This window comes from Pyrus communis, chromosome 17 (genome assembly GCF_963583255.1).
Source record: "Pyrus communis chromosome 17, drPyrComm1.1, whole genome shotgun sequence".
Lineage (NCBI taxonomy): Eukaryota > Viridiplantae > Streptophyta > Magnoliopsida > Rosales > Rosaceae > Pyrus > Pyrus communis.
Genome location: NC_084819.1, coordinates 1869899 through 1940338, shown reverse-complemented (window position 1 = coordinate 1940338; position 70440 = coordinate 1869899). Strand labels below are relative to the sequence as shown.

General features: G+C 36.7%; 7 protein-coding genes and 1 pseudogene across 14 annotated transcripts; 5 read left to right on the top strand and 3 right to left on the bottom strand.

Annotated features, from left to right (window-relative positions):
* Nucleotides 1-4650: 4650 nt before the first annotated feature.
* LOC137723708 (uncharacterized) lies at nucleotides 4651-7662 on the bottom strand. The gene is made up of 3 exons (XM_068462902.1): nucleotides 6928-7662; nucleotides 5761-6583; nucleotides 4651-5306 (listed from the first exon to the last, which is right to left on the bottom strand). Exons 1-2 carry the CDS (start codon nucleotides 7044-7046, stop codon nucleotides 5794-5796), a joined length of 909 nt encoding a protein of 302 aa, XP_068319003.1. The 5' UTR covers nucleotides 7047-7662; the 3' UTR covers nucleotides 4651-5306; nucleotides 5761-5793.
* Nucleotides 7663-10272: 2610 nt separating this feature from the next.
* LOC137723064 (uncharacterized) lies at nucleotides 10273-14703 on the bottom strand. Its single transcript, XM_068462220.1, has 2 exons — nucleotides 14299-14703; nucleotides 10273-13109 (listed from the first exon to the last, which is right to left on the bottom strand). Exon 2 carries the CDS (start codon nucleotides 13052-13054, stop codon nucleotides 10289-10291), a length of 2766 nt encoding a protein of 921 aa, XP_068318321.1. The 5' UTR covers nucleotides 13055-13109; nucleotides 14299-14703; the 3' UTR covers nucleotides 10273-10288.
* A 3436-nt stretch (nucleotides 14704-18139) lies between these two features.
* On the bottom strand, nucleotides 18140-18956 carry LOC137723206 (uncharacterized). The gene has a single exon (XM_068462377.1). It carries the CDS (start codon nucleotides 18954-18956, stop codon nucleotides 18198-18200), a length of 759 nt encoding a protein of 252 aa, XP_068318478.1. The 3' UTR covers nucleotides 18140-18197.
* A 5147-nt stretch (nucleotides 18957-24103) lies between these two features.
* Nucleotides 24104-32216, top strand: LOC137723424 (uncharacterized). Of its 7 annotated transcripts, none has more exons than XM_068462618.1 (10): nucleotides 24104-24226; nucleotides 24544-24863; nucleotides 28054-28156; nucleotides 28757-28909; nucleotides 29163-29245; nucleotides 29494-29615; nucleotides 29722-29860; nucleotides 29944-30005; nucleotides 30082-30280; nucleotides 30896-31384. In XM_068462618.1, exons 5-10 carry the CDS (start codon nucleotides 29185-29187, stop codon nucleotides 31009-31011), a joined length of 699 nt encoding a protein of 232 aa, XP_068318719.1. In that variant the 5' UTR covers nucleotides 24104-24226; nucleotides 24544-24863; nucleotides 28054-28156; nucleotides 28757-28909; nucleotides 29163-29184; the 3' UTR covers nucleotides 31012-31384. The 7 variants fall into 7 exon arrangements, with proteins under 7 accessions (XP_068318719.1, XP_068318721.1, XP_068318723.1 ...); XM_068462619.1 differs by lacking the exons at nucleotides 24104-24226; nucleotides 24544-24863 and adding exons at nucleotides 27511-27573; nucleotides 31974-32216 and having other exon boundaries at nucleotides 30896-31019; XM_068462620.1 differs by lacking the exon at nucleotides 28757-28909.
* Nucleotides 32217-33100: 884 nt separating this feature from the next.
* Nucleotides 33101-36059, top strand: LOC137723403 (probable aldo-keto reductase 2). 2 transcript variants are annotated; one of them, XM_068462597.1, is made up of 6 exons: nucleotides 33101-33623; nucleotides 33989-34189; nucleotides 34561-34733; nucleotides 34813-34915; nucleotides 35091-35175; nucleotides 35423-35720. In XM_068462597.1, the coding sequence occupies exons 1-5, from the start codon at nucleotides 33186-33188 to the stop codon at nucleotides 35136-35138; spliced, it is 963 nt and encodes a 320-aa protein (XP_068318698.1). In that variant the 5' UTR covers nucleotides 33101-33185; the 3' UTR covers nucleotides 35139-35175; nucleotides 35423-35720. The 2 variants fall into 2 exon arrangements, with proteins under 2 accessions (XP_068318698.1, XP_068318697.1); XM_068462596.1 differs by lacking the exon at nucleotides 35091-35175 and having other exon boundaries at nucleotides 33121-33623; nucleotides 35423-36059.
* Nucleotides 36060-37247: 1188 nt separating this feature from the next.
* LOC137723205 (probable aldo-keto reductase 2) lies at nucleotides 37248-38701 on the top strand (annotated as a pseudogene).
* Nucleotides 38702-46596: 7895 nt separating this feature from the next.
* Nucleotides 46597-60098, top strand: LOC137721909 (phosphoglucan, water dikinase, chloroplastic). Its single transcript, XM_068460931.1, has 19 exons — nucleotides 46597-46891; nucleotides 47332-47914; nucleotides 48312-48398; nucleotides 48479-48610; nucleotides 50036-50161; nucleotides 50246-50424; nucleotides 51290-51374; nucleotides 52418-52585; nucleotides 52712-52764; nucleotides 53358-53566; nucleotides 53647-53765; nucleotides 54151-54221; nucleotides 54355-54472; nucleotides 54932-55018; nucleotides 55116-55202; nucleotides 55291-55367; nucleotides 55495-55654; nucleotides 55785-55896; nucleotides 58818-60098. Exons 1-19 carry the CDS (start codon nucleotides 46686-46688, stop codon nucleotides 59714-59716), a joined length of 3558 nt encoding a protein of 1185 aa, XP_068317032.1. The 5' UTR covers nucleotides 46597-46685; the 3' UTR covers nucleotides 59717-60098.
* A 2472-nt stretch (nucleotides 60099-62570) lies between these two features.
* On the top strand, nucleotides 62571-64248 carry LOC137723646 (rho GDP-dissociation inhibitor 1-like). The gene is made up of 5 exons (XM_068462843.1): nucleotides 62571-62984; nucleotides 63105-63171; nucleotides 63281-63499; nucleotides 63661-63785; nucleotides 63894-64248. Exons 1-5 carry the CDS (start codon nucleotides 62715-62717, stop codon nucleotides 63972-63974), a joined length of 762 nt encoding a protein of 253 aa, XP_068318944.1. The 5' UTR covers nucleotides 62571-62714; the 3' UTR covers nucleotides 63975-64248.
* The last annotated feature ends 6192 nt before the right edge of the window (nucleotides 64249-70440 follow it).

The window sequence follows — 70440 nt, the reverse complement described above, 5'->3', positions numbered from 1 at the left end:
GAAAAGCCCTGGAACCAGAGAAGTTTCCTGCGTTCTTCACGAAGCTTATGGAGAGAAGTTACTAGAGAGAAAAGAAAGGTTTTCTGTGTTATTTGGTTGCTAGTCTTAAGTTTGTTGCATTTAATAACTCGATACAGCTTGAGCTCAGCATCGACGTTCAAGCTTTTAAGCTCACTTGAAGTCGACTCGTATAAAAAGCAAGTCAAGTTAAGAACCAAGTCAAGTCTAACTTGAGCTTGAAAGTGAACCAAACTTAAACAATATTTGCGGTTTGACTAAGCTCGTCTCCGGTCGTACGAGGAACTTGATTTGTAGGTTATAGGTGTTTCGTTGTTCCTCAAAGAAAACCAAGTCTTGGGCCTACGAGTCAATAGGGCCCAGTAGGAGAGCCGAGGAAATGAAAATAAAAATAAAAATAAAAAATAAAATAAAAAAATTATATTTAAAATGGCAAACCGACTCTATGGCCTTGTATAAAAGCAAAACTAGGTAATTCCTGCAGAAATTATATACCCTCGTTTGATTGTCAGCTAAGTTATATCAACATATATACATGGCGAAGAAATCAGCTCCAGAAGAAAATGGAAGCATGAAGAGAAAGAAGAATATCGCTAAGGAGGAGGAGTACCTGATCGGAAACGGAAGCGGTTATTTCTCGGAGCTTGAAAAAGACGCGGCGGAGCAACTCATACAACTCAGCGGATCATTGTCAACGTCAGACAACAACGTTACCGGCGGCAAAGAAGAAAGCGATGCCAAAAGTGGTCTAGCTGCTGCTCGTGGCGGTGACTGTGACGGTGACCGTGATCGTGATGGTCAGGTATGTTCCTCGAAATATAGAACAATATTTGGAGATGATGAGGTCGAACAAGAAGAAGAAGAAGATGATGGTGAATTAGATATAAGTTTGGGGTCAAGGAGGAAGACGAAGAGATGTCGATCGATGGCGGAGCTGTACAAGTTGACCAATCCTCTTAATCTTATCAATGTCGTAAATAATCGAAAAAGGAGTCGTGTGCACGTACCTAAATGATATGTAGTATATCATTTACATGTTTAATTTTATGTAATTAAGTTGTAATTAAGGGTATGTTAATTGTAGTGTTGTGTGAATTTCGATTAATTTTCTGTTGAATTTGGGATCTGGCCATGTCAATTGAACATGAGTGGAAATGCTCGAAATGCGATCAATCGATATATATTTTCAAATTTAATAATATCTTTATTGAGGTGTATTGTTCCATATATAGTACGTTTGATCGCCTTGATCAAGGGCCACTGTGTATCATAAACATTGTTCATCTGTGCAGAAACAAAAAGTAAATGCAGCAGATTCAGACATGTTTATTTGGGTAAATTGATTGAGGTTGATCGGTTTTTGTTCCAAGACTATTTATCTTTTTAGAAAAACTCGACAAAACAAGTGATATTCATAGTAATTAAATTCATATATATGAACTACGAGGAGAGGAATTCAAACTTGGCTAATCTTAGGTCTACATCCAAATCGAAAGTACTGTTTGTCGTTTGTATCATCATTCACCCCCACCAAAAAGAACCAGCAGGATGATCCAAACCGGGAGTCTGAATTAATCCTCCTGACTAGCCAAGATTCAGGTATTGTACTTTCGCTGTATATTATGTGTCATATGAATCTCCTATCGAAATTATGTTCATGGGCGTATCATTTCCGTCCCTAACATATATATCATATGTTTACTGGTACGAGGAATGAAAGAGTAAGTGGATTTCATGCGCACTGATGAAATTAGGTATGCATATTTCAACCAGGTTTCATACCTAAGGAGCGGTTGTTTATCTCATATATGTACAACTAGGTATCAGTATTATTATTTGCGTATCGTTGTTCCCATATATATATATATATATATAGACACACACACACACACACATACCAGCTGAAGTGCCTAAACATGGCAGAAGTAAATAATACTGAGAAATTGCTTAAGAAGACAAGACCCCAAGAGTAAATTACAAGCACACGGAAAATGGTGGAGGGCCAAGTCAAACCCAGTTATTTCTTAGAAAACAAGCTGCTACCTCCCAACTGTTAAACGAATGGAGTTGGTAGAAACTGGTTATATGTTATAACTTATAACCAATATATTAATGAACGAATGAAATCACCAAACTGCATGTATGACTGCTGAGTCATCACTCATGATCAGAAGGCAAATCAAGATTTTATGTATATTGTCAATTTCTGTAGTTGTATTGAATCTTTAATTACACGATTTAAAATTTTTCATGTCAATGTGTTTATACCTGATTTTGCACTATTGGGACACATGTTTGAGCCATTAGATCAAAAGAAGAAATGATGTTTAATTACTTTTCAAGATATTATTGTGGTTTTAATAATCATAGTATTATCTGACGTGTTATTGGAAATTATTTGAAAGTTCTAGACGGATGTAGGTTTGTTTAAGGATTAGGATTGGTCTTTGGATGAGATTTGAATTAATTGTTTAAGGATCATGATTGGTTTTTGGATGAGATAAGAATTAGTTGCGTAGTAATAGGATCAGAATCTTAGTTCGAGTCGAAGAAGGTGAGATTCGGCAATGATAGAGTTTCGGTGGGAGCATGATTTGTGAGGAAATCAGCTAAAGCATGGTATTTCTCCACTGAATCAAAGATGATAAATTTGTCATTTCCCTTCCTCTACTCGACCATGAGACTGTTAAATCAGCTAAAGCATCATCATAAAGGATAACTAAACACGCCAAAGATGATATGTGTAGTGTAACATCAATCAAAACTAAAAGGTACGGTTTTTTGTGTTTCGACTTGTTAAGCTAACCTTCAGGTACAACCTAGCCACAGGCTACAGCTAGAAAATCCATCTTCCTCCGTACGTCAACTGCTTCTTGTGCTTACGTTTGTCTCATTTTTGCTTGTGTTTCAGTTCAGCAGCTAAAGTGTCAATTTGGTATGGTAGCAAGTCGAATGCTCATCTGTGGGAACTATGATACTGGAAGCTACATGGGGGGATTAACGTCAGTAGTGTTTTATTCATTCATACGACTACTGTATTTCAAGGAGATAAATGGCAATGCGCTGAATTAAAAGTTTCGATACTGGTTCCTCAGTGTACAGTTTGCACTCATCTAATTTATCTCCTGCTCAACAGTACGTATCTGGTAACTTGTACTCAAGGTAATCAACATTTTTATCATCTTATTGAGGACAATTTACACCGCCGAGGAGCTCCCTGGAGTGATTACATAGCTGATAGCTGAATTATGGGATTGAGGGGGCGGCAACACCTCATTATACAGTGCTGGGCTTGAGAAAATATGCGAGTATTTCTCTGGAAATAGGCAGTTAGAAAAAGACATCTCTAAGCAAGAGCCGGCGTACCTACTGCCTGCTATGGAAATAGGTAGAAATAAGAGGAAGCTTGTTGATTGTTCGAGGAACGCATTGCAACTCATTATTTAACAAAAAAATAAACCTATCGTCGATCCCAAAATAAGTCCGTATCAAGCATAACCTAGAAGTTTATTTTACTCCGAAACTGTTCATGAAACATTTGAAGAAAACAAAATGTCCATGATAAGATATAACAAAATGCACTTCTACTAAAAAAAATCTCAGAAAAGTGTGTTAAATAGAAATTTAGAGTGCAAACATGAGAGGGGGAGAGAGAATATCAATCAACTTAGGGAAAAAGGACTTCATTTCTGGTTCACCATGAATATTTTTTGCAGCTATATATTTGTTTTTCTGCAGAGGTTGCGAAACCCCAGGATAGACCATAGCGATAAATTAATAAATGATCAAGCACCACAACAGAAACAAACCCAGTTAAAGTTGTAGCCATTGCAGCAATACCGGTTACGGAACAAGAAAGCATGAGGCCAGATGGTTCATAAAATTTAGTAAATTCAGAAGCAACCGGCCAAGAACCGTTTGACCCAGCAAAACAATAGAGAAGGGTAGGAGGAAACTTATTCGACGTCTCGTCTCCTGGATTATACCAGATGATACTAGATTCTTAACTCTTGATGTATTAGAGAATCTTGGTAAGGTTCTGGTGATTCTCAACATAAGTCTGGTGAGGCAAGAGAAAACCAAAATTTCATGGAAGTTAGTTGGCACATAAGAGCCTTTCATTTTCAATTACTTCTCTTTATTATTCTGAGAAACTAAACTTAAACTAATTGGGAATAGTAATTCAAGTTTAAAACGAAAAAACGTAGGGCTGGTCTAGTGGCTAGGATTGTCGAGGTGAACGAGTTTTCATTTTGACAGAATTAAACATGAAAGAAACTTAATTCTTCTAAGTTCTAATCCTAACATTTTTGCGGGGATAGAGAAGGAATAAGTTTCCTCGGTCGATGTTCAAGTTAGACACAATTTGTTTTCATTTCTTCCTTCAACATAGCTTGGATATAGCGAGTTACCATTCCAATCCAGTCCTAGACACCAAGCGTGACCATGGCCTTGCCATTAATAGAAACATGTCTTAGCTACTTCAGTATTTCTAAACATGCGACCGTGCCAACAGTCCAAATAAGAAATAAAATCGTCTAACGTCTCATTATTCACAGGTGATGATTTTTTAGGCAAGCAATATCCAATAAGTTGTATTCTTCACAAAAATTTATACTTTCTTTTGGCTGATCGATCTCCTCAGATTCTCAATAATATTAGAATGTAAATAAGAATCAAGACAAGGAGTAAAAGATGACAAAGAGTGAGCAACCCTAGTACAAGTACATTCTCTGGGAATCCACTCAAAAGAAAATAAAAGAAGAAACTGCTACGGTAACACTGTCTCGTCAATAAGATTGTTAACTGCTTGAGGGCAATGGAACCATCTACTTTGTTGAGTTATCGTCGAGTCATAGAAGGACATTTCGAGTGAGCAAGTATAGGTTTCTGACGTGTCACAACAGGTGCATTAGCTCGGTGGCATTCATCAAGGAAAGAAAATGACTTGAAAAGATGACCATGACCACTCAGCTATCTCAATCCCATGGAACTCAACGATGAATAAGTTGGCATCATATGGCAATATTTTGTGGCGCGCTCTCCGGAGAAAATCTGAACCTTGGCTGGAAATGCAAGAGGCCATATGTGTTTTCCTTAGCTTGGATATGGTTTGAGATAAACAGCTGGATGCACCCCACCATCGAGCAGGCATCCTTTAAATAACGTACGTCACACCCAACCGAGAAGTTCATGGTGCTGGACTTTCTAACTAAACTATACTAAAAGAATAAATTTTGACAAAATCCTTTTTCTTGCACAGAGATCTTAAGCCATGAAGGACAAACCTGCATAAGTTGACAGATAACATGACTTACAGCAGAGCTAATGAGTTCGGAACCACTACAACTAAAGTGAAAATATGAAGTCTGATAAACAAGAATTTCAAAATATTCAAAGGGAAAGCTGGAAAACGTACATGCTTTGAGAATGTTTATCGGTGTTAGCTGTATCATGTTCAAAGGGAAGGCCGGAAAATATACATGCTTTGAGAATGCTTATCGGTGTTAGCTGTATCATTATTGTTTTTGTTTATAGGAATATGTATTAGATAACAATCTAGGAACACAGTTTTTGAAATGAAATATCAAATCAGACATTTCTCGTTTCAGACCATTTTACAAACTGTACGACTATGAATGGGTGCATGCAGATGCAATCAAATCAAGTGTAACTAAATCCTTCAAACTTATGAGCATAGATAGTCAATCAAGGGAGAAAGATAATGAAGCTGAGATTTACCTCATAGAATGTGCGATATTTTTAATATATGTTTCAGACATTCGATTTGCAACCGCTAAACGTGAACTTCACTACAAATTTTTTGCTGGACTGCATGCTGAGATTCGCTGCTTCACTACCATCTCTCTCAGGCTTTTCACTCGAGTAATCCTTGGTTAGATCAGAGTTGCAATCTTGCTTAGCATCGATCAAAGTCTCAATTCCTTCACCCCCGTTCTCAAGAGGTACGCTTGAAACACAGCACAATCTTTTAATTCTAAGGAGATCCTCCGGTGTACAAGGCTTGGCTACATCTAAGATATTCCCCATCGACCTCTTCTTATGCTTACCCTTGTGTCGTTTTTTCATATGCCTTGGCTTCCTAGAAGAAGTCAAAGTTTCATTGCACCCAACAACATTAAGGTGTGAACTTGGTATTGTAGTTGAAGGTTGATCAGTTGAAACTATGCTATTGGATGATATGTGGGAACTAAAGTCCGCCTTGTTTTCTTCACGCTCACGACTACTATTCGAAGGAGAGAAATGGCAGTGCTGATTTGAAAGTTTTGATATTGCTTCCTCATTGTCAGAGCACAGTTTACCCCCATCTTCAGTCTCCTCAATGATATCTGGTACTCCGCTTTCGAAGTCAACAGCATTGTTATCATCTTGTTGAGTACAATTCAAACCTACCGCTCCTCTGATCGATTTGATAGCTGAAGTATGGGATTCAAAGGGCGGCAACGCATCGCTAATACCATGGTCGAGACAAATTTGCAAGTATTTCTCTGGAAATGGCCAGTTAGAAAATACATCTTTCTGGCGACAATCAAGAACATACTGTCTGCAAAACCAAATTGAAATAGTTACAAACGACGTCAACCTAGTTGACTTTTATGAGCAAACAACTTTGACATGCAACTCATTTCATTAACATGCATATGTTACTATTACACACAAGGTGAATGAAAATTTGAAATGAACTTCAGCCTTGAAAATTTCACCCAGAAAGGAACAAAGTAATATACAAATGGAAACCTAGTTGAAATGAAATACCAATTACAGTGAAAGTTCAGATAAACATACACAGCATAGACAAGAACCGAAATTTGTTCACAAGTGTAACATATTCAACCCATTCCATAAAAAGAAACCCACAAATAAATTATAGATGGGAAGAACAATCACCTTATGGAGAAGGGCGATTCTGGTTGACCAGGGTTATCATTTGGAGCTACTTGTTTCTGCAGAGATTGTGAAACCCCAGTCCCGGCCCGAGCTGGGTTTTTCAGCTGAGATTCAAGCATGAGTGATCAATCAAAACATTAATTTTGGGCACAAACAAAACAAACCCACTTCAAATTTACGGAGCAATATGGGATAATGGAACAAGAATTACATCCAAAGCAACCCAAGAACCCTTTGAGCCAAAGAAACGATCGAGGATTGAGAAAATAAAGCGCAAATTAAGCCACAGCTGGTGAGGTGAGGTTGAGGAGAATACAAGGAGCGTTATCGATAATTAATTAAATTAATGAAACGAAATAAGAAAGGGGAGAGAAATGTGTAACATTGGGTTGGAAATTACAGAGGAAAAACAACGGTGATTAAGCTCAAAAGGGTTTGGAATTTGGAATGGAAAGGGTGTGTGTGGAGCTCAAGAGAAGGAGAAGGAGATGAACATATGTAGAAAAATGGATGCCACGGAAGAATTTAATAGAGAGAGATATCTACAGAATAGTTGTGCAAGAACCATTTCTGTTTCTGGGAAATCTGAAGAATGTTATAGATGGAAATTGGAAGAGAAATTTGAATGGACTGAGATTGTTTCCTTGTGAGTCGACTTTGAGAGAGAGAGAGAGAGAGAGAAATGGAGAGAGAGAGGAGGAGACGAAGTAGAAGAAGAAGGTCGAAGAGGCGCTACTTGTAGTTATTTTCCTCTCTTTTTTTTTCTTATTTGGGGCTTGCTTGTTTTTTTTTTCCTTCTTTTTCCTGGAAAAAAAAAATAAAAATAAACGAGAAGACAGACTGAGGGTTGGTTGACAATATAGGGGCACCCAGAAATGGGGTCAGCCTAACTTGTCCTAGCCTCCTCAAGTGGAGAAATTCTTGTGTCCGAACGCCGTATGTGGCCACCCGGCACAAGGGCGTGGACCGGAGGGCGGGCGAGAGCAAAATATGGAAAGTGAGGTGTTTTATGCGTGCTGTTGGATGACCATGCGGTCCGGTTGTCAGCACGGTAGAATGTCTCCTCACCTTGAGCTTCTTTTTTCCTCCTTTTCAATCTCCATTTCCGTTGCTGCCACAGATCCATTGGAGAAAAAGAAATTTAGATTTTAAAGGACATACATGCAAGGGAAAGAGCTTCTGCAGATGTCTGCAAAATATTGATTGGAAACCACATTTCTGCATAAGATTAGCACCAAATAATACTGAATAATGCATGCCATTGCCATCCCATCACTCGGATAGCTAGAGAGAAATCGATCCCGGAATTCTGTGGTTGTGAGTCTTGTGACTGTGAGAAGCAGAGCTAGTTTACTTGTATGATTGCATTAGGAGGTCTTGTTTGCTTTGTTTTTTAACTTTGCGGTTATGTCTGCCTCAGGTCGTAATATCTGTAGCCTGTTGATTGCATGCTTGCTCAGGCATTCGCATTTGGTGTTTATGATTTTATCTTTCTTTTGGTACCTCGGTCCTGACCAATCAAAAAAGTTTCATCCATCCCACATCCACGAATATACAGGCGACAAGCTGCTAGCGCATTTGATATATATTCTCCACCATCCGTTATCCGTATGATGAAGCGCAGGCCCATCACATTTCATCTTCAAACTTGTCATCGATTGTATGGTTCCATTCGGTGTCTACCGGTGGCCTTTGCAAATTGCATAGCAAAATTTGTTGGACAAATGCCTGCATTTGGTGATGGAGGATCTGTAGCTCCGGATCTCATATTCTGTGCAATATTTGTGTGCGGTGAGGCTGAAATGAGAAGGCTGTCAATATTATGGGTACCCAACGTACATCGGCAAAAAGTTTAACAGATATGAGACTATATAGCTAGGAAGGAACAAGGGATGCCGCGGCAACTTTGGTGTATCCTCCTCTGATGATACTGACTTCTCCCAAGTGCAGAAGGTTAAGATCTCTTCTCCTTGAGGCACATATACACCTACATCACATATATGTGGTTGACAGGTGCCCACATTTGATCCTCCCCCAAGCTAACTCTAATTTTCAGCTTTCGGATGAACGATTACCAGAAGATGAAACGGGTAATGGCTGTGTATAGAATCTTGATATTTGAGTCTGTCAACTGTTCCTTACTCTCCATCCCTAGCAGTATGGTATTTTGTAAGAAGGTACAAAAATGAAACTGCATCCGCCGGGAGTGTGTGAACTGTTGGAACATTTGCAAGAAATCTAGGGCGTGTGATAAAATGTTATAACAAGGGGGTGGTTGTTATGCACTTGTACTCAGGATCTTCAAGCTTAATTTAGGAGCAGAACCAAAGGAGGCGAGGTTAACGATTGCTCCCTCGATTACTGGTGACGTTGCCAACAGCAACATACTCATTCTCCAAGGTCTTTCTATAACTAACTAATCCTCATTTACTTTGATTCTGTGAATACGCTAAACTGTTGACGGCTGAACCTTTAAGCTGAATATCGTACGACGAGTTAAGGAGAAATTGCATGTTTGAGCTGAACGTAAATGATTAATTGGGTTCTTTGTGTACAAGAATTTGTTTAGGATTATAATTGATTCTCCACTCGATACAAGAAGGCAAACTGATACACTCTATGAGCTGCTCGGGTAAATGTTGTAGGACGAAACTGCAAAGAATTAGAACGAAACCATGAAAAGAGCATGTAAATCTCCTTCACCATACGGCATTACAATCCAACGTAAAACAATCATTTTGGGAAGGAAACTGCAGAGCTTGCAAGGAGCCAGATTCAAGGACACAGTGAGTTGAACCAATATCGGAAGCGAAGCTGAAGCTCAGCAGATGATGCCGGAAAAGCTCGCATAATAAACAACAACGAGCTTGCACGAAAATCAAAAGGGCTAACAAAGAACGGAGACCAAAATGCTAAAAGTGCAGAAGGCAAATTGCGTATCATTGTTCTCGTCGTTGAGCGACCCTTCCCCCCCAGGGCCGTGGCATATCATTGTTCCCATCGTTGAGCGAACAGCAGCCCTGTCGTTGCCATGGATGCACATGTGTGAAATCTTGCGTTTGCTTGAAACAACCGTTTTTTTTGCAGCAATTCGAAAGCATGACGGTTTGCTCACTTTCAACAAAACTTATGAGAAATAAAAGATAAGAATTGCATCTTTCTTTTCCTCTTAAACCTGCTTCCACTTCTCAATTCATCTTGTACAAGTGAAATTTTACTCGTATCGATAACATCCACCTGCGTTCTTCCACTCATCGTTACTCCAAAACTAAAGCCAACAAGAACAAGTCGACAACGGAGGTTTAAAGAAATGGAAAGAAAAAAATTGCAGGAACACGAAAAAAATTCAGAGAGTAATGTATTAGCTATTTGATTCAATATGGGAGCGGAATTCTTTGTACAAGTCAAAACTGTTTTGCCATTCTACAAATTGTTTCTTCAATACATTATATGCACTCAATTCCTTCTGCTTAAACGTCATGTCAGATGCATCAAACTTCAACTCTACTGGACAAAGATCATCAAACAGTTCCAGTCCGACGTTATCCTCACTACCGTTGGGAGCAGGATTCTTCTCAGACACTTTAGAAATTACGGTGTCAAATCTGTCATCCTTAAAGACAGATTTGTCCCGTATATGGTCCATTGGAGATCCTGTACCTGCAACTGGCTGGTATGAAAAGAAAGGTTTCGGTTGTTGAGTGCATCTCCATGTCTCCTCTCCATCATTAGCTAGGGATGCCGCTTGTTCATCAACAATCTCAAGGTCCGGTTTAGAAACAGTCATTTCGCTGGCGACCTGCATGATCTCATTACAGCTGCGACTAATTTCTGCCTCTACTGAAAATTTACCTGACTGTTCATCTTGCGAATTCAGACACCCATTGCGAAGTTCGTGAAGTGTAAGCAATATAGGAAGAGGAAGAACTGGACCGACAAGGGCATCACCGGGTTTCACTTTCTGTGACCACTTACTGCTGCGGCATGAAGGCTTCCTTAAAATAAAAGGAGGCAACTGGGATTGGTCCGGTACGGCAGAGAATTCCAAAGCCGACCTCTTTTCGTCCACAAGCACTTCAAGGATTTCAGGGTAGTTAGAAAAGGCCAGTTGCAGAAGTTCCATTGGTAATTCTGACCACAATCTCTTCAAAACTACTTCATGTATGCTTGTTGGCAAGCTGATGTCATTTAAAACACTTGTGACCGCAGGAGATGATCTAAACTGACCAAAACCACAAGCCCGTAACTTTTTACATAAAAGCTCATGGTATTCTGGGCTAAAAAGTTCCGTCCCTTGAACAATCTTAGAGGGAACTTTCATTTTTGTATCTAAGACTTCATCAAGCTTATCATTTAGATAAGCACAGAGGTAGTCCAGTTTAAGGTAATTAAATCTCCTAGGGAATTTGTACTCCTCATCAGCTAGGGAATCCAGAAAATAATCCTTAAAATGCAGCAATTCCCTATGCGATTCTTCTACCTTTTTTACAGGATCCCACGATGCACAGTATCTCTGTAATTCTAGCTTCCCCGAGGACATAAGCCTGATCAATGTAAAACCACCGAATTCATCTGGCTCAGAAAGCAGAGAAGACAATTCTTTGTTTACAATGCCAAAACCCAAAACTATTTCTTTCTTCTGTTGCAAATCAACCCATTCAGGAAGAGCGTCTTTTACAAACTCTTCTCTTAATATACAGTTTCCACAATGGCACTCGTGGCCCGGCAGTAAAACATCTGAAGGTAGCTCCCATGCATAAAATGACTTCCGAAGTTCTGCTACTTTGGAAGCAACTGATCCTATTGGAGTTGGGAGGGAAGGGCCATAGCAAAAGGTATTAAACTGACAATTCCAAAATGACCCCATCACAATGCAAAAACCCGAGTCAGAAGCCCACTTATACATGTCCTCCCTCAAGTGTGACCTCAATTCTGACAGTCTAAACACATCAAGATAGCTTGGTTTATCAAGGCCATGAGCCCATTGCAACACCGGCATCAATGGTTTGCGCACATCACAAAGAAGTAATAACGTGTCAGAAGCTAAAACAAAGTGAAAATCATCAGAAGCAGTCCTTGAAAGCACAAGGAACTGCTCCTTTTCAACCGGGACATACATATGCAACATCTCAATCTTCATCAGACAAGTCACACTACATTCACAGGACCTCAAATCAACTAAGAAAACTGCATCCGAACGCGCAATGACCAAAACTCTAGGATGCCAACTGAATTCACAACTCAACCACCTATAATTTCTTGAAGTACTCGAAACATCACCATTATCCCATACTACTTTCAATCTGGTCCCTTTAAACTTAAAATTATGGGCTTTCGGACGAGACTCCAAATCAAACAAAAACAAAGCACCATTTTCTAACAAAACCACACTCTCTTCCTGTAAATGTGGACTCCAAGAGGCATGTACAACACAGCAAGTCTTGAAAACCTTACTGCCCAAGTAACTTAAACTAACTTTATTACCCAAATTCGAACTTGTATCTCCAACCTTTACAGTAAACCACTGGACAGAGTGCATAGTAGAAGCCAACAAATACCCAATTACAACAGAAGAATCATTACCTCTTGAACTTGAAAACCCTGGAACCGGGTTCACTGAAATCCTCGAAATCCGGTAATTGGATGGACCCCTCAAACCCAAAACCTCACCGCTTTCATCAGCTTTGACACCAAAGGTCGAATCTTTTAGCACCAACTGCAAGAACCCAACTTGGTCAGAGTTCTGGCCAGTGGGGAAGAAAACAACAATGGTGTTAATCTGCGGGCACTGGAGGAGCTCAAGGCGGTTGTGGAGGAGGGAAGAGACGACGTCGTGTTTGTGGTTGTGGGGGCCAAATAGAGAGGCGATGGAATGGGAGGTGGAGGGAAGAGGAGCGGAGTCTGGGGAGGAGGTGAGGAGGAAACGGGGGAGAGAGAGGTGGGGTGGAGGAGGGAGATGGGGGAGGAAGCAGGAGGAAGAGAAGAGGATGGCGGCGGAGTTGGGTTTAGGGTTGAAGATGAGGGGACCGAGGATGGGTTTAAGTGAAGGGTTTGAGAGGAGGAGAGGAGGCTTGAAGACTGATGAGATTGGGAAGAGAGATTTCCATTCCTCTGGGATTATGTTCATGTCCACCGTTGATTGATTGATGGATCGATCGTTTCAAAAGTCCCTCCAAACGCTTCTGCAAAATTGGAGAATTTTTTAGGGTTTTAAATTCGTAGTTTACAGCAACTACAAATCATTTCCAAAAAAGCAGACAAAGTTTGGATAATAGCACATAATAATGAATTGATATCAAAAGCTACCAACAGCTTAACTGCATTCACAAACACATATATCGCTATACACATAATACATATTTTACTTCTGGAAATCCCAAAAAACCACAAATCAATACATTCATCTAAATAATTCAAAAATTAACAAAACAGCTAAACCAACATGGTAAAATAAGTCTTTAAGTTACATTAACATTCTATTTACTTTACATCAAGAGCATATGTGCAATCCAAAGGGGAGATTTCTATGTTAAAGTTATATACATTTCCAAAAGTTTCCCACATTGATTAGCGTTCAGTTTGCAACTGCATTTTACTAACTCTACGTTTAAGAGTTATATGTACAACCAAAAAAAGCAGAAATCAACGACTAATAAAACTAATACACATTCCTAATTTTCTAGGAAGATAACATCATGACAGAATATTCTAAAACAATATGAGAGCATTAACATGCAAAAACATTCTAGGAAAGAATAGCAACACAAATAGTCTTCACAGAACATTGCAAATACAGATAATGTTCACAGAAGAATGCAAATTAACATGTTCCATCTAAAAAGGATCACCATAGTCTTCTTCCTGCCATTATGTTCACTTAGTCATACCATGTACTAAAGTACAGACACGACCAATCGCATAAGATATGACTTGAAAATGTAATAATATTCAGATGAAAAGCAACCAGGTTCCGACCACAGCGATATGCCAAAGAAAATATCATTCAAGACCACAGCATACGGCCCATCTCGTCGTTCCAAAATTTGTGAAAAAAAATCAACTGCAATCCAAATGCAAATGCCAAAATTATCAAATAGTGTTTTAAAAGATTATAAATTTTTTTAACTTAATCAATTAGTTTAGTTTCAATGAACTCCTCAACATTTTGGAAAGGCAAGAACTTTGCCCAGAGAGCCAATATCTGTCTACAAAAACTCTACCTCAAGTGGGCAAACTCCCAAAATAATATGAAAATAACCCAAACCCATAAACCCTTCCAAAACCCTAGCAATCGATATAAATTTGAAACCAAGAAAAATTGGGGGATAATCAAATTTACTTGAGGAGATAAACAGGGCAATTTTCGCTTACCTTCAGTCAGGAGGAACTTGTAAAACGTGGTGGTGGATGAAGTTGTGGCGGCAGCTGTTTGGTTTTTGGATGAGCAGACAGCAGTCTGGGTTCTGGGTCTAGAACGATGTGGAAGAATATGGTGGTGAAGGCAGAGGTGCGTGTCGATTCAAACTGGAGCAAGACGGAAGAAGGAAACAGTGCTGAGGAATGAAGCCGCAAGTTTCTGTATACTCTACTTTTTTTTCTCTCTATCAAATCAGCAATAGTGAAGAGGGGGACTAGCACCCTATACATATTTGTAAACACCTATTTGTCGATTTTTCTTCCAAACTTATAAGGTCGAATGATTTTTCAGTGTTTTTGGCTCCGGAACACTAGGTGAAAGGGCTGGTTCGGTATGGGATACCGAACCGAAACCCTTGTCCCGATTCCCAAACCGAAGTTTTTGTTAAAAACATTAAAAAATTAAAAATAACCTCACAAATTCTGGAGGCATGAGGGTTCGAACCCATGCCTTCAGCTTGTAAAGTTTCATTGAAACCAACTTGGCAATAGGTTCTGTTTTGTTATGATTGTATGGCTAAACAATTTATAAATATTCAAAAAAATTATATATATATATATATCGGTTCGGTTCGGTTCGGTTCGGTTTCCGAGCCTCAAAAACCGAAACCGAACTGGTCAGATTCGGTTCGGTTCGATTTGACAATTTTGGTTCGGTTTTTTTGCGGTTCGGTTTTTTTCGGCCTCGGTCCGGTTCGGTTGTCGATTTTTTTCGGTTTTCGATTTTTTGAACCCACCCCTAGTCACAGTTAGCTACAACAATATGCTTCCCCCTATACACCCAAGTTCGAATCCCCCTCCCCATAGTCTATATTAGATTAGAAAATCGATCGAATACAAATAAAAAAAACAAAGTAATAATTCATGTTCTTTTCCTAAACCATACCTGCTACTATTTGATAAAGAGAATGATCTAGTAGTTTTGTGCACAATCTATTTAGCAAAATGTGCTTGGTGTGCTAGACACAATGTCTCCAACTCTTGTAGAAAAATTAAAGGGGTTCCTCATGTTTCTATTAGAATCAGGCACGCTACGTTAGGGGTACATAGAAAACACTCCTGATTTTAGTTCATTTAAATGACATTAATATTTGTAGTTTTATAGACTTTCAAATGAACGACAAAATGACTGCAATAGGATAAATAGTTCTCAAAATAGCTGCTGGAAATGAAATGAAAGAACAGAGACCAATATATTGGTGTTGTTTCCATATTCATATCGACTTTCTTTCCTGTTTCTTATATTTGAGAACAAACCAACTTGTAACTTCCACCCCATTTCCTCTTTATAATTCAGCTGCCAATAGGAATCAAATTACCAAGATTGATAATTATAGTGTAAAAGGACTCATCCTTCTGATCTATACAAATCAAATGAAAATCACAATCCGCAAAAAGTTCTAAACGTTGGTGAGAAGAACATGTTTAGAGGGTAGAAACGCTAAAATTTCTAATACTATCGTTCAGCCATTACATATCTTCTACCTCCATATCAGTTCCAAGTGCTAAATTTCACAAACCCTAAATTTCAAACCCTAAATTAATTCCAAAATTTACCTGGAATCTGGATGAAGAAGTCGAGAGAGATCAGAGAGGTGAGCGGCGCCGGTGGCCGTGGCTCTGCCTCTGTGCCATGAAGGAAGGCTCATCCACAGTGAGGAGGGTCCGAGGGATGAGAAGTCGAGAGAGAGAGAGAGAGAGAGAGAGAGAGATCAAAGAGGTGAGTCACTTGTGTGATGTGGGTGTGACCGGATTCTGAGGTGAGGTTGTATGAGGTGAGGTCGAGTCGAGAGACGGAGAGAGAGCGACTGAGCTGAGTTCTCTGAGGGTTTGAACTTTGATTTCTATTCATCGGTTGAAATTAAATCTCAACTAAATCGGACGGCTGTTACAATTTTAAATATATATTTAAAATTAAATAATATATTTTTTTTTTTCGGTTCCGTTCGGCATTACCGAACGAATGAAAGTATAAGACCAATTCTCATACCGAAAATTTCAGGATCAGTTCGGAATTGGGTACTGAAATTTTCGAGATTTTTAGTTCAGAATCGGGATTTTTTCGGTTTGGTTTGGAATTTTCGGTAATTTTTTCCACCCCACATCACATCCTTGAAAGACACTTGAAAAAATAAATTCCTCCAATCATATACTGACATATATATGGGATATTCAGCCCTGTATTCCAGACATAGTAAAAAGTCTCCTGTTAACATTACCAATTTCTTCCTAGACTTTAATTTTAGTCCATTACCTCCAATTTCTCACTGCGGTTAGATTTTCTAATTTCCTATCTAACAATTCGTCCATCTTGATCACGTGATGTCCACTTGAGAAATTTATAAGAACATAAACGTTATTTAAAATGCAGATTGACTTTTATCTCAGTCTCCTCTTACTCAATACTCTATCTATTAAAATATTGAACAACAAAAACATGGTTTATGGTTAAATAGTGGTCATTTTGGTATTTTCGTTATAACATCATATTCGTCCATTTTTTTTGTTACTTCAAAATATCTTAATAATTTTGAATATGTTTAATTTTTGCAATAATGATCTAAAAATAATAAAATAAATTATACACAACTTTGAATCATTTAAAAAAAAAAGAAAAAGGAATGAGCCTTACTTGGTGACCCTTAGATATCTTATTCGATGGATTCTTGACCAGATGAGGATTGATACCATACATGTCGCATTGTCGTTGTTCATGCGATCTAGCGAAATCCCCCTAAGTGGAATAAAAAACGAGAAAGGTTTGACTCTTTAAGATGAAAGAGGAGTTCCTCCTCAAAGATACTTTGCGACTGATTTATGAAATTTTGCGTTAATAATTAGAACCGTTTATAATATAAATCAATTTATAAAGATCATCTTTGTAAAAAGTCAATAAAAATAAGAGATCTAACAAAATAGATAGATAGTTGGTAGTAACCCCTTGTCTCGCTTTTATAGACTCTCCTTCTCGTTTGCTTACCTAGCTCTTGTCTAAGCGACTCTTCCTCTTTCTAGGTTTTTACATGGATGAGATCGATCACATCTGATCAACGAGAAATTCTGACACCAATAATTTACACATGAGTATTTTTTATCGAATTTGTTCATATGTTTTCATATAGTTTGATGACTAAACGATCGCGTATTTGTATAGAAGATCTTTATAGAGTGATTAATAAGAGGAGAGTTTTGATCATGAGCACGAAATCACGTAAATCTGAGTAACTCCTCATTAATCTTAAAGGGCCAAGTTAACTCCATTACTACTGTAAATTAACAATTTCTTTTATGCCAAATTTCATCCATTTATCATAAGTAAAGTTCTAAAAGACATTAGGTGTTAGTCGGGCGGTGAGCTAAGGTTTAGAGCCTACATAGCTCGGCTGGGACCTAGGCGGACTAGGCGAATTTAAATAAATTTATTATATATTGTATAAATAAGTGCGTATTTATACTTAAAAGACAAATAATTGTATACTTAAGTTGCAAAATAAAATAACATATAGATTATAAAGTATTAAAACATATTGAAAACATGAGCAACAAATATATAATGAGTGTTCATCTAAGTATTCAACAAGTCTCTTACATTTTATTGAAAAAATAGAATGCAAAATAAAAGTTATTGATTTTCTATTTAAGTGAGAGTTATGACCTAGCGGGTGTCTAGGCCAGTTTAGGCAGGCTAGACAGACACCTAAGCGAGTCTAGGCGATCTTTTTTAATTTTCAAACGCCTAAGAACTAATCGTGACCGTGACCAACCACCTAACGCCTAAGTGGGGCTTAGGTGACGCTTGCCGGTAATTTTGACAACAGTGATTATAGGGTGAAGAATTGTTCCAAGAAGCATGACTATTGACTAGTACAATATTGCTCTAATTCTTCCTGGAGCTTCTGGATAATCATGTCCTTCTCAGCAATGATCTCAGCAAGTCTCCTATTCTCCTCCCTCAGCACCTCAAACTGACACACCACACTGGCAATCTGTGCTTCAATGGCTTCATCACTCAACTCAAAAGCACTCTCAACCACCCTAACAACACGCCACAAACTGGCCACAACAAGCAGCCCGCCACCTTTTCTCTCAAAAAACGCTTCTAAAAACAAAGCACCCATCAAAACAACCCCGTCGACCATGTACCCCGGACGCCTGAAAAACGTGGACATACCGAGCGCAACGGCCTGAGCCACCGTCTTCGCCGAAAGCAGGGCGAGAATAGCAATCCCCACCCAATGGTACCAGATTTCTTGTGTCCTACTGCTCTTGTTTGGTGGTGCTGTGTTGCACTTGGTAAATAAAGATGAGGAGAGTTCGAGGATGGTGAGGATGAGATCAGTAATCAGCAACGAAATGCAAATAGTATGAACAGGTTTGGACTCGAGGAAATTTGCCAAGTGAGTCCTCCATGGTGCTCTATTAACATTAAGGTCTTGAAACTGTGTGGAGTTGTTGCAGAGAAACTTCTGCCATTGTTGCCTTCTGTGCCAGCTCCTTGTGAGATGTTGGATTGAGGATTCAATGGATTCAATGGAGAATGATGAGGTGGTGGTTGTGAGAGGGCCAGGTGGTTGTTGTTGAATCTGAGATGATGAGGACCCTTTGTTTTTCATTTTTTTGGTTGATTGGAATTCTTCTAAGTTTGTGTTTGGTTGATTACGATGATATTTATGAAGGATAAGTTTTATGTTTGGTCCTTGTAGTTTGATTTCTTGTTCACTTGAGGCCCCGCCATTTCAACGTTAGCGATTCTAGTCATCTAGTTTTGTTTGGTTTCGTTTGACGTACTACGGGCCTATTTGCTTTCTTCTTGGTGAACTTGGGGTTCGGATGACTTCTCCTATTTTACTGCATTATGATAATTTGAGTGCCACTTACCTTGCAACTAATCCAATTCATCATGCTCGCATGCGTCATATCCATCTTGATTATCACTTTGTACGTGAAAAAGTTGCTATTGGTAGTCATCGTGTTTGTTATATTCCATCAGCTGATCAACGGGCCAATCTTCTCACTAAAGCTCTTCATTAGCCTCGTCATGGTCTACTTTGTTTCAAACTTGTCTCATTCGGCTCGTCCAGTTTGCAAGGGAGTTAGACTAGTTTTAATTGCTCCGAAATCCTCTCCGTGATTGTAGCATGTAATATAGGAATGTAGTTTCTAATTGTAATAGGGTAAAATTCCTACCTCATTAGAGATTAATACAACCCTATATGCTTTGTAATAATTTTCACACGTCAATATAGTGAGTCATAATTCTACATAAAACCAAGGACTTGAATGCTTACTAAAAAAATTACATGTTTAAAATTGCCAAAATAAAATGTTCAGGTCTAAAATGATGAAAAGGTCAAAACTAGAAAGGTGACAAATGTGATTTGCTAAGAAGAGACATCCATACTTGAAGTGTAAGCTTTATATGCTTTGCGGTCACGTTGAATGCCATACCGCAGTTGTACTTGTATTGCATGCGACACCAGGAGTTTGGAGAATGCGTCAAGCATCGTGCACCGATCAAGCTTGAGCCTTTTTCAGTTTTTGTTTTTGTTTTTGTTTTCTTCAATTTTAATACCAAGTAGAAAAAAAATAAGATAAGGGAAGGGGAAATGAAAGAAACAAATTGATGATAAAAGCAAATTCATCGAAGAAAGTTGAGGGTTCTATTTACAGAACTCTAAAATCAATTGGCAATATGAGAAGTAACTTAATAAATTCAACAACTTACAAGTATGTGTAAGGTCTCTTATGCTCAATAACTTATAAGCATACGTAAGATCTCATCTTTTGTCAGTTCTCAACAACCATATTATTTCGGTATGAAGGAGAGATTTTCTCTTAAGACTAATTTATCATTTTAGTGATGTCGTTTGAAAATTAATAATTGCTAGTTGTTACTTGCTTAAAACGTGAATTATTCGTCCAATAGTAGCTTGTCACGTGATAAATTGGTGACAAAAGAGTATCCCCGTTAAATAGGAGAATTGATCAAATATAGCAAAAAAATAGCCCTTAATTCAAAAATGTTAATTTTTTTTAAACTTTCAAATATATCCAAAATCTCACTTAAATAAATACAAATACCCTCAATTTACATAAATAACAAGTTGTTGACTAAAAGACTTCTTGTGCTATGTATAATCAAGTGTTGATCTCACTAATATTTTTCTCCTTTTCTTTTTCGAAGAAGGATTTTCTCAAATTTATTTTTTTAATAAATAACCAAAGAAACCTTTCTTGCATGGTTCCCACAAAATATTAGAATGGTTACATACTTTATTCATATAGCAGAAAGTGAACTACTGGAGTAAAGAAATAAAAGTAAATTTAACTTTAGTTGTCTTCAATTTAAAGGATTGTAAGTACAAACAAAATAAACAATAAAATGATCAAAAGAAAATATTTACTCACCACACCCTAAATTTAAAAAGAGTTTTATAAAGTAGGATGAAGTGGAACAAGATTTTCAACAACGGCCATTCGAACCATGTTGATGCACGAAATCGGGTTGATCTTGGACCAACCTAAATCCAACCATAAATCATAGCCACACAAGAACACAATGATATATCATGGTTCACCCCAAGTTGGGGCTACGTCCACATTGATGTAGATTCAATTTCACCATGTAAACTGAGAGTTACATTGTACATAGAGGTTTGTTGCTGGAGAGGTTAGGGTTTGCCATCCTTCTAAAGTGAAGGTGAGAGGTTCCTTTTATAGAACTAGGGTTTCCCTCCCCTCTTACATACTACATGGGCGTAATAGGAAGGGCCAAATATTAAGTCCCAATATATGGTACAAAAAAATCAAATTTTGAACACTTCCGAGTTAAATTTTTCTTATCCATGTGATGAGATCCTCTTTTCATTTTGCGCCTACCATATTTTCTTCATGTAACTGGTGGAAGGACAATTCTTTCCTGCACATCATCAGTTACTGTCTAATCGATCTGATCACCAACTAGCCAATAGCTTTTTTTTTTTTTTTTTTGGTCAAAGTGCAACTTTTATTACAAACCAAAACTAAACAAACATACAACAAAAGACCCAAAACAAACACATGGAAAAGCAAAAAGTGGGCCAAGACAAAACACAATACAACAGGACCAACCAACTGTTGCAGCCCAAACACACAAACAACTTTACAGACGCTAGAAGCATCCACGACAACCGTCGCCACTGCATCAACCTCAATCCGTCTAATATCTCATCTCCTACCGATTATCTCCTCTTCAGATACAACATCCTACCTCGATCTGCTCCACGAGCACAGCCACAACGAATGGATAGCCAGCAACAACACAAAGGAAGCCAGCTATCGGGATGAAGTCCGTGGAAACCTACGAACAACACTACCGAAAAAGATAGATAAGCAGGAGAAGGTGGTGGTGTTGGAAACACTTGAGCCGATGAAAACGCCGAAGCTCGACACACGATCTCCACAATATTCATGACTGAAAACCAGAATAAAGAATAACAGAGAAGAGGGACACCAACTGGGCAAAGAGGGATAGACTAAATCAGGGTTGAAAGCAGGGGAAGAGAGCAGTAGAAACAAAAAACAGAGAAGAGAAATATGACCAAAAGTTTGTAGTATAATAATGAGAACACATAGGATAACGTGAAATTTGTCAATATCTACATCATGTAGGGATGGCAATTTAACTCGTCAAATCTGATCCCTACAAGTCCGAATGGTTCGGTTTTGGGCATAAAATTTCGGGTATTTTAAGGTTATGGGAAACCGTTGGGTAAATTTTTCGGTTTCGGTTTCGATTTCGGGCTTGGTTATGGTTATTGGGGTATCCGCCCCAAACCCATTCTCGAAACTGAACCATTTCATCTATGAATAAAAAAATATAAATATTTATTATATGAAAATGGGTTGTTATTAATCATGCATTATTAAATATGAAATTAATTATTTACTTTTATATCATTAATAATAGGAATTATATGCTTATAATTTTCAAGAGTGTAAATGTTTTCTTAGTAATATAAATTTTTAATCTTACTTATTAGATGCATTGTATCAATTGTATTAATAGTAGCAATTTATTTAATATCCTTTTTTTTTAATATTCTTCATTTAGTTAATAATATAAATAAATATATAAATATCATAAAGGGAAAACCATTCCCCGATCTAAAATTAGTCACCCGACAGGTTCGGTTATGAGGAAAATCCGTTCGAGGATTCTACAGGTTTGAGTTTGGAGAAAATAAACGAGTTCAAGTATGGGAATGGCACATCCGAACCTAATCCGCCTTGTTACTATCCCTACCTACATGCAACACAAGCATGTGAGCAAGGTAGTTGGTCAAGATCAAATTGCCTGCATGTATAAGTACAACTCTTTTTCTCTAAATTCACAACTCCAACATGAGATACATCATGTAAATAAAATGAGTAAACTGTGATGGACAATACCTACATAATCACATGCATATACATACATATTGCTCAAACAAAAGAATAACTGAACAACAAAAAGAAATCTGCATAGAAACTATAAAAGCAATTTGCACATAAATGATCTGTATATTAATATAACGATCAACAATAATTCTTGTTAAAATGATATGCTGATTGAGATTAAAAAAAAAAACAGACAAGTGAGATAAAAGATGAGATGTAGGACTTTTATTCTTCTTCTAATAGGGTTTTGATTTTGCTGTCAGGTTCTCTAATTGTTCACCTAATAGGATTTTGGTATTTTAGTTTATTTGATTATTAAACTTAATGGTATTGTAATTATTTAAGTTAGATTTTGAATATATTTAAAATTTTCGATAAAAGCTGATATTTTGGAAAATTGAGCACTAGTTTTTATCTATATTTGATAGAGAGTTTTAACGAAACACTTCCGATACTATTTACTTTTAATGAAAAACCATATTTTCACCTTTCCCTAGTACTATTCACTACACTTTTATTTGTCATTTGTCATTAAAACTAAAGTTTTTTTTTTGTTAAATTTTTTGTTAGTTTTCCTTATTTGATAAACACCCATTAAAAAGGGGTCTAATTGAAAAAAAGAAAAAAAAGACTATAGAAAAATTCATTTTAATTCTTAAAAAATATCACATAAAATATGTTACTCTTATCATGTATTTGTACTATCTATCTTTAATAGAGATGAAACTTTCAAGCGTTGGTGAATCCTACCTCTATTAGAGAGATAATACAAATGGTAATACAACTAGATACTAAGTGTAGCATTACTCATCACATTTAGACTAATAGCTCGTCTAAAATGGATAATGCTAGGTAAATTAATATTTTAGACTAAATTATAAATCGATGATGTATCATTAATAAAAAAATACGTTAATCAAAACTTAATAATAATCTAGTTATTTTAGTCACTCATCATTAACCCATCTGAACGAGGATCTTCTCCATCTTCTCTTTGCGATAATCCAAATGATTCTTTAATTGTATCTATTTGTCGTAAATCGTGTAATCAATTTTCGTTAAATACTATTTGTTTTTAATTTTAAATATAAAATTTAAAATGATTTCTGACCGTACATTTACTACCAACGGACTATCCTCACAAAGAGGATCCCCATCCCCCCCGTCTCACCGCTTTTCCTCTTTCTTCACTGTACCTCCGGCCCACCCCACAGCCACCATGCCCGCACCGCTACGCAGACTGGCGTCTCAGTAATTTCCCAATCCCATCTCCCCTCCGGTGAAGCTCCTCCCTGACAGGTATTTGTTTTTGCGTCGCAGTTTTCTGGACTATTGATGGATTTTTTTTCCTTGTTTTCTTTATTTTATGTTCTTCTGGTTAGATATTAAAGTTAAAGGCGCAAAATGTTCGGTATTTCGTACGGAGAGCTCTTCCTCTTGATCGGTGCCACAGCTGCTCTAGTCGGTACACACAGAAACTCTCTCTCTCTCTCTCGCTCTATATATATATATATATATATATATATATATCTTATGTGTATAGCTACAACATTATTCTCAAAATTGGTTCAGAATTCTTTTACTTTTCTTTGGTAAGGTCAAAGCTTTTCTGGGTTATCTGAGATTTTGGTGTTTTATCTAAGATTGCTAATTTTTCTGGAAACAGAAACTGAAAAATTGATCTGGGTTTGATGTGTAATGGGTTGTAATGGTAATGCCGAACGGAACCGAAAAAAATATATATATTATTTAATTTTAAATATATATTTAAAATTGTAACAGCCGTCCGATTTAGTTGAGATTTAATTTCAACCTATGAATAGAAATCAAAGTTCAAACCCTCAGAGAACTCAGCTCAGTCGCTCTCTCTCTCCGTCTCTCGACTCGACCTCACCTCAGACAACCTCACCTCAGAATCCGATCACACCCACATCACACAAGTGACTCACCTCTTTGATCTCTCTCTCTCTCTCTCTCGACTTCTCATCCCTCGGAGCCTCCTCACTGTGGAGGAGCCTTCCTTCATGGCACAGAGGCAGAGCCACGGCCACCGGCGCCGCTCACCTCTCTGATCTCTCTCGACTTCTTCATCCAGATTCCAGGTAAATTTTGGAATTAATTTAGGGTTTGAAATTTAGGGTTTGTGAAATTTAGCACTTGGAACTGATATGGAGGTAGAAGATATGTAATGGCTGAACGATAGTATTAGAAATTTTAGCGTTTCTACCCTCTAAACATGTTCTTCTCACCAACGTTTAGAACTTTTTGCGGATTGTGATTTTCATTTGATTTGTATAGATCAGAAGGATGAGTCCTTTTACACTATAATTATCAATCTTGGTAATTTGATTCCTATTGGCAGCTGAATTATAAAGAGGAAATGGGGTGGAAGTTACAAGTTGGTTTGTTCTCAAATATAAGAAACAGGAAAGAAAGTCGATATGAATATGGAAACAACACCAATATATTGGTCTCTGTTCTTTCATTTCATTTCCAGCAGCTATTTTGAGAACTATTTATCCTATTGCAGTCATTTTGTCGTTCATTTGAAAGTCTATAAAACTACAAATATTAATGTCATTTAAATGAACTAAAATCAGGAGTGTTTTCTATGTACCCCTAACGTAGCGTGCCTGATTCTAATAGAAACATGAGGAACCCCTTTAATTTTTCTACAAGAGTTGGAGACATTGTGTCTAGCACACCAAGCACATTTTGCTAAATAGATTGTGCACAAAACTACTAGATCATTCTCTTTATCAAATAGTAGCAGGTATGGTTTAGGAAAAGAACATGAATTATTACTTTGTTTTTTTTATTTGTATTCGATCGATTTTCTAATCTAATATAGACTATGGGGAGGGGGATTCGAACTTGGGTGTATAGGGGGAAGCATATTGTTGTAGCTAACTGTGACTAGGGGTGGGTTCAAAAAACCGAAAACCGAAAAAAACCGACAACCGAACCGGACCGAGGCCGAAAAAAACCGAACCGCAAAAAAACCGAACCAAAATTGTCAAACCGAACCGAACCGAATCTGACCAGTTCGGTTTCGGTTTTTGAGGCTCGGAAACCGAACCGAACCGAACTGAACCGATATATATATATATAATTTTTTTGAATATTTATAAATTGTTTAGCCATACAATCATAACAAAACAGAACCTATTGCTAAGTTGGTTTCAATGAAACTTTACAAGCTGAAGGCATGGGTTCGAACCCTCATGCCTCCAGAATTTGTGAGGTTATTTTTAATTTTTTAATGTTTTTAACAAAACCCTTAAGCCTTAACAAATAACAAAACCCTGCCTGTAACTAAAGCCGCCGTTGTAACCCTAACCCTTAAGCCTCTTCTCTCTCATTCCCTACTTCCCTTCCGGCCTTCCCTGCCTTCAGTTCTTCTTCTTCAGTCTCGCGCAGCCTGAGGCCCTGAGCCAGTGAGCCTCATCTCTCTCTCGCTCTGTCTCTCTCAATCTCTCACACGGTCTCCGATGTCATCCATCGTCTACGGTCATTTCACTTCTCTCTCGCGCGATGGAGAACATGTTTAAGGTGATGAGGTCAGTTTTCAATTATTCTTTTCAATTGATTTCAATTTCAACGAACTGTTTGATCGATTTGAATCTTCCGAAGTTCTGAAGGACGATCTAATTTTTTTTTATTTTTTTATAGCGAAATTGATGAGAACTCTGCCGGGATTTCGGAGGAGATCGAGAAGTGCAAGGAATCTGCTCTGGAGAAGAAGAAAGGCTTAGAGGAAGCCAGAGAGCAAGTCGAGAAGGCCGCTTATGCCGTTTTGGAGATGCTCAACAACCGTCCATAGAATGCACAGGTGCTGTAAGTTCTTGAATCTTCATATTTTCCATGAATTACATTATAAAATTTCGTTTACAAGATGGCCGAAACTGATTGATTAGTCTTCATTCGTTCATACATAGAGTGTTTGTGTTCAAAAGATAAACAAGCGGTCGTTGTCTCTTAATGCGTTTAGCTCTTCGACCTGTGAGCCGTCCGCCATCACAACCGTGCTCCCTCTTTTTCCCAACTTTTTCTCTGCATTTTCGCAGTAAAATAGTTAGTAAGTTCGAATATGTTATCAACTTGTGACGAAAGTGTAAGCAAGGTCGAAAATTAGTGTTTTGTTTGGTATGAAAGTGATTGGTAAATGTTAGTTACTGAGAAGATTGTGATATTCTAGTTTGTTTGGCCATAGGTTGAATCATGAACTCTCCGGCCTTCTGTGGCGGATTTTATTCTCACCATTTGTATTAGCCACTAATCATCTCCGGCCATTTGTATTAGCCACTAATCTTCTCCGGCCATTTTATAGTTTTTGGAATTGTTTAGCTTAGTCCTTGAACAAATTTTTGTGGAGGTATGTGTCTCAAATATGGTAGTACCTGCTAATTTCAGAAGGTCTTCCACTGACTCGGGCAAATATGGTAGTACATAGCTTGTTTATGTGTTAGAATTCAGAGGTTTGATTCATAGGTCATCAGTTAGTTGGTTAAACATGTTAGCGATCTCCCGCTTAATGCTACTTTTTCTTTCTGTTAAAGCTAGGGGAAGAGAGGGGTATAGGTAGTTCATGGTTTCTGCTTTTACCATATCTATTCCTTGTATTCATTTTCAGACTGTATCTGGTTATTGAAGAGGAAATCTGAGATGAGCCATTTCTTACGAGTACAGTATCCTTTCTGAGCTACGGTTCAAAGTTGAAGTTTTATGATCTTTGTTCATCTGCATCTGCAGGTTGTTGGAAGCTTAAAAGACACAACTCAACGTGAGAAAGCTAGGGGTGTCTTCCTTGAGGTTGGATTGATCAATTTCTGTATAGAGAGATGCACAGTAGGAGCTGTTTAAGATACTTTTGTGAATTTCGTTCCATACACGCTTATGTTGAAATAGGACTTATTACAAAATAGATGCAAGTTGTTTTCATATATTTTTTTTAAGCTACTTGGGGAAAAAAGCAAAAAAAAAGCAAAAAAAAAAAAAAAAAAAAAAAAAAAAAAAAAAAAAAAACCGAACCGGGCCGAAACCGAACCGAAAAAACCGAACCGAATACAAACCGAACCGAACACAAACCGATAGAAAACCGAACCGAACCGAACAGTAATTTCGGTTCGGTTTCCGGTTTTTGCAAAAAAACCGAACCGAACGGAACCGAACCCACCCCTAACTGTGACTACGGCCAAGTCTTCTATTACTTTGTTTGCTTTGAGTATGCCAAAAGTAGTCAAATGAGTCATATGTAAAATTACTAAGGTGCACCTTTCTGTGATGATTTAGGGAATTCTGCCATGGATTTTACCAGTGGATTGCTATCATAACTGAGAAGCCATAAGCTGCCTCCTTTTACAGGAAAGAAGAGGACCTTGTGAATAAATCACAGGTAATAACAAGTTATTCAGATTTTTTTTTTTCTGTCTCCTGTGGTAATGGGGAGGCATCTCACGTATTTGAAATTTGTTTGGGCATGCATCACAGTCACATCCAGTCAGCCTTATCTTGAAAGAATTATATAGAGATAATAATAATAAAGCAAATCTAACAATGTGGAGACGGCATTGATGTGCCGGAGTTAATTAATCGATTAATATAGAGGGTTAAATTTTAGCCCAATATGTCAAGTTTTAGTCCAATAGCCCAAAAGCCCAAAACTATTTTGGGATTCCCGAAAATTTGGTTTGGGATCGGTCTTGAAATTGGGATTCCCGAAAACTTCGGTTTAGGAATTGGGACAAGGGTTTCGGTTCGGTATCCCATACCGAACCAGCCCTTTCACCTAGTGTTCTGGAGCCAAAAACACTGAAAAATCATTCGACCTTATAAGTTTGGAAGAAAAATCGACAAATAGGTGTTTACAAATATGTATAGGGTGCTAGTCCCCCTCTTCACTATTGCTGATTTGATAGAGAGAAAAAAAAGTAGAGTATACAGAAACTTGCGGCTTCATTCCTCAGCACTGTTTCCTTCTTCCGTCTTGCTCCAGTTTGAATCGACACGCACCTCTTCCTTCACCACCATATTCTTCCACATCGTTCTAGACCCAGAACCCAGACTGCTGTCTGCTCATCCAAAACCCAAACAGCTGCCGCCACAACTTCATCCACCACCACGTTTTACAAGTTCCTCCTGACTGAAGGTAAGAGAAAATTGCCCTGTTTATCTCCTCAAGTAAATTTGATTATCCCCCAATTTTTCTTGGTTTCAAATTTATATCGATTGCTAGGGTTTTGGAAGGGTTTATGGGTTTGGGTTATTTTCATATTATTTTGGGAGTTTGCCCACTTGAGGTAGAGTTTTTGTAGACAGGTATTTGTTTTTGCGTCGCAGTTTTCTGGACTATTGATGGATTTTTTTTCCTTGTTTTCTTTATTTTATGTTCTTCTGGTTAGATATTAAAGTTAAAGGAGCAAAATGTTCGGTATTTCGTACGGAGAGCTCTTCCTCTTGATCGGTGCCACAGCTGCTCTAGTCGGTACACACAGAAACTCTCTCTCTCTCTCTCTCTCTCTCGCTCTATATATATATATATATATATATATATCTTATGTGTATAGCTACAGCATTATTCTCAAAATTGGTTCAGAATTCTTTTACTTTTCTTTGGTAAGGTCAAAGCTTTTCTGGGTTATCTGAGATTTTGGTGTTTTATCTAAGATTGCTAATTTTACTGGAAACAGAAACTGAAAAATTGATCTGGGTTTGATGTGTAATGGGTTGTAGGACCAAAGGATTTGCCTAGAATTGCCAGAGCAGCAGGGAGGTTAGCGGGTCGGTCCATCGGGTATGTTCAGTTAGCTCGAGGCCAATTCGATAATGTTATGCAGCAGTCTCAAGCTCGCCAGGTACTTGATTGATAACTATGCATTGTGCACAACACCGTAATGATAACTTCAATGTTCTTGAACCAAAGGCCGTTGTGTTAATTTATGTCCCTTGCTTGACCTTTAGGTTCATAAAGAGCTTCAAGATGCATTGGCTCAGCTAGAGTCGATTCGTTATGAAGTCCGAAGCATATCACTTATGAACCCCGGTCCTATGACTCGAAAGCTGATTGATAATATTCAAGACCCGGCTCCTTTGAGTAGTGGTAGTATTCTTAGCAGCCATACATTATTTCCAAGTGGTGTTATGCTTCTCTCATGATTACAAGTGTATATGTCAACTTGTTAGGAACCAACATTTCACTTGAGAAGCCCAAGGAGGAGCGGAAGTCAATAAATAGTGTAATGAAGGTTTCAATAATACGATTTCTTTTTATAAATGGTGTACTTCGCATCGCCTTGAATTCCTTGTACCTGTCTTTGACAGGATAGTACTTTGAGAACCTCCGACGCACCTAATTTTCATAGTCAAGCAACTGCGTATGCAAAATTGGCTGAATCTGATGCTGTGAAGGCTGGCACTTTAAAAAGCGGTGCAGTGAAAGATGACCTTTATGATGAGAGTGGTCTTTTCATTGTTCTCCCAATTTCAGCTGAAAGCACTGGGATGCTACCAAATCGCAAGGGTAATAGTCTTCTTGATTATAAAACTTAGTTTTGTTATCATTTATTTTATCCCCCGGGAACAACTTATCCTTAAATTTTCTTTTGTAGATCACTTACTTTTCTGTATTTCCCAAATTATCTTGAGTTATAGAGGTCAGGAATTTCTGTGCTGCACATATTATGGTTTCATATCAATGGTTGTGTTTAGTAACCATTTTTTATCTATACCCTTGTATGGTTTTTCGACAAAGGTGTTGCTCTTACTTTTAGTCTAGTTGTGCATGATTCCCCATATGAAATTGATTCGCTATTGTTGGTGGTTCTTTCGGGGTTGTTGAGTTTCCCACTTGCTGGGCTTGGGCTTAAATACGCGTCACAGGAATACTCTTCAAATATTTCCTGATTGCTGAGTAATACTCTTAAACACACATCATAGGAATACAATTCTTGATTGCTTAGTGTGTAAAATCTTGCACATTAAACTATTTCCACAAACCTTTATTCTGACACACACACATATACTATTGTTATTTCATAACTTAACATACCTAAGAGTTTCCTGAGAATTTGTAAACAGTTTTCCTTTTCATCTCAGATATGTATATCCGAATAATAACCAGTGGTTGTGATGACAGAGAATGTTAAAGGATCGGACCTTGTGTTGGAAGCGGTAGTTGAAGCAGAGGTAGCACGTAATGCCAAAGATTTCTTTTCACAACCTGAAAATCAAATACAGGGAACTGAAAAGTGACTGAAAAGGTGAGGACCTTCTTCTTTAAAAAAAAAATCATCACTTTGTTTGTGTTTGGCATTGTTGGCACAGAACCGAGCACAATGGCGTTCTAGGATTCACACAACCGACCCTACTTAGTGGGAAAAGGCTTTGTTGTTGTTGTTGGCATCGTTGGTCTTAAACAACAAACTTTACTTCTTGTTGCAGCGTCATTAGGAACAACTAAAATTGTCATGTAATAGAGGAATTTTGTTCCCATTTTAAGTGGTTGGTTTATTAGTATGTGGGAATGTTTAGGGTGTAGGGGATAAGGGCAGGGGTATATCAGATGCGAGTCAACTTGTTTTTGGCTGTGCATATTAAACACATTAGTTGCTCGTCGCAATTTTCAGTTTGCGTTTCCACATGTTTGCAGTACAGAATATGTTTTATGTTTACATGAAACTTTTTTAGCTAGGTTTCCTCGAACAAGCAGCTAGTGAAACATTTTAAAAAGGAAGTATCAGCTGGATGCAGAACTGCATACCCTTTACCCTCTAGGGGGAAGTTTTAAAAGTTCAGCAGGTGTTTAATAAAAATAAAAATCTTGCTTGATATGTTATTTGTACGTGTTTGGGGATGTGTACGTTAGTAATATGTATGTAGTCGTATGTGCTCATCACTTTACGGAAATGGAAATTAAGAATCACCCAATAGAGACCTTGCTCAATTTCAAGTGGATGAATTATGCCAAAAACTTCCGGCTGGCCAACATGTCTATTTTCCGTTCTCCGTCCCACCCATGCACGAAATTCTAAAACTTGAAAACTTGCCGGAGCAGTTTGGATTTCTATGGATTAGCAGGTGGGAAAATAGCCATGTCAGTCAACCTGAAGTTTTTGATGTAGTTCTTACACTTATGGGGCTATGAAAATTGTCTTTCTATATCTGTGCAAATCTTTTGTACTAACAATTGCTGAGAACATCTCAAAATTGGAAAGGAAAAGGGAGCGCAGCGCATTTAGACGAAGCAAAAATTATGAAGACGGGTTCATAGCGATTGTTTGAAGTGGCTTTTGAAACCTGAAACGAAGAAAGATTGTTTGAAGTTGTAGCTTGGTCTACGGTGACTCAAGTTTGTGAAATGAATTAAGTAGACACGAATAAGTTACAGACAACGAGATTGTCAAAAATTATAGGGAGTTTAACAAAACATTTCCGGTACTGTTCATTTTTAACGAAAAACCACATTTATACATTTCCCTAATACTATTCACTATACCTTTAAAAAAGGATTTTCATTAAAAGGGAAGGTTTTTTGGATTTTTCGTTAGTTTTTCTAAAATTCTATTGTGCTCCGTGGTATCAAATCCCCGATGATTTGTACAACACGGTCTTTTGTGTTATTCACGTCAATCAAAACCTTACGTCTGTGTTGTTTTTTTTTTTTTTTTTTTTTTTCAGATAATCTAAACGTATGATGAAGAGATTGACAAGGCTAATGACAAATATATTACAAGTAGGCATCTAAAGCCATACCTCTAGCCTAGAGGTTTTTCAATGTATTGGGAACACGGTTTGGTAGACTAAGTGTAATTTTACACTTGACTGAATACTTGGAAGGAAATAAAATTCAACCAATTATATTATGATACTGGTATACCGGGTTGTGTTCCCTATACTAATATTTTCTCCTTCTAGCCAACTCATTGAACATTTGAGGAGTTGACGATGCAAAGGGCCACAGAGGAACCCCCTCATTCCCCTGGAAGATAATCGAATAGACAGATTAAACTAAAAATATACTATTTGAAATAACCCCAGATAACTCTATCATGAGGACTTGACGTCTTCCTCACCCCTTTCCGGCTTATCATTGGCAGTCCGCTCATGATTCCAAACTCAACGGTGTTAACTAAACACAAGGGTTGCATTCGGTGTGGGACTTAACCGATGTCGCTAACATGCATGATGGCAAATATTGCCTGCAATAATTAAACCACAATTTGTGGACTAATATATTTATAAGCATAAATATATTTATATTTTTGTCCTTATTGCACATGACAGACATCCCACTGACCGCTAGGGCCGGAAATTGTGGCAGCCACCGTCATTGGTGTCGGAAAATTTAAATTTATATACATCACTCACTCAATCAACATCACTGTTACGCAGGCCCTTACGTTTACTTATCCTTCTAGAAGTGGAAGATGACTCGCTCCGCTTACGACTCCACCAACCACTCCACCACCGCCGCTGCCACCACCACCATCCATCCTGCTCCCTCATTTTACCAAACTGCCTCCATTCATATCACACACACACACACATATATATATACACGTCTCTCTCTCTCACACAAACGCACACAGAGACACTCTCACTCCTCACTTTGCAATTCAGACAAAAACAACAACCGCAGTTATCAAGCAATGGCAGGAGTAGTGAGGAGGATCAAGTTGGGATCGCAAGGCCTGGAGGTTTCGGCTCAAGGCCTTGGCTGCATGGGTATGTCCGCCCACTACGGCCCTCCGAAGCCCGACCAAGACATGATCACTCTCATCCACCACGCCATCGACGCCGGCGTCACCCTTCTCGACACCTCCGACGTCTACGGCCCCTACACCAACGAAATTCTTCTCGGCAAGGTAAAGTTTTGTTTGACTTTTTTGCTCACAAGTCACAATCACAATCAGTCACTCTGAGTTTCTGTTAGTAACTTTTGGGTTTGGAATTGTTTGGATTGATGATGAAATGAACTGGGTTGGCTTCATTCTTGTTCTTCTAGAGAGAGAGAGAGAGAGAGTAAAATATAAATTTACTTTGTGGGTTTTGTTTGGATTGTTGAATGGAATGAACTGATGATCAAGTGCATTGGGTTCGAATCGATTTACTCTTGTTCCTGTAGTGAATTTATATGTAATTGCTTTTTGTGGGTTTTGTTTGGATTGATGTTGAATTGAGTGGACTAATGATGGAGTGAATTGGATTTTGTTGGTTTAATGAGGAGCAGGCGCTCAAGGGAGGGGTGCGAGACAAGGTTGAATTGGGCACGAAATTCGGTTGCAGCTCTGTGGATAACAAGTGGGACATTCGAGGTGACCCTGCGTATGTGAGAGCTGCTATTGAGGGTAGCTTGAAGCGCCTTGGCATTGACTCCGTTGATCTCTATTATCAGCATCGCATTGACACCCGTGTCCCTATTGAAGTCACGGTTTGTTATCTTGACTCACAAGTTTTGATCTCCTTTTAATTGCAATTGCAGAACAATGTGGTTAACAACTTCATAGAATATTATGAACTAAGAAAACATGACAGGTGTATTTGTAAGAACGGTACTCGAAGAGAACCAACTCTTATTCAGCGTGAGTAAGCATCTGCATTTTCAGGACGTTATGTGGAGATTTACGATGTCTTCTATCATTTTAACAAGTCACATATTTTATCAATTCGCCAACTTGATTCCGTTCGTCTCCAAGTCATGTATTGTATCCAAATTAGTTTAAACAAACCACTGTATAATTGCTTTTTTTTTACTAGAGTGTTTGCATCATGATTCCTTAAATTTCTCTATGTCTTTACAAGGTTGGGGAACTCAAGAAATTAGTTGAAGAGGGTAAGATAAAGTACATTGGTTTATCCGAGGCCTCAGCTTCCACAATAAGAAGAGCACATGCTGTTCATCCAATAACAGCAGTGCAGTTGGAGTGGTCGTTGTGGGCTAGAGATGTGGAGGAAGATATAATTCCAACTTGCCGGTGAGGCTTAGCAGGACTTATTAATTGTTTTATTAAGGAGGTGGCAATAGATGTTAATCTTGTTTTCCTATTTTCTCAGGGAACTTGGCATTGGTATTGTTGCATACAGTCCTCTAGGAAGAGGATTTTTTTCATCAGGCGCTAATTTAGTCGACAATCTAGCCAATGATGATTTCCGAAAGGTTTGTCGATATGCACATTAGAGAACATTGTAGCTTCCTCATGCTATTATTGTGAATATCCTTATGTCCTCAAATTATGAAATTACATTGTAGCATCCTCGTGCTATTATTGTGAATACCTTAAGTCCCTCAAATTAGGAATGGTCTCACGAAGTTTAGTAATCTCTCCTAGCAGGCTATCCTCTTGCGGAATCCATGCAGTAAAAATTTGATTTCTAATTGAAGTAGCGAAGTGGACCTGATTTGTTTCGACATTAGAGGTATAAACATCCTTAATATTATCATTTTTGAAGGTTATGTGTTCATCCCAGGTAGATTAATAGTTTAGTGTCAGACGAACCTCCCTTAATTGATTTATTTACTACAATCCGAGGAATCTGTGTTGTGTTGTTACAAAGTTATGTTGTACATGCTTATGAAGGCGTATGAACTGTGCTGGCCCTTTATCATGTCATTTTGATAAAGTCATTAATCCTGTTGCTTATATATGTGGTTTATTGGTTGCAGTATCTACCCAGGTTCCAAGCCGAAAACCTAGAGCATAATAAAACAATATTCGAGCGGGTTAGTGATCTTGCAGCAAGGAAGGGGTGCACGCCATCTCAACTAGCACTGGCCTGGATTCATCACCAAGGGAATGATGTGTGTCCCATACCCGGAACCACCAAGATTGAGAATTTTAACCAGAATATTGGAGCTCTGTCTGTGAAACTGACACCAGAAGAAATGGCCGAGCTTGAATCTTATGCTTCAGCCGATGCCGTTAAAGGTGACAGATATATGGATGACGCTTTTACTTGGAAGGACTCCGAAACTCCGCCACTGTCTTCATGGAAAGCCGCATGAGTATGTGCACTGCCACTGTCGTATTAGTGATGTCTCTTTGTACTTTACGCTCTTCTGAATTTCCTCGTGGTTCCGAGAATAAGTAGTGTATGCTACATTGTATGTAATTGCTTTCTTTGAGACAAAAACATTTGGTATATTTCAACGTGCTGTTTGAGTATCAAAACTGGCAACTCTTTCCCACTTTAGGAAATGATTTGAAATATTGCTCGCTTTGCTGCGGGATTAGAAACTGTACGAAAAAATATGTTTCAGAAGGATAAAAGATTGTTATAGATAGTTAATGTTATTTACACTGAAATATGGCTTTGACTTATTGAAAGAACTTTTGCATGAAAAGTATAAATTGGTACAACTGAAAATGAAGAGTTTAATCAAACTTCATGAGCCTAATTGAAACAAATTAATACCTTGACTAACAAAATGAGCCGAAATGAAAACATCTAAACCAACATTATGAAACTCGTGGAACACTATGAAAGAATATGAAAACATAATTTTTTTTTTATTTAAAATTACTTTAGCCGTTCGATTTAAATTTGAACCATTAAATTTTTTTTTTAATTTTTTTTTACCGGTGGTTTTGATCATATTAAAATATTAGTAGTTAGATTCAATGAATTTATAAATATTAAATTAAAAAAAAAAAACTAATGAAAAGGGCTTGAAAACTTTGAGTTTTAATGATAAGGACAAAATAAAGGATAAAGTGCATAGTACCATGATTGACTTTTTAGTGTAAAAATGTAGTTTTTCGTTAAAATAAACAATACCGTGGACTTTTCATTAAAACTCCCTTAAAAAATACATATATATGGTGGGTCAGCCACACTAACTCTTTGCCCTATAAATGAGTTTTGGGTTAAAACTCATATTTGCTTCATATTTGCTCCAAGGATTAGAGCAAGTTGGGATAAGTTTAGAACCTAAAATTTGAGTTTTACTCCAAAGATTGGAGTAGGTCTTTACATTCTTAAGGTAGATAATATCGTTTGTTTAAAAGAAAAAACATATTTTTTTGGAAAGTCACTATTGGACAGGTCAAAATACGTAATACCATTGATATTTAAACTGAAAGATCGCATTCCATGCTCCGGAGATCCATAAAAAAACTTTTGTGATTACGAAATAATGTTTGTTTGACTTGAATCTTTGCAGTCTTGATCCCGACAGAGAATACAATACAAACAATATCCTCCATTTTGGTCAATATCAGTGTAACGCAGGCCCTTGCGTTTGCTTAATACTTCTAGAAGTAGAAGATGACTCACTCACTCCACTTACCACTCCGCCGCCGCCGCCCCACCACAACCACCGCCGCCCCGCCACCACCATCTTTCCTGCACCCTCATTTTACCAAACTGCCCCCATCCTTCATATCACATGTATGCATACATACATATACACACACATCTCTCTCTCTCTCTCTCTCTCTCTCTCTCTCTCTCTCTCTCTCTCTCTCTCACAGACACAGAGTCACACTCCCTCACCTTGCAATTCAGTCATAAACAACAACCGCAGTTATCAAGCAATGACAGGAGTAGTGAGGAGGATCAAGTGGGGTTCGCAAGGCCTGGAGTTTTCGGCTCAAGGCCTTGGCTGCATGGGCATGTCCGCCTTCTATAGTGCTCCGAAGCCCGACCAAGACATGATCACTCTCATCCACCACGCCATTGACGCCGGCGTCACCTTCCTCGATACCTCTGACGTCTACGGTCCCTTCACCAACGAAACTCTTCTTGGCAAGGTGGGTAGGCCATAAAGTTAATTATGTATATGATTCACTTCGTCACTTGTAATTTTCAATCTATCTCAACTTGCCGGTTTGTTTGGATTAAAGGATGAACTGAATCGGGTTTGATCGGTTTGCTTCCTGTTTCATTTTTCTTGTACAAGTGTTTTCTGGAAAAGCACCTGCCAGGTGCTTCTTTAAGAAGCTCTTCCAAGTACTTGAAAGGAACCAGTTTTTATCGTATAAGTCACTTTTAACAAAAACGCATATGAGCAAAAATGCTTCTATATAAGGAGCAGTAGTAAACGATATAATTTCTTTGTGGGTTGTGTTTGGATTGTTGCGTTAATTGTACACTCTATATGTCCTGCATTTAGTTGAATTTACTGGACCAAGAACATGGTATTTGGGTTTGTTTTGGATTAATGCTGAATCGAGTGATGAGGAGCAGGCTCTGAAAGGAGGGGTACGAGATAAGGTGGAATTGGCCACCAAGTTTGGTATCAGACTTGCGGAGGGGTACAAGATGGAGGTGCGAGGTGACCCTGCTTATGTGAGAGCTTCTCTCGAGAGTAGCTTGAAGCGCTTGGGTGTTGATTCTGTTGATCTCTATGATCAGCATCGCATCGACACCTCCATCCCCGTCGAAGTCACGGTTGGTCTTCTTACCTCTTGAATTGTGTATCCTTTTAATTCTAATGTCATAAGTATTTCTCAGGTGCTAAGTTCGTCAAAAATCTTGCCCCCGATGATACTCGAAAGGTTTCTCAATGTCACAGAGTTTTTCATGCTAATGTCATAAGTATTTCTCAGTTATAGAAGCGCTTTCTTAAGAAGCACATGCCATATGCTTCTTCAGTCTAATGATTCATTGGTTGCAGTATCTAGCCAGGTTCCAACCCGAAAACATAAAGCACAATGAAGCACTGTTCGAGCGCGTTAGTGAACTTGCAACAAGGAAAGGATGCACGCCATCTTAGCTAGCGCTGGCATGGGTTCATCACCAAGGAAATGATGTGTGTCCCATACCTGGAACCACCAAGATCGCGAATTTTGACGAGAACATCGCAGCTCTGACTGTTAAACTGACACCGGAAGAATTGGCCGAGATTGAATCTTATGGTTTAGAAGATGCCGTTAAAGGTGATAGAATGCCCTCCCATGGTACTTGGAGGAACTCCGAAACTCCGCCATTGCCTTCACTTTAAGCACTTCTGTAACGTATGTTCCTTCTGTTATGTCATTGAAAATGAGTAATGGCTCTTTGTTATTTCCTTACCCTCGTTGGAATCAGTCGTTTATGTCAAACGGTATATACGTAACTTCCTTAGTTTATATGGAAATGAATTGCGTCAAATAGGATTTGAACCGATACAGGAAGGGGTAGCCACTTTCTTGGGTACAATTATTCTTTACTTGACACTTTTCAAGTCTATTTATTATTTCTCTTTCCGTCTAATTAGGCGTGTGAGGATCTTTGGCTCATGTTGCACCGGTGTGAAAGAGAACTCCGTTGGAACTTTTTCATCAAGGCATATGTGACTTTCTATTTACCTCCCCCATCACTTGTGTGGGAATGCAAATGTGGTTTATCTTTGTCGTCTTCTTTTTTTGTTGTCATCTTCATCAAGGTGCTAAGAGACAATTGAGCTTACTTTTTCGAAAATATCTTGTGATTTTGTTTTTTCTAACATACGATTATCTAAATTAATGATTATGACCATATGACTAAGCTTACAATAAATTAATTGTAATAATTTGGTTTGTGACGATAATCTAACCTAAGACTTCTTATTTATGATCGAAGAGAAATATTGTAATACTAAGCGGCGTAAATTTGAGTTAAACTCAACAAATATATAAGAGAAATGTTAGAGCATCTCTAAAAGAAATGTCAAAATATTCAAATCAGCAATAACTGTAAAAAAGACAACAACAATGTTTTCCAACCAAGAAGTCAAATGTGATGTGACATAATATGGAATAACATCTCTCCCTTGCTGCTAAATTTGATAGCAGTTACAATTTTTTTTTAATCAATCATTAAATGCTTTTTTCTTTTGTTCAAAAAAATTTATTAAATGTTTTTTTATTGATTTAGCATTGCGTTTTAATTTCTTTTCAATACCGATTTAATGTTTAAATATTTTTATACCTTTTAATTTATTTCCTTTCATTATCAGTGCAAAGAAAATAAATAACTGGGAAATTTTATTTGAACTTTCGTAACCTCTTTTTACACCCATGTTATTTTTAATTAAAGGATTAATATATTTTTAAACCCAATTTTATTACCTAGAATACCCTTCCAAACCCAATTCAAAATGTAAATTTATCTTTGCACCCATTTAAAAAATGAAATCCCAAATTGAAAATTTGATTGAAGTTTGTATCCGTGCACCAAGGGAAACAGGTCTCCAATGTGTTCCTGAAAAGTTTGAATATGTTGAGAAGTATGTTAGAATATTTGAACTGCTTTTGTTTAAAGAATGCCGGCACAACTTTATAGTACCTAGGAGAAATTAATAGAGGGTGTTTCTAAAGATGCTCATATGAATGTTCGTGTAAGAAGCATTGAAGGGAGAAGGAGAGAGAGATGTCCCATGTCCAATTTGTTTCCTCCTACTTTAGTGATACATCTAGGTACATATTTTAGAAATAATGAAAATAAAATAGGCTAACCAAGTATATAGGGTTGGCCAATGGCCAGTATAGTACATATGCTTTTTTCGTGACTCTATGATTCTGTGAACCGACTAAGGTGTAACTTTTGGTGGTTAGGGTGGTATGATGTAATAGTCCATCAAGTTGGTGAATGCAAGTAGACATTTAAAGAGGGGATGTGGCAACTCTCTCAACTCCACGGCCTTCGGGAATTCTTTTCTATGTATCCATGTCGACAAGGGGTCAATAAATTCAAGAGGCATATAATTACCATTCATCGATAAATCCATGTTGTCAAGGGATTAAAGCTTCAAAATCATGATCCATCGATAAAAAAAATAACTTGTCTTCCTCTACAAGAGTTATTAGGATTTTAGTCGGAATGAACGTAGGATAAGCAAGGAGTGATGGTAGAGTTTAATTATAGTGTGTGGGTTTATTGAGATATTTTTAGTTTTATTATTAATTTCATCTTATACTTGATGGTAATTGTACAAGAGGGTAAAAAGGACAATTAATATTTAAAATTTAAGTTAGGTGTAAAAAGAAGTTATATGGGTTTAAATAAAATTTCTCATAAATAACGTATGTTCCTTTTGTTATCTTCTTATATACAAAGCCAATGGAAAGGTGAATAGTGGTTTTGGTGTCACCAAGCTTCAACAAAAATATTTGGACAAAAATGCCCCCAATGCAAAAAACTTCAAAGGTATCCCAAAATAATGCATCAAATAAGGTAAGGGCATTTTCGTCATTTTAACAGTATTTTTTATTATTTTTTTTTTTTGTGCTTTTAAAAAAAAACAAAAAATTAGTGCCTCACAATAAACTAGTAATAATGTGATTCAATTTCTCTATTTTTAAACACGTTCAAAATATCTCAAGAGGCGTATAATGCCGGTTATAAAAAAAGGTCTTTCGCGGATAATAATGTGATTAAATTAGTTGTTAAATGATATTTTTTTTTTTTTAACAAATGATATTATCTATACTAAGGGGAGAGGGTGGGCTTAGCCTCACAATGGGTTAGCAATAATGTGATTCAATCAGTTGTTTATTAAATATTATTTTTTTTCTATTTTTAAACACATCCAAAACATCTTAAGAGGCGTGTAATGCCAGTTATAAAAAATGTCTTTCGCACGCGGATAATAATGTGATTAAATTAGTTGTCAAATGATTTTTTTTTTTTTAACAAACAATATTATCTACACTAAGGGGGAGATAGGTAGGCTTAGCCTCATAATGGGCTAGCAATAATGTGATTCAATCAATCATTTATTAAATATTATTTTCTCTATTCTTAATGTAAATTCTATAAAGATCGATTTTATTATGTGAATTTAGCTGTTTTAATTGCCCCCAAGACAAAAAACCTCAAAGGCATACCAAAATAATGCATCAAATAAGGCAGGGGTACTTTCATCATTTTAACAATATTTTTTTAATAATTAATTTTTTTGTGCTTTTTTTTAATTAGTGTCTCACAATAGGCTAGTAATAATGTGATTTAATTTCTCTATTTTTAAATACGTTCAAAACATCGTGTAATGCCTTTTATAAAAAAGTCTTTTGCGGATAATAATGTGATTAAATTAGTTGTCAAATGATTTATTTTTTTTAACAAACGATATTATCTACACTAAGAGAGATGAGGTGCGCTTAGCCTCACAATGGGTTAATAATAATGTGATTCAATTAGTTGTTTATTAAATATTATTTTCTCTATTTTTAAATACATTCAAAACTTCTTAAAAAGTGTGTAATGCCGGTTATAAAAAAGGTCTTTCGCACGCAGATAATTATGTGATTAAATTAGTTGTCAAATGATTGTTTTTTTTTTTTAACAAACAATATTATCTATACTAAGGAGGAGGGGGTGGACTTAGCCTCACAATGGGCTAGCAATAATGTGATTCAATCAATTGTTTATTAAATATTATTTTCTCTATTCTTAATGTAAATTCTATAGAGATCGATTTTATTATGGGAATTCAGCTGCGTTAATTAGTTTATGAGGGTTTTCTTTTAGCATGACATAAGATTATTCATTTACTTCAAATATTTGACTTTCCTTTTGTCAATTTACGCTAAATACATTTAAAACATGTAAGTAGTTGTTGACCCTAAAAATCACAAAGCCTATGTGGCGCGCAAGCCGAGTAACTAATAAGCTAACTACGTCATTCGATTGAATGCGGGGCGTGCCAACTCGTCAGCCAAACTTGGCCGAGGAGTACAATTTGTTGATGTTGCGTTGAGCGCGTTGCAGACTTTTTGATCTCGCGACTACGGCCGAGGAAGAAACAAACCTCGACCTTTGGATTCTCGAGCCTGAAGACAAGGCTGCTAATTCTGTGAAGTTCACAAATCGTCGGCACCAGGTTCGGTCACATTGATTATATTCGTGAGAGTATAAGCACGTCGAATCGACACCAGACTATACGGACATAAGTACTCAAAGGTGATGTATGTCTTGATGGTAAATGTGGTTCGGCAGTTAGAATGCCGAACTCTGAAACTCATTTGTGAGTATCCAATCATAAAATCACTAGGCGTTCAATGCGCTGAATGTTGTAACTCGTAATACCTTACCTCGCCGAGAAGGCTAATAAGATGACCTCTGCCAATAAGGATTCGGAAACCCTTATCGACCGAGACTTGGATAGGTAACCAGTAGGCCTCGACGCAGTGCTGTTTATCCAAACTGAAGGTGCCTCGCGATTGGTTGATTCTACGGCAACAGTGTTGTTTATCCAAACTGAAGGTGTTCGTCGGTTGCCTCCACAATGGTGTTTATCCAAACTGAAGATGTGTCGGCGAAAAAAGAAAATAAAAAATCTCAAGTTGTTTGAGAGGTTTGCGCAGGGCAATTATGTGTTGAATTGGAGGGGGCCCTTGAATGATGCACTCTGCTCTCTATTTATAGCAACAAATCCTCATTCAGATCGAGTTGAAACCATATATGAATTAGGACTTCTTATTCTACTCCAATTCTACCTCGACCACTCCTACTCCTATTAGGACTTTGAATCTACCCCCCTTTCGAGGCCGTATTCATTGTCGGTCGAGAATCCGTTTTGCACTAGGCTTCCTTATCGTATCGGGACTCCTCCAACCCCTCTGCTCATCTGAACTATTCCTGCTTGTGATAGGACTCAACCACCTTCGCTGAACGGCCTGGGACCACCAGGCGGCCCACATAATACACTCGGAAAAAGCTTTGGGCTGAACCTACTCTTGGCCCAATAACATTTTGGGCCCAAACAGTAGCACACTGTGATTCAAAAAATGCATTCTGCACGTGCATGAAGGCTAGTATCATAGAAAATGAGTGATGACTCTTTGTTATTTCCTTACCCTTGATGGAATCAGTAGTTTATGTCAAATGGTATGTACATTACTTTCTGAATTTATATAACTTTATTTGCCAATTTCATTGTTGTATGAGTTTACAAAATCAATAAGTCATTTATTTCATTTTACGCTGAAATTGCGCCATAGAATATTTTGAATTGTGGGCACATGAGAAAGAATATGATTAAGAATGAGGATATTCGAGGTGACGTGAGAGTGATCACAATTGAAGATAAGATGAGAGAAAATCGGTCAAGTTGGTTTGGACATGTGAATAAAAAACCTACAGATGATTCGGTTAGAAAATGCGATGGAGTACTTGGTGCTGACGGAATACTTGACGCAAAACTAAACGTAGTAGCATTTTATGATTCATATAGCCAACCTCACATAATTGCATAAGACTTTATTGTTGTTGTTGACCATTTTATATGCAATTAATTTCAAGCTTCATCACATGCAATTTATCACCATTAAACCTCTCGAGCATACTGAACATCACCTTCATGAGTTCAACCTCTCGAGATAATTGTTCTTGAGACAAAACGATAATCTATATAGTTGACTTCACTTAATAGCTCATACTAGGGGTGGTTTGGTATGGGATATCGAACCGAAACCTTGGTTCCGATTCCCAAACCAAAATTTTCGGTATTCCCAATTTCAAGACCAATCCCAAACCAAAATTTCAGAAATCCCGAAATAGTTTCGGTATTTCGGGACAATCGGGAATCCCGAAATATTTTTGGGCTTTTGGTGATTCTGTATTCCCAATTCCCATAGTTGTTATATTTTCACTTAAATAATTAGGTACATACTTCAAACATTACTGTGCTTCTTGTTTTCATTCGTTTCGTGATTGTTCTTCCATTACTAGTTTCAACTTCATACTCCTGACGAGTTACTTGGCATGAAGTTGAGGAGGTAGAAGGAAAAATGCATGAATTGATCAAACGATATTGGTAGGCAACATTAAACTCTTAAACAACCACTAGTGCAACCGCGGATAAGTTTTATATGATATCTTCTTCTTTAGCACTAAGATGCATTTATAAGTTTATAACCTATAGAACAGAATTGTTTTAACATTTAAGAATACACTAGAAGGCAAACCTATTCCATAAGTTATATACCTTTTGTGATTCTATGGAATACTCATTACACTTCCGATGTTTATATTCTCTACTTTCTTCAACAACTTTGACATTGGTGTTTATGTTACTTCCAATAAAGGTGACTCCTATCAATGAAATAGAATGACATATAACATATATCATAACCCTTCATATCTTTATGTTGCAGGGATGAATAATAAAGCAACATGATTTTTTCATTATTGTGCCAACATGATATATATATATATATATATATATATATATATAAATATATAATAATTAAAAAAATATATTTCGGTTCGGTATGGAAATACCGAAATATTGAGAAGACAATCCCAATTCTTATACTGAAATTTTGGTATTTTTTCAGGATAGCATTCCGAAAATTTTAAAAAAATCGCTTTGGGACATTTTCAATTTGAAATCGGTATTTTTTCCACCCCTAGCTCCTACCGCTAACTTCGTTGGAACACTTTCACCAGGGCACATGACTCATGTGGGCATGCAGATGTGATTTATCTTGTCCTCCTTTTTATATTTTATTTTTATTTTTATGTCCGCTATCTTGTCAACTTTATCATGTGCTAGGAGACAATGGCCTTGCCTTTTTGAAAAGGGTATATTATCAATTTCCCCCCTGAACTTGTGACCATTGGCCAATTTCCCCCCTGAACTTTAATTTTGGCCAATTTCCCCCCTCAACTCTCATAATTAGTCAATTCCCCCCCTGAACTTTAATTTGGCCAATTTCCCCCCTCAACTCTCAAAATTAGTCAATTTGCACCCTACTGTTAATTTTTCTTTTTTTTAATTTTCCATCTATTCTTTTCTTAATTTTCAATCTTTCTAATAGCTTCCAACAAAGTACTAAAATTAACATAAACTCACCTGCATAATATAGGGTAAAATGTACAAAAACATAATACAGTTAGTATGTGACATGGGTTGATTATAAGAAAAAGTTATGAATCGGGTTTAAAGCATGTAGAAGAAGAAATAATAACAAAAAGAAATAATAATCCTAAACTCATGGATCAAACCTATTTCAATAAAATGGGTTATTCTTAATAAGGAGTCGAAAATTATGAATAGACTAGCCATTTTTTTACTAAAGCTCGATTCTCCGCAATTTACTTGAACTTAGCTTTCACTTTTATAAAGAAAATTGTATTCACATACAAAAATTTACACATCAATCCTTTTTGTTATCAATTTTGTATAGTCAAAAATCAAATAAAATTACTCTATACTGATTTATTATGACTAATAATACTATCTATGATAAATTGTAAAATTCTAAATTTTAATCTATTTGTAATAGGATAAAGATATAGGAACATGATTAACATACATCTTATTTAGTTTCTTACACACACTTGTTTAATTATGATCAAATTAAAAATTTAACAGTAGGGTGCAAATTGACTAATTATAAGAGTTGAGGGGGAAAATTGGCTAAATTAAAGTTGAGGGGGGAAATTGACTAATCATGAGAGTTCAGGGGGGAAATTGGCCAAAATTAAAGTTGAGGGGGGAAATTGGCTAATGGTCACAAGTTCAGGGGGGAAATTGATAATATACCCTTTTGAAAAATATCTTACAAATTTGAGTTTTTCCTTTTAATAATAATATTTATGGAATGCACTTTTATAAAAATATTTTTGAATTAATCTTTAATAAAATTATGAATAAATATTAAAAAAACATTTGAAATACTTATGACATATATATACTAACGTTTTTTACAGAAAACATTTAAATGCTTTTGAATTTAATTCGTGGTTTTCCGAGACCATAAATTTTTGGAAAGCTTTGCGTATAGGACCCGGACAAATGGATCTATTTTGGGGATTTGGATTGGCTCGCTGCCACGTGTCCCAAGTAAAATAAAATAAAATAATAAGTACCTATCACTTCACACTTCTCCAATCTTCCTCCTCGTCTCATATGGACTGACTCATCATCTCTGCTTCCAAACCCAAACCTCACTCCCTCTCTCTCCCTCTCTCTCTCTCTCTCTCTCTCGCTTGTCGGTTCTGGTTTGGCATTTCGTCGAATGGATTGCGTGCATGCGCTGCACACCTCTTCTTCCGCGCCACAACTCCACCGTCGCAAGCAACTCCGATGCCTCCACCCTCGGCATCAATTCCTGGGAAGCCTTGCCGTCGTTCCCTTCTTCGCCCATAAGAGGGGTTTTCGTCCCCTCCACCACAAATTCAACACTTGTCAGATCATTTGTGGTGTTTCCTCCGCTCAATCCATGTATGATTATTACCGTTTAATTTCCTTAATTCCCTGTTTTTCGAGCAAGTTCCTAACTTTCTTGCATTTTCTCAGTTGCCAACAGAGATTTGTGGATCCTTCTAATTATACAAGTATATTATGTTTTTTCGTTTCAATGATCACTTAATTCTTGCCTTTTTTGAGCTAAAACGTTAGTTATTTGGCTGAATGCCATGCGGAATAGATTTCGCCACTACAAATTCAACTGATATCAATTTGTGTAATTAGCGAAAACGCTTTAATTTATGTTCTTTATGTGCTTCGTAGATTATAATTGAGCCATTTGAAACGGTGTTACTACAAATATACTACCAATCATGCATTGAAGTCTAGTTCTTTGACTTTGAGAATTGGAATAGGAAAGTCCAAATAAAGTCGTTTTTGCTGTTATTTGTTTTCTTTTTTTTTGGGGTTGGCAGTGACGAGGAGAAAGACAACATGATGAAGTCCGAGTCTGGGAAAGTTCGGCTTAATATTCGATTGGATCACCAAGTTGAATTTGGTGAGAGTGTTGCAATATTGGGTTCGGTGAAGGAATTGGGATCATGGAAGAAGAAGGTGCCTATGAATTGGACGGAGAGCGGATGGGTATGTACACTGGAGTTCAAAGGGGGTGAGTCTGTTGAGTATAAGTTTTTGACTGTAAGGGCCGACAAGAGTATGCTTTGGGAAGGTGGTCACAATCGGGTCTTGAAACTTCCCAAAGGAGGAAGTTTTAATATGGTTTGTCATTGGAATGCAACTACGGAGGCTGTGGGTTTACCCTCTTCGGAGGAAGGGGAGGATGTGGGTCAGAACGGTTCTACAGTGGCTGATACTGTTGGTGCTGAAGAGGTGGAGTCTAGTCCTTTTGTTGGTCAATGGAAAGGTAATGCCATCTCATTCATGCGGTCGAATGAGCATGGGAACCGTGAAGGAGGAAAATGGGACACCTCTGGTCTTGAAGGGTTGGCTCTGAAGTTAGTTGAAGGTGATCGAAATGCAAGGAATTGGTGGAGAAAGGTACCTCGATTGATTGCCTTTTATCTGTTTTTTCAAAGTCTATGAGATTTATTCAGAATGTTGCCTCAACTGTTTTAGTTACCATTTACATTAACAATCCTTTTATGGATACTTATTCTTCCTTTTCTTTGTTGTGTGTTTTAAGTTTTACACATTGTCCAGAAAGTTTTGATTTTTGATTTCTGAACTCAAACAGGGAATTATTCCTTTGGGTTGTTTTTATTAACCAATTGTCAGTAAAGATAATGTGAAGTCCTCATGGGAAAGACCTTGTTAATAAAGACAATTTGTTGCTCCAGTTTATATTTTAATTAAATCAAATTTCATCATATATGTCGTACTTTTTAGTTTTGTCATTTTTTTTCTTAGCATTAATGTACACCTTCTGATGTTGAAGCTTGAAGTTGTACGTGATCTACTTGTTGGAAGTTTGCAAAGTGAGGACCGGTTGGATGCTCTCATAAATTCTGCCATTTATTTGAAGGTTTTGCTCGTTATTTCTTTTAGACTTTCATTTTTATTTTGGGTTTTTCTTGCGTTTCTTAGATTTTCTTGGTAATGCAGTGGATAAATACAGGCCAGATTCCTTGCTTTGAAGGTGGAGGTCATTATCGACCAAACCGACATGCTGAGATTTCCAGGGTTATATTTCGAGAACTGGAAAGAATTTCCTGTAAGAAAGATACTTCACCCCAGGTGATCTTTTATCTTATTTGACATGATTTGGTCTGACCATTGATTTTAGTTGGTTTTTTATTTTATTTTATTGATTAGACTTCTGTGGTATGTATAAAATAATCTCATCATAGCTATGTCAAATGTACTCTAAATTGGGTGTAGGATAAGATTGGTTTACATGAAGCTAAGGACCTTGGCCTCGTTTGGTGGGCTGGATGGGATGGGTTATTTCCAATTAAATTGGACTTGTAGCCCAACCAATGTTTGGTGAGAAAAATTGTAACACGGACTAGATTGGCTACAAATCCGAAATAAGGGAAAATATGATGGGTTATGTAACCCAACCACACACATGGGCTATGTAACCCATCCCGACCAACCCAATTGTATTCCTAAGGCCCAATCCCATCAAGCCCACCAAGTGGGCCCTCACTTCCAGCATATTGATCAATAAGAAATTTCACTTATCATATTTTGGCAACCAGTTTTTTCTTTTACTCATAGGGTGCATAACAGTTTGTTTCTTTATCTTCCCATATAATTTGTCTGTCGTCTTAATCCCTTTGGTAGCTTAGGAAATTTTGGTTTTTATGATTGATTCTTAGAACCAGAAACATAAGTGAAGTTTTGTGTTGAGGGAAAAAGGCGAGGCTAGTGCAAAATGTCATGGAATTAGGACCTCAAGTATGTGCTGATAAGTAAAGAAGTGATGGCCTGGTTACTTTTATAGATTGGTGAAGTCCTCAAGAGATGATCTTATAATCAATTGATAAGTCCAATTCTCTCTGATTGCTCAAACTTGTGAATAGTGAGGCTAGAATCCATGACCTGCTAATGCTGTTGGTTGTTTAAAAGTGTGCTAGGACTTGATTGGTTTTAGGAAAATGAAAAATATTAATGTTTGTTGTCCATCAAATAATTGTATCTAGCATTAGAGTTTAGAAATTGGAAGAATATGTCATATGCAGAAATGACCAAATGCAATAGAAATTTACATTTCTCTCTTCCTAAGCATAAACTTGAAGGACCCCTGAAATGCACTCAAGAAAAGGGATTGTAGTTAAATTTTGAGCCCGCATCAATGCGCAAAATCTAAACTCTATCCCACTAGAAACTCACTTAACCCCACCTTTTCCTAAAACATCCTGCTAATTCTCTCCAACGAAACAAACCCGAAATTGACACCACACTCTGATAGACTGATACCACTTAACTTGGCCTTTACCTTTGGGAAAAAGCACAGTGTTTTCTCAATAAAAAAAGAGACTGGACGGAAGATGGAATCACTAGGAATTCACATCACTGTTGGTCCAAGAGTACAAAAAAAAAAAAATCTTTGATCATTACCGTGTATTCAATCATATCTGCATTTTTCTCTTTTCTATTATAACTTCTTATATTGGTTTCTGGTTCTCAGTTGAAAATTTTATTTCTGATCTCCAGGAAGTACTTGTCATCCGCAAAATTCATCCATGTCTGCCATCTTTCAAAGCAGAGTTTACTGCATCTGTCCCCCTAACACGAATAAGAGACATTGCCCATCGGAATGATATCCCTCATGACCTCAAGGTTATACGTTGCAGGGAATTTTGGTGCATTTATTTCTATTTCAATCAGTGATGTTTTGATATTGAACAATTTTGTAAATTCCAGCAAGAAATTAAGCATACAATTCAAAACAAGCTTCACCGTAATGCCGGCCCTGAAGATCTAGTTGCTACAGAAGCAATGCTTGCAAGAATAACCAAGAACCCTGGAGAATACAATGGAGCATTTGTAGAGCAGTTCAAGATATTCCATCATGAACTCAAGGACTTCTTCAATGCTGGAAGGTTTGGCATGAAACAAGTTTTTCTCCAGATTTACTTCAATCAATAAAAGAAAAATTTTGGAGAAATTTTATGGAAGTTAGTTTATTCTGCATGAACTTTAACTTTTTTAGAAGATAATAAAATAAAATCCCTGCAGTGTGGCTGAACCTCTTAAAACTTGAATTGCTATTTGCTCTCAGGGTTCTTGTTTCTTTTTTTTTTAAATTCACATAAATTATATGCTACTGTGTGTGTGGAATTCCTACTTTACTACCATTAGGTTATCAGAAAGGAAGACAGAAGAGAACTGTATAGAGCCTTACAACTGAATATATGAAAATTGTTGTAGATATGATATCGAGAGATCTGTTTGATCTGAAAGGATAAAGTGTAGAAATCCTGTGAGGGAAAATGTTTGTCTTAACTATCTGAGACACGTATACCTGTAGTACTCAAAAGTTCAACATGACTTTTCCTTTCAGGAAGATGTGAAATATAATAGTTGAAGAGGACCTGCTAAGCGTATGAATCTCCAACCATTTTTTTTTCAACCATTTGCATTACCATAATCTTTCTGGATTTAGGAGTTAAAACTAAAATAACATGCAAAAAGCTTTTAATATATCATCTAGTTAACCAATGTTTTTAGAAATTAGTTTTCCCTTTGTTCTAACATAATATTTCCCTGAAGTTCAAAATAAACTCGCTTGTTTATGTGGATAATTGTGGTAAACTCACACTCCCCTCTCAGCTTCATGATTAAAATGATTGGTTTCCTGTGTTTGATCTTCTATTAAATTTTCTTGTTTTGTAATGTTCTTTGATTTATAATTTGAATTTTAGTGCTGGTGCTCTGACAATTGGTTCTGATTTTGTGCTATTGCAGCCTTGCCGAACAACTTGAATCCCTCAAAGACTCATTTGATGATAAAGGCCATTCAGCTCTTGCATTGTTTCTGGAGTGCAAAAAGGTTCGTTTTCTTCAATTTTATGCATTGGAGTAATTTTTTGTGTGAAGGAAGGCATAGGATGATCCTTTGGATCTGAATATGTGAAGTTCAGTTGTTCCAATATTATACAGTTTATTTATTTAGTTCATGTGCTCTATTGCTGATACACAAAACTTCATACCCCAAATTATCAGGCGTAAAACTTGCATGCTCAAATTTTCTTATTGTTGTACTGTGAGGTTCATAAATATAGAGTTCAATCTTTCCTGGCAGCTAGGGTTAACATTTCATTCTAGGAATGGTGTATTGAAGAAGTAAAAAAATTACTCATATATGTGTGATCCATATACCATTTTATTCTAGGGTCAACATTTCATACCCAGCCACCCATTTTCACCCCATCTACCACTTTCTTTTCTCATGTGTGAGTGTGATCCATCTAGTTTCATTGAAAGTAACAAGCTTACATAAATAACTCCTATATGAAAAATTTCCCACTCAAGAATGCAAGATGAAGGAACTTGATGTAAAGTTGGTTGTCAATCTTTTCTTTATTCTTGCAATCTTTAACGTTCCATTCCCAGCAGTTAAAAAACTCTAATATGGTAAGAACTGATTCTGTTGTCAATTTGGCACTTCCCTTGTCCATTTGAAGACTTGATGCTGGATTTAGTCCCTTTTTGGTAATAATTTTAAGCACATTAAGGAGCATATACATCTAAATCACTTATATATTTTTTATTTATTGTTTGGTTGCGTTACATATTTTGTTGTTTACTTTATTCCTGAAGTGTAACATAATTTAATTCGTAAGCGAAAAAAAAAAAAAAAAAATATCCTCACTTTACCTCTGAAAGGAAGGATATGACAATTGTGGTTCCATCAAATCAACAAGTTCACAATTTATATGCATGATGATGTTTACTATAGATTAGTAATTTTTGTTGTACTATTTTTCATTGGTATTGCCAATTCCTGTTTAATTTGTTAGTGGTGTTTGGGTTATGATGGCATAATTGCAAGATCAATATTTTTTTTATTCGTATTTTTTGTTTTATTTCCAGAGTTTGGATACTTTAGAAGTGTCAAATAAAGGTTTGGGAAATATTGGCACTGATCTGTTGTTCAAGACCATGCAATCTTTGAGTGCCCTTAGAGAAATAATTGCGAAGGGTCTTGAAAGTGGCCTTAGAAATGATGCTCCTGATAATGCAGTGGCTATGCGTCAGAAGGTGATATTTCTTTTTTTTTTTTTAATTATTAATCAAAAGCTTCAACTTAAACAATTAATGAGGTAACCGTTTGATGATTTTTCTTCTAATGGTTATCTGTTCTTCATCTCTGTATTAATAAATCAGTGGCGCCTTTGTGAGATTGGACTTGAGGACTATTCGTTTATTCTTTTAAGCAGGTAGGAAAATAATTTTTGGCTGTAAATGCAGTTTTAGTATTTTTGTTTTAGTTTTTATCATTTCACATGAATAAATACATGGGAAATTTGACCCCTCCTGAACTTGAACCCCTATGTCTATGTAGTGTTCAAAGTTTCAATTTGAGCAGTGTCTCCCTTGAATTAAGGAATTGACCCCTCATGATAGTTCAGATTTGCGTCCTTTAAATTGCACAAACTTTGAATCTAGCAATGCTGATATATTTCAGTTGAGCATTTAGTGGGGAGCCCTCTACTATCATAAACTTATGTGGCAGAAAATGACACTTGTGTAATTATCATTTTAAAATGTGAGCATTTTGCGGGGAGCACTATGTTGATTTATGATTTAGCAACCGGTTATCTAAAACTCCAAGTAGCAGCTGGTTGAAAAATTTGTGCATGACAATGGTTAAAAAGACGAACCATCATGAATGACATTGTTCACTGCAATCTGTTCAACCTAAAACTCATGACCCCACTGTTTAAATATTTTGAACTTTCTGTCTGAGTATATTTTAATTATCAAGATTTTGGGTATTAATTTTGTTATGGACAATCATTGATTTGGTTAGATTCCTTAATGAGCTTGATGCTTTGGGAGGGGCACACTGGCTGGCAGAAAATGTGAAATCAAAGGATATAAGCTCTTGGAATGGTCCACTTGATGCCCTTATTGTCGGGATTCATCAGCTAAGTTTATCTGGTTGGAAGCCTGAAGAATGTGCTGCTATTGAGAATGAGCTCGTTGCATGGAAAGCAAGAGGTCTTTCTGAAAAGGAAGGTAACTAGCCCGTGCATGGAATGCATACTGTTTAAACAACCCACCTTTTTTTAATTTCCCCTCCTGTTCTACTCTTAAAGGAAGTGAAGATGGCAAAACAGTCTGGGCACTAAGGCTTAAAGCTACTCTTGATAGAGCCAGAAGGCTAACTGAAGAATATTCTGAAGCACTTCTTCAAATATTCCCCCAAAATGTCCAGGTATTTTTTTCTTTCCTTTAATTTTCAAAAAGCAAAAATGGTTGATGAGGCTAAAGATAGCCTTGGGTTCAACAAAGCTTGATCTATTATGGAATCTCCTTGGTGGATGGTTAACGCTTCAATTTCTTGTTTTAAAGAATTGAACCCAAGGGTTTTAGTTTGAAGAATTTCTCGAAACATACTTGCCAAATGTTCTGTGTGTATTGTAAATACTATATTTCTTTTATGGGCCAATGATATGGTATTCTTGGATAAATCTTCTTTGAGCCTTATCATTCTCTCTTGGCTGTTCAGATTATTTGTACCAATTAACTTAGTTCATCATCATCAGAAAAGTGCTAAAATTCTAGACCAATTTAAAATGGAATTTGGGTAACTTTTGCAGATATTAGGAAAAGCTTTTGGGATCCCTGAGAACAGTGTAAGGACATATGCTGAAGCCGAGATTCGTGCTGGGTATGTTTACCTTTTAAATATATATTTTGGCATTTGACATAAACCATCATTTACAGCAGTATTAAGACTGTACAGTAACGGACTACATGGAACTATTGCTGTCTGACTTTCCACCTACAAATGCTATCTGCAGTGTAATATTTCAGGTCTCAAAACTGTGCACCCTACTTTTAAAAGCTGCTAGAAGTACCATTGGTTCTCAAGGTTGGGATGTTATTGTGCCAGGAGCTGCTGTGGGAACATTACTTCTGGTACCCTCAATGTTTGATCCCCTAAGTGTGAAATAACATCACAATTGAGTATCATGTTCATGTTTTCTATCCCCAAAAAAAATCTTTGTAGTTAAAAATACACCCTGAACTTAGATTTTAGGTTCTATGTTTTCTTGGAGTTCAAACTTACTTATAAGCCAAGTGAAATGTTGAAATTGAACTGTGTCAAAGTTCAAAAGTTACAGAGATATAGAGATCAATATCAGCAAAATTTGGAGGAACGAAGAATAGAAATAAATAGATTTACTTGGAAAGCATGAACATGTACTTAGATTGTAGGTAGATATTAATCAGGTCAAATAGATACTTTTAGAAGTTATATGAATTAAATACAATGTATGTACATGTACACCAAAGGATTAAGTAATTAGTAGTATTTGCCTTCTTGTAATTATTTGGTTCGCATTTACCCCTGACAATATACTGCTATAACTTCAGGTTGAGAGGATTGTCCCTGGGTCAATACCATCAACCGTGGAAGGACCAATTGTTCTTATGGTCAACAGAGCAGATGGAGATGAAGAGGTATTTCATTCTGCTTACTTTTATAGTTTTCGTCAAACCATAAGAATGTTATAGCATCTAGTTACCATCATTTTCTTACAGCTAATTCATCTGTCAGGTTACAGCTGCTGGGAGTAACATTGTGGGAGTTGTACTTCTGCAAGAACTTCCTCACTTATCTCATCTCGGTGTCAGAGCTCGACAAGTATGTCATCTGTTGAAAGGTCAAGGTTTCAAATTTTTTTGACATGAATATATAATTCTAATCAATAGACTATGATGGTGATATGTAGGAGAAGGTTGTGCTTGTGACATGTGAAGATGATGATAAAGTTGCCGATATACAAAAACACAAGGGGAAATGTGTGAGGTTATTTTTCCAAACTTTTGAGGAGTCCTTTAATCAAATCATATAAACAGTGCCAATGAATCATTAGAAATTAAGAATAGTGGCATGACATTGATTTATTAATTTCTCACTTATATGAATTTTGCAGGTTAGAAGCATCCTCATCAGGTGTTGATATATATCCTTCATCAGAAAATAGCAATGGCCATTTGTCAGTGGAGAATCTTTCAGGTGATGGTGCACCCAGGGTTGAAGCACATGGAAGTGATGGTCCTTCATGGTCTGCTACTAAAGCCAACTCCAATCAGGTAAAATTTTGTTTACTTTTAATCTCTCATCCCAAAATGTTAATCAAATTTTTGCTTTTTTTCATTAATATTGATTTTGATCACCAGAAATTATGTTGCTTCTGAATATCTTAATAATTGTATCATCTAGGGGGTTTCCGCTGGAGGAGTTTTACTACTTGCTGATGCAGATGCAGAGATTTCAGGTGCAAAGGCTGCGGCTTGTGGTCGTTTAGCTTCTTTGGCTGCAGAATCTGAGAAAGGTAATTTTTTTATGGTCGTTAGGGATCACTAGTCTAGTTGAACTAATTGAAATGATTGCCCTTGATTTGAATCACTAGTCTAGAACATTTTCTTTCTTTTTGATAAAGATTTTTCTGAAAGCCAAAGGTGCTACTCTAGCTTCCAAGATGTTACGCGTTTAACAAGGAAGCAACCAAAGAAAATATAGTGACAATGGTAGCGGGAATGTTAGTTGCTCAAAAATCCATCTCGATCGATATCTTCACTTTTGTATGTTTGGCACTGACATCTATACTTCCCAATCTTACTTAGAAAAACGGATTGCATTCACATGAGAAATATCACCACCTGTGCCCCTGTCAAGCTTCTTTGAGAGGTGTCTGACCAAGTCGATGAGGAAACTGGAACCTGATTCATCTACCATCCCCTACTTGTAGACAAGAAAAATTAAAGAAAGCATTTGATTCTCATAGATTCCCTTTCCATTGCCTCAGACCTTAAAAACTAGCACTTTTCCCATAGTTCGACCTGCAACTCCCTCTTGGAAATAAAACTATGATGATTATGTGGAAACGATACTATTCCTATTGAAAATCATGCAAGCAATGCAGTCTATCATCTTTGAGACCTCTCTAACACTTCTGTAAAGTTCATTGGTGAACCTGTCACATCCTGAGGACCTTATCCTTTCACAATCCCTCAAGGCTGTAACAACCTCTTCCTCCAGAAATTGATGGCCTCTCCAACCAAGTGCAGTCGTCATCACTGATTGTTGAAAACCCCTGTTCAATCCATCAAGGTCTCCAACATTGAGATTTGAAACATATATGTTTATAGATATCGATGGAGGTCGGGGATCAACCAGTTCATTAGAAAATAGGAGGATTGGCTAGAACATAACTAATATCCCTAAACAACTTGCAGATATAGATCACGGGAGCAGTGGTTGGACGACTTCTGCACTCAGCTTCTTTAGAGCTTGTAGCGACTATATTTTTTTCTTTGCAGACCAAGTAAGAAGGTTGTTAACCAGAAAAACACAAGAGCCGCTGGTTGATGTTCTGGTGCTGTATGTAGGGCACCCTGCCCAGTCTGCATCTGAAAATGCCTTTAGTAATGAAGAACCCTTCTCAAACCACATTCCAATATTCCATGATCAATAGTCACCTTAATGTATCTCAGAATCCTTTTAATTGAAGCTAAATGATTGCATCATTTATATTTATACACTTGCTTTAAGTTGAAGCTACAACTTTATAATTAGTTACAACCACTATGACAGCTGTAATCAACAGCTCTAACTAATTTGGCTTGATGAGTTGGCATTTGACTGCTGACTCTGTTTTTATGTGTCACTTGAGTGTGCTCTAACATTATTCACCCGTATGTGCTGAACCTTACGGATATACATCGACAAGACATGTTCAGTTGCAATAGTCTTATATTTAGTCTTTGCACATCATACATTGCTCCAGGTGAATAGAGCTGTTGAAATTTGATGGGTTAATATACTGGTCCTACACTCTAGTGTGGCTTACTTTACCCCCTGCACTCTTGCTTCGTATCCCAATTTACACTATTTCGTCAACAAGACTGTTAAGTTGCTGACGTGACATGGATATTATGATACATTTCTTCATTAAAAATCAAATACAATGAAAAAATGAAAAGGAAAAAATGAAAAACAATTCAAATCCCACATCTCTCCTCCCTCCGGACACTTCCTCTCTCTTTCTCCTTCTGCAATCACCGTTTCATCTTCTTCCATCTGATATGGTTCTTAGAGTTAAGGAAATTTGTGGGGAAAGATATGAGCAAATTTTGTAGATAAGTGTAGACATGAGCAACTTCCCTTGAAAGTTTTGTTGGTTCTCTTCCTTCTTCACCACTGTCAAATGCTTAATTTAATTTTTCTTCAAAATTGTTTAATTTGTGTAGCAACAGTAAGGAAAGGATTCTTTTTTTTTTTTCTCTTTCTCTTGGAAAAGATTTCAAGGCCTTCCCCTTTCATTTCCATCAGATGAGATGATTAATCTGCTAGGAGTGACTTTCAACGATGACATCTATACTCTTGGCATTCGCAAGAACTGATATTATATAAAACAGGGAGAATAAAATTATTACTTAAACAAAAGAAGTTGCTGATACTAACAAATGAGAATGCTTAATGTAAAGAAGAAGTTAATGTAAAGAAGAAGATGAAATAAGAATCGAAGATGATGAAACGGTGACTAAAGGAGAGAGAAAAGAGGAAAGGGACTGTAGGGAGGAGAGATGTGGGTTTAATTATCATTTTGCATCTTTTAATTGTATTTGAATTTTAATGGATAAATTTTATTATTATTTGATGACGGGATTGACGAAATAGTGTAAAAATGGGACTCAAAACATGAGTGCAAGGGGGAAAGTGAAACACAATAGTGTAGGGGGTAAAGTGAGACTTGGCGAAGAGTACAACTGTCATTGCTAAAAAGAAGCCTAAATTTTATTACTTCTTGGGTGAACACACAACTACTCGTTCTTTAACAATTGGATAGGTGGTGACCCTTGTTTGAAAACTGGATAACGAGTAGATGATTATGTTGTGAAATAAAAGTGTCTTAAAATTCGGCCACTCATACGGAAACAGATGACCATATCCATTGAACAAATGACCTTATGAGTAAAAGATTTGCTTCTACTTGTAACAATTGATTGATGATGAGTAATGGATTTCTCGGTCAAATTTTAAAATTAATTTTTTATCATTTTCCATATGCATATGTAAACTTAGTTATCTTCAGTATGCATTAGAATGTACTGCAGAAAATGAGTGCATACAACCACTTGCATGTAATGGACGAGAGATGATTGTGGATTGCCTAATAAAAATATCACTATTTTCCTACATATGTTTTTGTTCCTTTACATTTACCCGAGTCTTGTGGTTTTTGATTGGCAGTTTATAATGACGAAGGGGTACCAGCGTCCTTCAAAGTCCCTTTGGGGGCAGTTATACCGTTTGGCTCTATGGAATTGGCATTGGAACAAAGCAAATCCACCGAATTATTTAGGTCGTTACTAGATAAGGTGGAAACACAGAAGCTGGAAGGTGGGGAGCTTGAACAACTTTGTAGTCAGCTCCAGGAACTAATCTCTTCCCTACAGCCCTCGAAAGACATTATTGATAGCATAGGAAAAATATTTCCTGGAAATGCACGCCTAATTGTTCGTTCAAGTGCTAATGTTGAGGACTTGGCTGGAATGTCAGCTGCTGGATTATATGACTCAATTCCCAATGTTAGTGTTTCAAATCCAACAGTCTTTGCAAATGCTATTAGCAGAGTATGGGCTTCACTTTACACTCGGAGGGCAGTTTTGAGCCGTCGTGCTGCTGGTGTACCTCAGAAGGAAGCTACAATGGCAATTCTGGTGCAAGAAATGCTTTCACCAGACTTATCCTTTGTGCTTCATACAGTGAGCCCAACGGACCATGATCATAATTCTGTTGAGGCTGAAATAGCTTCTGGCCTTGGTGAAACTTTGGCTTCAGGCACTAGGGGCACGCCCTGGCGTTTATCGTCTGGGAAATTTGATGGGAGTGTGCGAACTCTGGCATTCGCGAATTTCAGTGAGGAGCTAGTGGGTGCAGTCCTTGCTGATGGGGAGGTTATCCATTTGACTGTAGACTACAGCAAGAAACCATTAACTGTTGATCCAATTTTCCGTCAACAGCTTGGTCAGCGCCTCAGTACAGTGGGATTCTTTCTTGAGAGGAAGTTTGGCTCCCCGCAGGATATAGAAGGATGTCTTGTTGGCAAAGATATCTATATAGTCCAGACACGACCACAACCTCTATAAATGCTCTTTTTGTAACCGTATATGGGTACTCATTGGAGACAGCAGCTGTATGCACGATCTTCGGGTAGCTCAGCAGGACTCTCTTGCGGAACATTCTGGTATGTACGAGGTATTGAATACGTATGCTTGTTTGCTTAAGGTACATCAGTGTGTGGCTTCTGTATACTTACTGATGTGATATAATGATAAGTGGACAACTTTCCGTTTGAGGCGGAAAGTTGAAAGGATATGATCTGAATAATTGTAGTTCTGAGTAATATTGTATGTTCGATTATTTAGGGTTTCTGTAATAATATAACACTTGATCAAAGCCAAACTAAATAATGGTCCTGGTCCCTGCTTTGTATAAATAATTTGGATCAGGCATTGGCTAATTTATCTATCTTGAGTTCTTCATTGGTACTTTTCGTTTTTCGTTTTTATTTATTTTTATGGAGGGACGACATTATGTTACAAGGAGAAATTTTTCAGCGCAATTAGGATTGTTCAATGAAAAGAAGTGAGCGAATTCAGACTCAACCCCAAGTTAAACCCTGGGCCCTAAACCGCCATCGCAAGCAGGCCTTGGGCACGGACGCCGTGCCTCAACGGGGCTAGTGGGGACTACCAATTTGAACTTGTAGAGCATGTTTACTTACCATGCATGGGAGTGGGAATGAATGTGTATGATTTCTAATTCTGAGTTTGCTAACGCCTAGAGAATGCATTAATTAAGTGCTTCCATCAATTTTGGATATGGAATATCTGAGAAAAGGAAAAATTAGTTTCCAGTCCTTAGTTTCTAAGATTAATTGACTAATATCTTATCAGTTTTTAGATTTTGATCAAAGTTCCTAACATTAATATATTTAATATATTAATGAATTACATGTAAGTTACATAATTTTTATAAAAAAAATCAGTAATTGATTTAGAGTTTTAATGCTCACACCTTTATTAAACTCCTAATTAATTTTCAATTCAAACATTTCCCAAATATAAAAAATAAAATTAGATTAAGTTTATAACCATTAAATTTTTATTAAAAAAAATTCAATTTTTTATCTTATATGTATCCATTCTTAAATATACCAATTTGTTAAAAATGTACCCTTTTTTAATTTAAAAATATACCCATGCTTTGGTACAATAATTTTTTTGTTAGTTTGATGAACGTACCCCACACACACACACGCAATATATTGGAGTATAATTCATCTTTAATATTTTTAATCCCATAAATTATGGATTTTATTTAAAATCTCATTAATATAAATAACTACAAATTTTATTTTTAATTTAAAAATATAATAACCTACATAGAAATACTATTATATTAATATCAGGGATTTCGATCAAAAACTAAAAACCACCAAGGTTTCAGTCAAAGAACATTAGTAGTTAGGGACCACATCCAAAGTTTCCCCTGAGAAAATGAAGGTATTCCATTAACTTTTGGGAGGGGAAAGGGAGGGTTGTTTATATCATAGACAATCCTTCACATCCTCATTTCCTCTAATCCGAGAAGAGATCCTCTTCGGATCTCTTCCACCAATGCCACTGGATCAAGTGATCTGGGCCTTTGAAATTTCATCTAATGGCAAAAAGATATTATAGCTTTTAAGGGGTCAAAACAGGTGAGTTGTTGGATGAAATTTCAAAGGTCTAGATCACTTGATTCGGTGGCCTTGGTGGAAGAGATCCGGAGAGGATCTCTTCTCCTCTAATCCATCATATCCTCATATCATGTAAGTAGACATGCTTGTAATTTTTTATTTTTGGTCATGTTGGAGTAGATAACGAGTACAAACTTCATAGAAGATAGTCGTTGAACGTTCTTGGATCTATTTTGCAAAATAACGGAGAATTGGATGGAGATCTCAACCATATAATACAAGTTGGATGGATGAAGTGAAGGAGTGCATTGTGTGTGTCATACGACCGTTGTATGCCACTAAACCTTAAGGGAAAATTTTATAGGATGACAATAAGGCCAACAATGCTCAATGACACGGAATGTTGGACAGTAAAAAATCAATATGTGCAAAAAATTAGTGTAGCAGCAATAAGAATGCTCTGTTGGAAGTGTGGGCACACAGAAAAGGATAGGATTAAGAACGATGATATTTGAGGTAAAGTAGGAGTGGCCGCAATTAAATATAAGATGAGAGAATCGGTTAAAGTGGTTTGGACATGTGAACCAAAGACCTGCAGAGTTATGATTAGAAAATGCGATTATGAGACAAAAGCTAGGTGGGGTAGAGGAAGACCTCGGAAAACCTAAGAAGATTTTGAAAAAGACTTTAAGAAAAGACATAAAGTATTTGGAATACTTGACGCACAACCAAGCGTAGTGGTGTTCTAAAATTCATACAGCTGATCTCACTTAATGAGATAAGATTTTGTTGTTGTTGATGATAATTATTGGACGAACGAAAATGCTCTCTTAATCACCTAGTGACCAAAAGAGCGGAACTCTTGGCTGAACAGAAAAAGTGTGCTTTTACATTTGTTTTTTCATCTACATGTTGTCCTCCATATTGCTTTTCTTTTCTGATCATCATGACTTCACGCTGCTCTTTGATCATGTTAATCATGACTCCCACGCTTCTTTGTACAATTGAACAATTTTCTCCTCCTTTATTTTTCACATTTTTATATATAAAGGAAACAAATTGTACCAGAAAATAATTTGTAATCAACCAAAATGTGCATGTTGCATAGCAGACGCATAAGGGGTAAAATGGTAATTCAATCTCACTCACCTAGTGCCATCCAAGCTTTGCAGTTTGTCCTCCAACATTATATATAACACATTCAACTGCATACAATTCGCTCCAAATCTTCTTCTCATACAATACTTTGTACAATATAATCCGACGTCGTATTCCCTAGTTCCCTGCACAGATAGATAGAAACCGAGTGATTTAAAGCATCCAGTCCAATCCAACCAAACCTTTGTTTACACTCTTCTTCATCCATCTTTTCCTCCATCGTTTCGTGCTTTTTTCGGGTAAAAATGTCGGCAGCTGTGGGTGCTATTTCTGCAACCAAAGGTGCAACTTTCAATTCTCAAATGGCAGAAGAGGAGCTCGTTAACAGTGACAAGAAAAACATGGCTGCAAGTGTTGAAAAACCGAGCCAGCTGCTACCCAAAGGTGACGATGGTCATAGTGATGAGGTTGATCTAGATGAAGAGGGCGATGAGGTCGCCGCATTGGAATCGGAAAAGGATCAGTTGGTTCTTGGCCCTCAGTTTTCTCTCAAGGAGCAGCTTGAGAAAGATAAAGTACGTCACTATTTTTTTACTTCATTATGTCAGTTTTACATTGCATGGTTAATTTGTACGTTTTTCTTCTCTTTTGTTTATTACTATAATATTGTTCATTACGTTTATAATTCTTCAAAGGATGATGAGAGTTTGAGGAAATGGAAGGAGCAACTTCTTGGGAGTGTTGATCTCTCTGCTGTTGGAGGTGTTTAACTGATTTTCTCTTATCTTTTTAAATAAATTTCTAAATGTTTTGAAAATCTATGATTTCTACTGAGTGGAGAAATTAATTCCAAGTGTTTGAAATTGATCAGAGACTAAAGAACCGGAAGTGAGGGTACTAAGTCTAACAATCGTCTGCCGGGGCCGGCCGGATCTTGTCCTGCCGATCCCGCTCACTCACAAACCCAAGAGCAGTCTGTTCACCCTCAAAGAAGGATGCCAGTACCGCATCAAATTCACATTCTCCGTCTCCAAAAACATCGTCTCAGGTCTCAAGTACACCAACACTGTGTGGAAGACTGGTGTTAGAGGTAAAAACTGAATCATAATCATATATAATACACTATTGGTATTAGTCAGTAATTTTAAAGTCCAACGGTATTCATTTCCACTTATAAATAAGACTTCTTAAATTCAACATCCATGAATGATTGACGAGTTCGATACAACGTCCTTCTAAACTTTTTGACAGTGGACAATTCAAAGAGAATGCTTGGAACATTTAGCCCTCAAGAAGAACCTTATATATATGAGACTGCAGAAGATACTGTTCCTGCAAGCATATTTGCCAGGGGCTGGTATTGTGTGAGAACCAAAGTAAGGTTTAATTTCAACCTCACTAATTAGAGATACACACACACACACACACACACACATATGTAATTAACTTTGATTTGGTAATTAATTTGTTTCTGTTTGTTTCAGTTTTTGGATGATGATGGAAAGTGCTATTTGGACATGAGCTACTACTTTGAAATCCAGAAGAACTGGCCAAAATCCACTTGAAACTAATTTCCATCTGTTTTTCAGCAATTAATATTGGCTTAATTAAATGACCATGTGGTACATTGTGTTGTTTAGTGAAGTTTTCAGTCTACAAGTTAATTATCTTTGTCATCCATCATTGAGATTGGCAATTGATGCTTCAAATGAACCTTTTCAGCTGTGAGATGATGTTCTTCTTCCTCTCATGTTGTTATATCTTGTGATCATACTGAGCACAATCCAATCCATATGTTTATGTGATTCAATAAGAAAGCACTGTACCAAGACATGCATGCTTTTTAATGAATTTCTTCTCCTTTTCTGTTTCACTCTTCTATTTTCCTATTTTATGTTTTTGTCGGCGGTCCACTATTAATTACATAGATATTGTCTCAACTTAATCAATTAACCACTTGCACAATCCAAGAACAGATAAATTTTATCACAAAATTAAGGTTTCGGTGGAATTAGGAGTGGAACCATTTAATATAAATTGTAGTTTATTCTCTCAAATCTCTAATGTAGAACTAGATTCTTCAAGACAAGTGAGGACCTTGAGTGCAAGGATGAATACCGTTAACCAATTGCTTGCCCTTCTTTCCTCTTTCAATTTTTTATTTTATTTTTTGATAATTAAGCTCTGATAGTGTGAATGGTTCCCCACCAAAGATGCTTCAAACATGTTGATAAATTTGTGAAGGAATGGACGACAACGAAATTAAAATTAGAAAGCAGAGAAGGCCATGTGACCATGGAAATCAATCACTGCTGCTTGTGCTTTTAAAAAGCAAAGTTGCGCCAAAAGCTATATGTCAATTTCTTTGTTCTTTTTCTTATTTTTTTGGTAGTTCAGGGACTGATCAGGGACCAGAGTCATGACCCTTATTGTATTAAGTCATGATACGATCACATGAATGCATGCTTCTTCTGTAACAGGAGGGACAACAACAACATAAACAAAAGGTGCTGCAACACTCTCTCTTTTTTTAGATACTAATAAAGTTTATTTATTTAACCAAAACAAAATATATGATGTAGTTGGAAGAGAAGATAAAGGAAAATTGTTGATTGAGAAATTTGAGTTGGGTTAATGATTGTAGGTTTCTGTTAGAGTGTCCCAATTTTCAATCTACCACTGTTCTGAGGATTCATTTAGTTGTTGGGAAACCACTTTAATCAACAATGATAATGTTAGTTAGGAGCTTGACTGTGTTTGGTTGAACTTGGAAAATATATGTAAGGTTTGTGTGTTATATTTTACATCAAACGGTTAAGATCTAAACTACAGAAAAAAAAAACGATTCAAACAAAGGAGAAAGCACGTGGTAACCAACTTGACTAATTTGCAAGGAAAAAAAAAAAAAAAAAACCCTAAAAACAGTGAAAGAAACTTAAATACAACGAGATGTTATTGTAGTAGGATTCAAATCACTCACACATTTTAATTTTTTCACATAATGGTGGGTGCTTGATTTTGGATAACGTCACAGTGACATTTTTGTTGCTCATGGTTCTTTATCCTAATTTTCTAAGCGGCCGAAAATGATGTCTGTCTATTCATAGGAGTGTTACGGGCTTGTTGGTAAAACATGATTACGTTGGAATGGAGAACTCTCAAATTTCAAAGTATATATAAAAGTGGAACTGAATGATTTTTCATTTTGAGAAAATTTATCTTATACCCTCTAGGTAGTTATAATTTTATAATTCCTCACTTCAACCTACCTTTAATTTAATAGATTTTTCATTCCAGTCCAATTCAATCATGTCTACCAAACCAGCCTTTAAAATTCGAAAATAATATAAAAGGCAACATCTCCAATATACATATTGTGACAAGCATGTACAAAGATGCTGGTACAGGCCATCTAGGAAAATGGAAGAAGAAAAAAGAATACGCGACAGGTGGTCGTAGTTTTTAATTTTTCCCTTCAATATACATGCAAATTGAGTTTTCAAAATTTGAACACCATTTCGCATAATGAGTTATGAAAAAATGAGAACCAAAAATTGAAAACTATTTTCTTAAGTTTTCAAAATTTAGTTTTGAGTTTTCACTTTTTAGTTTTCAGTTAAATGAAAGTAGTTACTAAACAAGATTTTAATTTTTAAAAAGGTGAAAACTAAAAACTAAAAAACAAAATGGTTATCAAACGACTTTTAAATCAAATTGATTCAACTTTGAACATAATTTGTATGCACCGACACTTGATTGATGTGGCATATATGATAGGGAAATTTTATTTTAACCCATATAACCTCTTTTTACACCCAACTTAAATTTAAATTGTTAATTATCTATTTTACCCTATTGCATAATTACTATTAAGTACAAAATGAAATTAATAATAAATCTCAAATTTATCAATAAACCCATTAAACCCTACCATCGCTTCTTGTTTATCCTACGTTCATTCTAGCTAAAACCCTAATAGGTCTTGTAGAGAAAAAACAAGTTTTTTAAGTGATGGAAGGTGATTTTGAAGTTTTGAATCCTCCAACTAAGGTATGACTCAATTTATGAATATTTGTTTGTTTAATTTCAATTTTTTGAAAGTTTAGAAGATGAGTATTTGGGTTTCATTTTTTTCATCATTCCAGAATTGTTTGTTAAACTTTCTACAATTGGAAAATTCTAAGGAAAAACTTCTTACCAATTGTTGAAAAACTTCTTACCAATTGTTCTTAGATTATAAAGTTACTTGCTTGTTGATAAATACAAGGGGATGAATTGTTTGATTTGTTGCTTATGCACATCAGTAGAAAGAAAAAAAGGCAAATGTCTGAGTTTGGTAGTAGAAAGAAAAAAAAAAGTAGCCATGGAAATGCTAGTGGAAAGAGGGGGTGGGGCAATGACACCTCTTTAAAAAAAAAAAAAAAATTCAATTATAGATGTTAATTTTATAAAGGGAATGAGTGTAAAGATAACTTAACATTTTGAATTGGATTTGAGAGGGGAGTTTAAGTAATAAATTTGGGTTTAAAGAGAGATTAATTCTTTAATAAAAAACAATATGAGTGAAGAGAGTAAGTTGGGTGTAAAAAGAGGTTACATGGATTCAAATAAAATTTTCCTATATGATATATGTAGTTACAATATCTATGCACAGCACAGGATTGCCTTTGATGTGCTAATAATTATTCAATTTGAAATCTCTTGTTAACAAATGATGTTACCTTTACTGCAGTGCTACCCGAACCATTCATCTGCATACAAAACTTGTAATTTACGCCCGCATGGGAATCAACCTCAAGCATGTTGAAGCATGCATGCATGCCTGCATGCGTTTTTCATACGTACCGTTATTCACTGGTGAGTGCGTGCGACGGCTGACCAGACAAGCAATTATGGGCGGTAGAATTCACTTTCATACTCTGGGAGCAACCGATCGATTTGTTTCACGCAGCCTTCAGGGTTCAAGGCTTTTTTAGTACACCACATCATTCTACAATGTCCATGCCCCCTCCTATTATTAAGCACTGCTCCATCAAAGTCTAAAAATGTTGGTGGATATTACGTTTAGCAGAAAAACTCAAGTGTTTATAGGTCATAACTGTTGTATGGAGAAGCATTGGGTACTTAAGCACTTCTAAATGCTTTTTCATAAGCATTTGAATTTTTAACAAAAAAATTAACATGCATTTAACAAAAGCGATTCTAATAAAAACTATTAGGTCATCTCTTATCAAAAAAATTTGGTCAATATTAGCTCTAAAAAACAAAACAGTTTCCAACCAAATGGTACATTGCAAATGGGCGTATTTTGAGAGCAAAAAGAAATGTCCAAGTGCCAGTCCTCGTGCAATTGGGCATTTCTTTTTCGTGAAGCCCACCACTTGATGTCATGGTAAAGAGGTACTTGGTCATACTAAAAAATAACAAAGATATGGAGAGGCTAATATTTAGCCCTTCTTGGCTGGAAACTAGAAAAATTAGCTCGCTACCATTCATTAAAATAAAAATTAATATTTTTTAGGACTAAAATTGTGCCCAGTGCTTTTATTAGCTCTGCATAGTTGGAGGTGACTTAATGAACAATACTGTTTCTTACAACTGTCACGAATAGCTCTTAATATTTTGAGCGTTGATGACAAGCCCCAAATCGTAGGAACCCTAACTACTCCTCATCGTAACAATTGCCGTCACAGCCATTAGCAACCAAGGAAAAGACAAAGATCAAACCTCGACTGAACGAATCCTATGTGGACTAAACTAATTATGATAAAGGTGAAATAATAGGTTGCTTAAACAAATTAATTAAGAATTTAGTACGTGTAATACTAGCTCCTATAACTGAGGAATATAGTTCCAACTGTTGTTCAAAAGCACGTTCCACAACCACTAAACCACGACTGGGACTTAGAGCAACGGATGAGTAATCAACCCTCCACGATAGATGGAGGTTGGCGACCATTGCTTCTATATATACAAGGGTTCCCTACTCGCAGAGAATACATTCTGAATATGAGGGTTCTATCATCCTAAGAATATAAGATCTCTAACTGAGTAGAAGAAACTGCTTGAGTTGCATCCATGACTTCCTCAGGTTCAACTCTAACTAAATACAAATATGCATGTGATTAAAGGTTGGAATATCGACAAGATATCTGTGAAAAATGGGATTGAAGTTTCGTACTTGAGCCAATATGCGTCATTTTCAATCCATTCAAGCCTTTGATATGCTAAAATAATATTTGAAATCTCTAGTTAAAAATGGATCTTCACTTTGTTGATTGGTCAAGGCAGATGTGTAGCAGTGCTATCCCAACCATTCATCTATTTGCAAAACTTGTAATTTACGCGAGCATGGGCCACAAGCATGTTGAAGCATGCATGCATACATGCATGCGTTTTTACATACGTACCATTATTATTCACTGGTGACCGCTGACAAGACAAGCAATTATGGGTAGAATTCACTTTCACACTTTTGGAGAAACCCCAATTATTTCACGCAGCCCTCCACTTCCCTTCAAGGCTTTTTGATTATTGCATCACCTCATTCGAATATTCATACGCTCCTGCTGCTACCTTAATAGGAGCCTGATGTGGAGAAATAAGCAGGTGCTTAATCACCTTCAAGTGTTTTTCTTAAGCATATATGAATTTTCAATAAAAATTTTGACGTGTGAATAATAACAACACTTCTAGTAAAAAAAGTCTATGAATAAAAGTATTTCTTACAAAAATAATTGCAAACAAGCTCTTAATTATTTAGAGTGGTATTAAGCCCACATCAATAATCCAAATAAATTTAGGGGCCGTAACCCTTTTTCCTTTTTTTTTTTTGTTTCTTTTTAGTTTTCATTTTTGTTGCTAAAGATATAGAGAAAATATGAGAGAAAGGGGGTTAGGGTCTTCCTCAGTGTTACGCTAGATAAAATACTTTCAAACTTAATATTTGATGAAAAGTAAGTGATGAATTGTCTTGGTGGTTAAGGTCTTTATTTTTAACCTACTGCATCCTGAGTTTAAACCCACATGACTTCTCACAATTTAAATAAATTTAGTATACATAATCTATCGTTAATTTGTAAAAACAAAATATTTTATAATTAAAAAAAAACCACAATTGAATTGATAATGGGTGAAGAAATTTTAAACCTAATTAACAATTAATTAAGCTTGACAATTGAATAGATAAGGAGTTCTTGAATTCCTTTCATAATCTCTTATTGTATGTAATCTAAGATAACTGAGATTCCTTTCATCATCTCTAAATCAACTCAGTTCTTGAAGTACTTTTGTATAGTTTTAGAGTGTTTTTTCTAATTACTATTTCATCATTCAATAAGAGATGACGAAAGAAATCTCAGTAATCATAGATTACGTAGGTCATAAAACGAACTTAACACTTTTAATCCCATTATTATTAGTCTAGTGTCACGTTTCGTTGATCTGACGGAGGAATAAGACAGTTCCGGAGGCATGAAGCCAAAACTTGTGTGCAAATGAACACTCACAAAAGCAAGATGGTTTAGGATGGTGGTTGCTTGTAAAAAGCACAAGCAAAGCCAACAAAACATCTTTACTTAAGGAATGACCACAATCAAATAGAATCTCGAAATTATGTCGTTTTGGGCAGGAAAGTGAATTTCAGAGACTCATTTTCTTCTCATGCATCTATGTTTACTTTTAGCCTTTGAATTGAATTAGTTAAATGAGAAATTATAGAAATAATCAATGGTATGTGGAAAGAGAAAAGGGGCGTGCAGGTATTATTTTTCATTTTTGAAGAAGTTGAAGTTTCAACAAAACTAGTCAAATGAGAACTTAAAGAATAAACGATGGAGTGGATAAGGAAAAAAAGGGTGTGCATGTTCATTTCTCATTTGTGATGAAATTGGGGTTTCATTATAAAATCAATTAGCAAATCGGGTGATGTGGAGCGCGACAATAGCTACACGCGGAGCAACTTGCTATAATACTATGAAAAAAGTTGAGGTTCTACCATAAAACCAATTAGCAATATGAGAAGTTACTCAA

Bases quoted from the DNA above. Each gene is read 5' to 3' on its own strand.
- LOC137723064 (XM_068462220.1), bottom strand. From the start codon at position 13,054: ATGAACATAATCCCAGAGGAATGGAAATCTCTCTTCCCAATCTCATCA.
- LOC137723206 (XM_068462377.1), bottom strand. From the start codon at position 18,956: ATGAAAAACAAAGGGTCCTCATCATCTCAGATTCAACAACAACCACCT.
- LOC137723708 (XM_068462902.1), bottom strand. From the start codon at position 7,046: ATGCTTGAATCTCAGCTGAAAAACCCAGCTCGGGCCGGGACTGGGGTT. The intron at 6,584-6,927 runs GTGATTGTTCTT...TTGGTTTTGCAG, and splicing joins GAATCGCCCTTCTCCATAAG to ACAGTATGTTCTTGATTGTC.
- LOC137723646 (XM_068462843.1), top strand. From the start codon at position 62,715: ATGTCGGCAGCTGTGGGTGCTATTTCTGCAACCAAAGGTGCAACTTTC. The intron at 62,985-63,104 runs GTACGTCACTAT...AATTCTTCAAAG, and splicing joins AGCAGCTTGAGAAAGATAAA to GATGATGAGAGTTTGAGGAA. The intron at 63,172-63,280 runs GTGTTTAACTGA...GAAATTGATCAG, and splicing joins TGATCTCTCTGCTGTTGGAG to AGACTAAAGAACCGGAAGTG.
- LOC137723403 (XM_068462596.1), top strand. From the start codon at position 33,186: ATGACTCGCTCCGCTTACGACTCCACCAACCACTCCACCACCGCCGCT. The intron at 33,624-33,988 runs GTAAAGTTTTGT...AATGAGGAGCAG, and splicing joins ACGAAATTCTTCTCGGCAAG to GCGCTCAAGGGAGGGGTGCG. The intron at 34,734-34,812 runs GTGAGGCTTAGC...CTATTTTCTCAG, and splicing joins GATATAATTCCAACTTGCCG to GGAACTTGGCATTGGTATTG.
- LOC137723424 (XM_068462619.1), top strand. From the start codon at position 29,185: ATGTTCGGTATTTCGTACGGAGAGCTCTTCCTCTTGATCGGTGCCACA. The intron at 29,861-29,943 runs GTAGTATTCTTA...TCAACTTGTTAG, and splicing joins CCCGGCTCCTTTGAGTAGTG to GAACCAACATTTCACTTGAG. The intron at 30,281-30,895 runs GTAATAGTCTTC...TTGTGATGACAG, and splicing joins GATGCTACCAAATCGCAAGG to AGAATGTTAAAGGATCGGAC.
- LOC137721909 (XM_068460931.1), top strand. From the start codon at position 46,686: ATGGATTGCGTGCATGCGCTGCACACCTCTTCTTCCGCGCCACAACTC. The intron at 50,162-50,245 runs GTTATACGTTGC...TGTAAATTCCAG, and splicing joins ATATCCCTCATGACCTCAAG to CAAGAAATTAAGCATACAAT. The intron at 50,425-51,289 runs GTTTGGCATGAA...GTGCTATTGCAG, and splicing joins GACTTCTTCAATGCTGGAAG to CCTTGCCGAACAACTTGAAT.